The sequence below is a fragment of the Paramormyrops kingsleyae genome, chromosome 1 (genome assembly GCF_048594095.1).
Source record: "Paramormyrops kingsleyae isolate MSU_618 chromosome 1, PKINGS_0.4, whole genome shotgun sequence".
NCBI lineage: Eukaryota > Metazoa > Chordata > Actinopteri > Osteoglossiformes > Mormyridae > Paramormyrops > Paramormyrops kingsleyae.
Window position 1 is genome coordinate 32,881,950 of NC_132797.1, and position 62,131 is coordinate 32,944,080.

At 49.2% G+C, this 62,131-nt stretch overlaps 1 protein-coding gene across 2 annotated transcripts; it reads left to right on the forward strand.

Moving 5' to 3' along the window:
- The first annotated feature begins 511 nt into the window (after positions 1 to 511).
- LOC111840798 (guanine nucleotide exchange factor VAV3) lies at positions 512 to 51,794 on the forward strand. Of its 2 annotated transcripts, XM_072714071.1 has the most exons (28): positions 512 to 1,100; positions 11,514 to 11,630; positions 27,316 to 27,374; positions 27,472 to 27,537; positions 27,682 to 27,790; positions 28,181 to 28,273; positions 28,919 to 28,987; positions 29,328 to 29,431; positions 29,516 to 29,615; positions 29,844 to 29,939; positions 30,950 to 31,018; positions 32,221 to 32,307; positions 32,749 to 32,834; positions 32,913 to 33,042; positions 33,869 to 33,978; positions 35,271 to 35,372; positions 35,651 to 35,748; positions 39,489 to 39,517; positions 40,858 to 40,891; positions 43,205 to 43,335; positions 44,259 to 44,324; positions 44,794 to 44,828; positions 45,152 to 45,268; positions 45,577 to 45,664; positions 45,777 to 45,906; positions 48,294 to 48,374; positions 50,236 to 50,387; positions 50,760 to 51,794. In XM_072714071.1, the coding sequence occupies exons 1-28, from the start codon at positions 882 to 884 to the stop codon at positions 50,799 to 50,801; spliced, it is 2,619 nt and encodes an 872-aa protein (XP_072570172.1). In that variant the 5' UTR covers positions 512 to 881; the 3' UTR covers positions 50,802 to 51,794. The 2 variants fall into 2 exon arrangements, with proteins under 2 accessions (XP_072570172.1, XP_072570180.1); XM_072714079.1 differs by lacking the exon at positions 48,294 to 48,374.
- The last annotated feature ends 10,337 nt before the right edge of the window (positions 51,795 to 62,131 follow it).

Sequence of the window (62,131 nt, forward strand, 5' to 3'; positions counted from 1 at the left end):
GGCGCGGAGCGGGGCTGGGTTGGGGGGCCCACAGACTACTGTAGCCTAGGGGCCTCCGTACACCTTAATCCGCCCCTGACGGCACCCTTAACCCCTACCAATCACTAATCTTATAACCATAAGTAACCAACCCAAATACAAAACTTTTGGCATTTTTACTCTTTTGATTGCATTCACAGATTTTTTTTTTATATATAAAACTGAGGTTATCCAAATGGGGACCTCAAAAGATGTCCCACAATTTGGTCCTCAAATGTTATCTATGCAAACCCACACACAAACACACACACACACACACACACACACACACACACACACACATATATATATATATATATATATATATATATATATATATATATATATATATATATATATATATATATATATATATATTAAATAAAAATTACGAGGAGCAAGAATCCCGGGGGGGCTTTTTCTGTCGCCCTTCTCCGGTCGCGCAAATCGGCCGGTGCTCAGGGGTATAAACAGGGTATTTCGGAAGAAGCTGCGCCTATTTAAACGGAACACATGAGAAGCTTGGCGGAAGACAGAGACCGCAGAGGCCAGGGGGGTGTGGGGAGCGGGGGTGAGCGATTGAAGGGCGAGCTGAGTCGAGCCGCGTCGAACTTAACCGAACTGTGCCGAGCCTATCCGAGCTGAGCCGAGCCACCTACTCAGTGCGCAGAACGGCAGCAGCGCGCTGGATGCAGCGGTTCGTTTGTGCGCGTCTCCGGCGAAGTGGGAAGTGGATGTGCATGCTTTTCAGTTTCATTTTCAGTCGGGGCGCTTCACACTCGGCAGCTCTCATGGTTTTATGAAGTGACCGGCTGCCCACCAGAGGGATTGGCGCTTTTTCTGCAGCACCGCGAGTGACTTTAATGGGCTCCGGAACCATGGAGCACTGGCGACAGTGTGCGCACTGGCTGATCGGCTGCAACGTGCTGCCACCCAACCACCGGGTGACATGGGAGTCGGCGCAGGTCTTTGACCTGGCGCAGACCCTGCGGGACGGAGTGCTGCTGTGCCAGCTGCTCAACAACCTGCGGGCACAGAGCATCAACCTGAAGGAGATCAACCTGCGGCCGCAGATGTCACAGGTACGCGGACGGCGGGGGCGCGCACCGACACTGCGCCCGGATAACGGAACCCGGGGGAAAGGAGTCAAGACAATTATAAATACACACGTTATCTAGGGGTGTTTTTCTTAAAAGTAGAAAAAAATGAAATATATGGTTTGGCGGAGATAGTTATCTTTGGCTTTTTGAAGCCCCTTTCACTCTAGCAGAAGTTAAATCGGCTAACACCTCAAAACAGACGCTCCTGCCCTCTGTAGGTGATGTCTCATTTAACTTTGCGTTTTTTAATAATAGATTTTGGAGGTGACATCATGAAACCTGCTGTAGGTTTTAATCCAGCCTATTGCTAACGTACGCCTCACATTATGAATTTTAACAATAGTTTATATGTGTTTTAATAAGACATAATATTCAAATTATAAAAGAAGAAGAGGTATAAATCTGTAGCTATCATCATCATGCGAAGGCCAGTCAGTCACTCACTTTTACACTGTTTTTACACTGGCCAGCTAAGAAGCATCTCAGTCCTTTGACAGACTCCATTCCTGAATGATTCACAAGGCAGGGTCTCACAGTTAGCTGTGAGGACTCGCAAAGCGATTTCCCCATTGATTTTTTTTTTTCCGGATGAAAATTGAATTTTACCCCTGAAGGCCCAACTCACCCTTTAGGTGTGATTACCTGGATCAGACACGGCCCTCAGACGCGAACTGGGCTACCTCATTCACTGTGTGAGGGGGTGGAGCACTGGTGGTTTGAGTCTGACACTGGGAAATGGATTAATCAGAATCACCATTTGGACTGTCTGGTGGATTATTGAGAAAATCGAACCCGTGTTTGTGAGAGTGGGCTGAATGGGGGAGAGCAGGAGCGTGAAGGAGTTACACAGGGGGGTAGGGGGGGTGTCATTCCCACGCTGGGAATCTGACTTTGGGATTCCTCATTTGCACCGGTCAGATCTCTCAGCAAATTGTCGGCCATACCAGTCAGGCTGGGAAGCCCGAGGAACAGCCGGTGCACTGTAGAGGGCAACAGCGCATCATCTGCAGCAGTGCGTCACATGACATCAGACTGCTAAAACGATTGGCTGGCTGCCTGGACCACGTTTCCTCTGGGTACCGTCAGAGGGGTGAAGGAAAACGATCCAACATATTGAACATTAAGATGAAATTCACATTAATGAGAGCCCTGAATTATTCATGGGAGCAGCCAGCCATTTTATCATCTGCAAATTACTGCATGGGACCCCCTCACAAACGTGCAGTCTGAAGCAGGCCACTTAGCTTCTAGGTGCTTAATGTGCTCCTAAAAGCACCGGACCTCCTGGCCAGCGCTGGCGCTGTAATTAATACGCGATACATTACTGTCGATCATGATTTAATGAGCAACCCTTGGGAACATGTCGGTGGGATCTGTGATTAAGGCACGAGCATGACGGGCAGAGTAGCCACTCAGGTAACATGAAAGTTTCCAGATGATCACGGGGCTTGAGCTCATGGTCACAGAAAAGCTGTCGGGCACCGTGACCCCGGCAGCCTAAGGCGGTTCTCGAACCCTGCAGCCTTTTAGGAGTTTGCTCTTTTATTTGCGGCGCGCATCTGGCGGTTCCCTGGAATGTGTTGGAGCATGTGTGCCTACAGGAAGCTGTAACAGGTGCCGAAAAGGTGAGGTTCAGTTTCCCTTTTAAGACACTTTGTGTGCCAGTGCGTGAAACCGCAGCTCGATGGTGAGAAACAGCTTGGCGATGGTGCCCCCCGCAAAGTTGCCTTTCTGAGACGGAGGCTGGGAAAAATATAACCCCCAGGGCAGGTCCAACTCTGACACCCGACGTTTGAAAACCCTGAGAAACTGAATCAGTTTGTTTCGGCATTTTCCCAGAAGGCTGCAGGTCTGGGTAAGGGCCATAGCGATTAGATAAAACCCAGCAGGCCTGAAATAAAGCCATGTTTTGGTATCATGAAGCATATTATTCTTATGTTGTTTGTGCGTGAAATGCTATTATCGGTAGCGACGCCCATGTTTTGCGGTAATCAGCATTGCTGTAGCTGTTATGTGGCATTAATGCCTACAGATAATGTCCATCCATCCATCCATCCATTTTCTGAAAGCACTTCTCCTCTTCAGGGTCACGGGGGTCCAGAGCCTATTCTGGAGGCTACAGGCATAAGGCAGGGACCAACCCAGGATGAGGCACCAAACCCATCGCACTCACACACCATTCACTCACACACCATTCGCATACACATGCACACCTATAGCCAGTTTGGAAACCTCACCATGTTTTTAGATTTGGGGGGGAAACCAGAGTACCTGCAGGAAACCCCACAACATCACGGGGAGGACATGCAAACCCCACAAACATGGAGCCACGGCAGAGGCTCAGACCCTTGTCCTAGAGGTGTGAGGCGACAGTGCTAACCACTGCCCCACCATGCTGCCCCCTACAGATAATGTATCAAAATAATTTCATCATCCCCCTGTAGACTGTGGATACACTTCACTCACAGGGCCCCCCGTGGAGCTGAAATGCTCGTCAGCACGCAATCGCCCCCGCCCCTGCTCAGGACCACAGCTTCAGGCCTACATTACGCCAGCTGTGCCCTTGGGCTTGGGAAGAAGGTCATGGTGACTGGCATCAGGGGGTGAGATGGGAAGGAAGCAGGAGGCTTCTGGGCTGTGCCCCCCCCCCCCCCACTGCTGTTATTGGGTTATTTAATCAAACTCAAAGTCAGTGTTTTTTCTTGTATGATTATGGCCACATTCATACCACGTAAGGGACTCAAGGGAAAAGCCTACAGGAAGAATATAAAACTTTTACATTTACTTTACATTTTACCATACATGATAATATATGGAAAAACATGTTTTCCACCTTCATTTGGAAATCCATCAGGAAATTCATGTTATGGTCTCAGAACTCAAAGTGAATGCATCAACGGAAAAGGATGGTTTCCTTTTCAAAATACTCCACTAATGTGGAAGTACTGTTCATGATTCAATTCAAGCTCATTCAAAGGATTATGTATAAAAACTAATAATGACAAAACATTCATTTAATATGCATTGTACATCAGTGCATTACTTATGTGTTTTTAGCATGAATAAAGGACATACAGACATGGACAAATTTGTTGGTACCTTTCCACAAAAAAAAAAAAACCACAGCTATCTCTGAAATAACTTGAAATTGACAAAAGTTTAATGACATCCCTTATTGTTTATTCCATATTTAACCCAATGCAGACTTTGCTTTTGATTCAGTTGAATATTTTATATAAACAAATGAAAATAGCATGGACAAAAAAGATGGTACCCTTAATTCAATATTTTGTGGCACCACCTTTTGCAGCAATCAATGCCAAATAACGAACTATGTACTTCACAATGAGACGTCTGCATTTGCCAACAGGTAGTTTGGCCTACTCTTCCTGAGGAAACTGCTCAAGCGGTCTCGGGTTCGAAGGGTGGTGTCTCCACACTGCAATTTTCAGATCTTTCCAAGGATGTTGTGGCTCATGGAGGGCAATTTAAGAATAGTCCAATGTTTTCTCTTCTTGAATGCTTTTAGCTGTATGTTTTGTGTCATTATCCTGTTGGAGGACCCATGACCTGTGACTGAGGCTGAGCTTTCTGACACTGGACAGTATGTTTCATTCCGGGATGCCTTGTTAGTCTTGAGACTTCATTGTGCTCTGCATAGATTCAAGGTTCCCCGTGTCAGATACAGCAAAGCAGCCCCTAAACAAAACTGCCCCCCCTCCATGGTTCTCAGTAGGTATGGTGTTCTCTTCTTTTAAAGCTTCATTTACCTTCAGTACACATAGAGCTCATGTGACTGGCCAAAAGCTCAAACTTTGGGTTGTCAACATGCATTTTGGCAAATTCCACTCTGGCTTTATGTTTTTCTGTTAATAGTGGAGCCTCCTGGGTCGTCATCCATGGAGCCCATTATTGTTCAAAATGCGATGGATGGTGCAATCAGAAAATGACGTACCTTGACCTTGGAGCTTAGCTTGAATGGTTTTGGATGGTTTCCTTGGCTCTTTTTCTACATCCACACTATCCTTCTGATCAACCTGGAGCTGCATTTCCTCTTGCATCCACGTCCTGGGAGGTTGGCCACAGTCCCATGAACCTTATACTTTTTAATAATATTGGCAACTGTGGTCACAGGAACATGAAGCTGCTTGGAGATGGTCTTATAGCCTTTACCTTTGACCTGATTATCTATAATCTCCTTTCTGAGCTCCTCAGACAGCTCTCTCCTTTGCTTTCTCTGGTCCATGTTCAGTGTGGTGCACACAGTGATACCAAACAACACAGTAGCATGTTCTTTCCCTATAAATAGGCTGAATGGCTGATGAAAAGCTTGACGGCACCTGTGATACTAATTAAGGTTAAACACTTTGTTTGAAACATGACTATAATGCAAGGAAAATAGTCTCTTTAGGGCTACCAACAAATCTGTCCATACTATTTTAGCATATCTTTGCAAAATAAACAACAAACCATTTCTATTCACAATTTTATTGGTTTACTCTATCACATACTAATGGCATGCAGGTATACATTAGACAATTGCTTTTAATTGAATCACTTTTCATGAGAAATTAAGCATTTTTCAGTGAGCTGAAAGGGTACCAATAACACGTCTGTATATGACTATTGACACGTTTAATATGGTTTGTCCATGAATGAGGCATATATATGTTTGACGGTACATTCATTTCATATGTATTTTACATCGGTAAATTACATATACCTCTAATGACACATAAAGTTAATATGGATTGTGTATTTATTGTTAGTGTCATATAAAGAGCTTATATGATTTCGATGAGATGCTTAACAGTCATATGTTATTTTTAAAAAACTGTTCTATATGGGCAGATTCCCAGAAACATGGATGTTTTATAAGTCAAGTACTCAAGGATCGTCTTTCTCACTTGCAGGTTTTTGCAATCATGTTATTAATAAGCATCGATAAAATTTTTCCATCTCGATTACTCGGCAATATGGTGGAAGGCAGACGAGATGATGGTCAAAATATAGTATGAGAGCTTTAGTTGTGTGGAAGCACTTGACATTAAAAGTGAAGGAAAATGCCGTTGTCTATCAGTTTTGCAAAGGATAACTTAAAAATCACCACAAAATGAATGCAAAACAAATAGCCTACATCTTAAAAGAAAACATTCAGGTTTGACAGACTCACCCAATAATGCCAGGTTAGCCATACTGTAGATGTGTCCCATTTGGCCTCTCGGAGTAGCCTAGCCTGTCTTTGTCGTCACTTTGACTTTAAATCGTTTTGTTTAATTTACTTTCTACGATTCCGGTATGTTAAAATTATCAATGCTAAAATGGTTAGTCCATCACTTAGCTTCATCATCTTACATTGTTTGGTGCGTAATAACCATATAACATTTCTACTTCGTCTAAGATCTCCTTCATTTTCTTCTTTTTACTATTATTATTTTGTTGACATATTGTGTGCTTTGGGGCTGAAAGATATTTCTGAAAGGTTCACGCTGTGATATTTTAGGAGTTTTTGCGATATTTAGGAGCTGAAAATGAGCCACATCGCCAAATAGAACTTATCTACCAATAGAGTCCGTCAAATAAGTTGGTGGCGAGTTGCGCTATGGACACACCGCCATGTTGTGTGTGTGAGGTTCACGTGTTCGGCAGATCGTCTGCTTTCCTTCTGCTGTCCAAAATCATGCATCTTAAGTGAGTTGGAGCGCCTAAACCGACCGTATGCGTGACTGTGTGCGCACTCTGTAATGGTTGGTTGATTCCTGCCTCACGCTAATTATATATAAACGATCACTCGACGAATTTTCAGATTTACAGATCGCTCGATTATTGATATAATTGATTGTGACAGCCCTAAATAACAGGCCGTGTTTGGTCCTGGAGTTTTTGACATGGTGTGGGATGAGTTCACGCTTGGAACTGCACGTATGCTGTACGGATAACATGCAGCTGGCAGGCGAGCGCTGAACACAGGTCTGTCAGGGCTAATATCCCATCTGTGTTCCATGTAGCGACTGTGTCAGTTTCATTTAATAAACGTTATTTGATAAGGTTGTTTGCCTGGAAGTAACGGTCCAGGGGCTGCATTCTCAACGTCTTTATCTTGCAGCTTATTAAGAGAAACACTTTCCTGTGTGAAATGGCCATGAAGAAACTGGAATGTTTCAGTTTACATCACAAAAGATGTGGATGTCACACCATGGGTTCTTACTGAAGCAACGCAACTGGATGATGAAGTAATCGGGTCCCCACTGTTTATAGAACAATAGAAAGCTTAAAACGTTTTCAGCATTTAACTAGATTACTTTATAATTTCACCGTTTTGTCTGAAGACATTAATTATTGTTACAGTATTGTTATACAAACTGCAGTAGAGCAAAAACAATTATGAAAACAACATCAGGCTTTTAGGAAGCTCAGCTTATTGTATTAAGCCTTGGAGAGAGTTGTGTCACTTTACAACTCCTAAAAATAAGAAGTCCAAGGAGAGATGGAGGAAAGAATCCAGAACGAGCCCGACCAGGAGCCTCTCCCTCGGGCCCTAACAGAACCCGTCCATCCTTGCTCAGCTGGAGAACCCAAACCACAATCCCTATATCTGTGATAAAAACTAACTAGATATTTATTAAGTTTGTCTGGTTACCACAAACTGATTCCTGTCGATTAACCAGGGAAACGGACTTATTCTAATAACCATGGAAATAATTCAGGTGCTAAGATGCTGCATGACACAACAAAATGACAATCAGGTGGGAGTCCAGCTGTCCCATCAGGGACAGAGATGCAACATGACCTTCTGCAGAATAAACCTCACGTGACAGTTTAGTTCTGTCATTCACATCAATAACAGATGAGCAGCCCCAGGCATTAATGCTGGTTCAGCTTGCTGACAGTGTTGATGGACCGGTGCCTGGTTCCTGTTCCTCACTGAAGAATAGAGAGGTTTGAAGACCAAGGAATTATTTATAAATAGTCAGCATGCCCACAACACGACTGCTACGGATTAACGCCGCCAGTTTATGCAGATCTTCATTCAACATTCCAATAACAGATCATGGTTTGTTAGGGTGGCCATGTTTGATTTCTGTTCCATCTCAGACCAGTATCTCACATGTCCTCTGGTGTGTCTTGATGTATACCATCGTTCTCTCCATCTCCTGGTCCAGGGGCTCCGTCTTTGCTCTCATAGCTTGAAACCCCTTCTTCTGGAAATGTGTCAGTGTGTTTTCTCGTGATGGTCCTGGGATTGGGGCACCAGTTCTCTCCTGTTCACATGTTTCCGCCTACAATCCCAGCCTCTGTTTCCTGACAGTGCAGCTGGAAATCTACTCCGGCCAAATTCCATGATCTGTGTACAATAAATATGAGGTCTCAGCATTGCTGGAGTTGAATAATTGAGCTGATTCTTGGTTCCAGTTCAGGGCGCTGGTGTGGTTCAGATTTTGAGTGATTCTGTACTGTCAGTATTCATCAAGACATTATTTGACGGATCACTAATGCTGCAGCACTGACTGTATGATTTGTAAATTGTTGATGTGTTTCAGTACTGCATAAAGGACAGTAAATATATACATCTGGTTCCAGAAAATAAGGTATTCCTGTAAATATGCATTAATAATGGTCCTGGTAACATACTTAATTTTATATTATTATATAAATACATATTATTAAGGCCGTGAATCAATTAATGCATTAATTAATTAAATATCTATAATTTTCTGTGATTAATCACGATTAATTATACCTAATTTGAAAACTCATAGTTATAAGTACTTATACATATGAATCTAAAAATTAACGCAGAATTAACACAAAGGGGAGTATCTGAGTCATTATCATGAATTATCCTTAATTATAACAATATTTTTATCCTATCTATGCTGCCTACTGGCAATTTTTTGAACAAATTATCCCAGGTAACCTCATCTTCCCCGTGAGACACTAACTGAATGTTTTGATGTAGACCTAAACTAGAATTTCAGAAATTCATTTTGGGAAAATGACACAGAACAGCATCACAAATTTTGGATATAATATTAACAGAAACTTGCTTTTCCCACAAAAGTCAATTTGCATTTGGTACACGCTGAAGATGGACGAAGATGTTTTTTTTTCCATTTTCGAGTTTTAATATCTGTATCTGATGTGGAATATTTCAGACCATATGTATGTGTCAGACCGCTCCCTCTAATATTGGTAGGGGATCTGCTGCTGGAGCTCACACAGTCAGTATTTTTTTTTGGAAATTCAAGCGCCCAGCGTTCTATGTTAAACTTGAGCTACATTACCGTGAGTCCATATTCACATCATAGTACCAGATATTGACTGTATAAAATTTGACTTAGGTCAGGTATTTTTTTAGATATTGCAGGTTTAAAATAATACATGACGCTAGAAAAAGGCCCCAAAATACCTCACCCCCATCCCTAAAAAAATAAATAAAAGGAGAAAACTAATGGCAGTAGAGACCTGAATTTTTTCCTATTAAGAAGTACAGATGCTCCTCTACTTACGAACTTTCAACTTACGAACTTTCAGACATACGAACGAAGAGGACTGTAAGAAATTGTGTTCATTGGGCTCCCGTTTCCTGTCCACAACATCAATTTTTTTTTCTGAGCGCCAGTTCCGCCTTGTACGACTTCTGGCTGATGACAGTGGTCTCTTTCAGCAGGATAATGCACCCTGCCACTCTGCAAAAATAGTTCAGGAATGGTTTGAGGAACATGAAAAAGAGCTCTAAAGAGCCAAACAAGTCCGATCCATGGGGGGCCCACCTCACAGCTTACAGGATTTAAAGGATCTGCTGCTAACGTCTTGGTGCCAGATACCACAGGACACCTTCAGAGGTCTTGTGGAGTCCATGCCTTGATGGGTTAGAGCTGTTTTATCAGCACGAGGGGAATCTACACAATATTAGGCAAGTGCTGTATATATAGGGAGATGAGAGAAGTAGAGATGAGATTCATAGAATGAGAATGAGTTTAGCTTCATGCTGTTGTATTCCTTTGTATTGTATTGATAAATTAAACTATTTTAACTATTTTTGTTTTAACAAAAAGCACAGTGAGTAGAAATTCTGGAAATTCCTCCACATATCAGGGGGCGGGATGTTCAGAGCTGTGGGGCATTCCTGTGGAGCTGAGGCCGTCGTCTTGGGGGATGAAAGCGGGCCACCTCGTGCCGCCCGGCCAGCCAACGTGACCTCTGACCCTCAGCCCCGTGGGCGGCCCTTAGGTGTATCGCTGTACGGAGAGCCCCCAGAGTGCCAGCAACATTCACAGGAGTGGAAATGTGCTTCCTGTAGATACGGGGGCCTCTGGGGACCCGGCGAGGCTCCTGGCCGTCTGCGAGATGTGCCGTTTCGATAAACTGGTTACCCGCTCGCTTAAATACCTCCCTCCGCGACGTGTGTGGCTCTCTCTCGTTCTCTGGTTATTTTTAGCATCTGAGGTTTCATGTTAGGTTCTGCAGATAGGGCAAAATCAGGGTTTCCTCTGCATCTAAGTTAATGCAGCCCAAAAGCATGCAGAAATGTTACATGCAAATAGGGGGAAGCACGTCGAACGTTCACAGATACAAGAGGAAATCCTGTGACATCTAATACGCTGCCTCCCTGCGTACAGGGGCATGTTTCTGCAGGCCTGAAACAGCAAAGAGAGCTTTTCATCCCTGTTACTGTTACACAGTATTGTGCATCAAATCAAAAATCAAAGTTTTAACTGTCATATTTTCCGCCTCTTGTTCTGCATTTCGTGCAGAGGTGTGGCACTTTAAATATGCTCTTTTTTATCATATTTACATTATGGTGAATTGTGGTGGAACTGTAAATTTCTCTGCGTCTGACATTAAGCAGTTTCGGGGGGGGGGGGTCTTTATTTATGCCGGAGCCCTGCTTATTGCATGAGAGCGTGACACCAAAGCACCAAACCAGCAGCGTTAAGAGGGAAACCACCCTGGTGTCAACCGCCAGTTCCGCTGAACATGGCCGTTACTGCTGGCCCTGAACGGGTGTCTCGGAGATCGATATCTGACTTACTTAGTTTGGAGCTTCCGCAACACGTCAACCACCAGCTCCTGTAACAGTGTAGGTCCTTAAACTGGAATGTAGCAGTTAACTGGCCAATATTTAAATAGTGTGGCTTATGTATTCTGGTATAAACATGGAAGCAAGAAGTAACTATGATGCCTGATTCTAAATGAATTGCATCGGGATGACATCACGAATTGTGAATTTTTATTTTAGGGCAGAGGTTCTGGTCATCGCTGTAGGATGTGGTTCATGTGCATGTTGCATGGGAGTGAACACACTTCCTGTTTCTGATGTTATTTCCATGCAATGTGCGAAATGCCGCTGTATATTTATGTGGCTTGTTGTCCCTGTTCCCTACGCCACAGTTCCTCTGCTTGAAGAACATCAGGACGTTCCTGGCCGCCTGTACAGATGTCTTCGGCATGAAGAAGAGCGAGCTGTTCGAGGCCTTTGACCTGTTCGACGTGCGCGATTTCGGCAAGGCGAGTGCCGACCGGTCTGCCATCTGTGAGGTGGCAGCCGCAGCCAGGCTGCTGATGAGAAGGGCCTCATGGGCCACACACACACACACGTGCGCACATGTAGGGTAAACATATCCTTATGGGGACCGCTCATTCATTTCAATGGGAAAAATGCTAACGCTAACTATGACAACCTTAACCCCCACCCTGCCCTAACCATAACCATAAGTAACCAAACTAAATACAAGACTTTTGGCATTTTTAGTTTTTTGATGGCATTTATAGATCATTTTGGGGACCTCAAAAATGGTCTCCACAAAGCCAAAATAGGATTTTATCACAATGTAATATAAATCTAATTACACACACTAAGAAACAAAGGCAAATTAGGCTCCTCCTGGTAAAGCAAACCCCCCTAGACACCCAAGCATCCCTTCTCAGCTCATTCCCCCGTGGAGTGTGAAACCCCCCCCCCCCCCCCCAGCCTGAGCTGACCTGCTGGCTGTTTAATGAAGCCTGTAGTGGCTTTTAATTAAACACCGTTATCTCAGTGTGTTCCTGAACATACGCTTTGACGTCACTCTCAGGTTGCCCCCCCATCTGGGCGTGGTGACACGTCATGTGTGTGTCGGCGTGTTCCTGAACATACGCTGTGATGTCATTTGTGAGGCCTGGGACGAACTCCTCACTACCCCGTAAGACAGTCACAGAGGCACAGTCTCTGCCGTTTTTACTAAGTTATTCATCCCAAATCAATTCCTCCTCCCCTCCCCCAGTCCTGTCAGTCCCGCCCTCTCAAGGTCGTCTGTAATCGATATCCGGTCCCTCTGTCCCCCCTCCACCGATTGCAGTGTGGGGAGTGTCCGCTGAGTGCTGGAGTAACTCGATAGCTTTGCTTTCCTGATGTACGCATCCACTGCTCTTCTGATCTTGCCGTGTGACGATGACGATGGCCGCACCGATTGACGGGAGGCTTTGCCCGGACGGGATGGAACATGAACATCCTCGTGGGGCCCAGTACTGTGTCCAGCACCGTCAGTCTGAGCCCAGACTTGTGACCCCCTACCTTTATCATCACAGGTTTCATTTATAAGGTCTGGATCCAACAAACCCTCCTGACGGCCGTTTGGGTTACTCTTCCTAGTGTATAGATCGCTGTGACCCAAGACACATGGCCAGAGATCTTGACAGATGATGGTGGGAGGGGAATGGATCCCATTAAAGGTGTGATGCAGCATCAGGACTCATAGGGGATCTGGTTTGTTGAGCATGGCGGCTGTCAGCCGTTTGCGCTTCCTGTCAGCTCACGATGACGGACGTCTACAGCCGGCTGCTTTCACTCAGTTTAAAGACAAATGAAAAATCATTGCACCACTAGTTTCCTGTGACCTATAGAGGCCTTTAGAGTCCCTTCCGTTATAGCTGTTTGGCCTCGTGTTCTGCTGCAGGAAGGGCTTACAGGTCAGGGGTCGGGCCAGGTCTCGGATTAAGGGGCCCAGAGCAGTGAAGTACAGCTGCAGGGCATCATAATTCTGCCCCCTGTTGGTGTTGAGGGGCATGTAAGCGTGACCACCCTCTGCTCTGGATTGTGTTCCTGAGGTCGCTAACTTTATGTCCAGCCTGGCTCGGGTTGATAGACCTTTTCAGAACACGAGTTACGGTTATTAAGCGTTAACCTGGTTATAGTCAGGTCGGTGGGGGTGGCGTGGTATGCATTGATGCCTGCAGCCACTTAAAAGCAGATGCGTATTTAATCATCAGCTATAACTCCTTAAATATACTTCAGCCAGCATTGGGGGGGGGGGGGGGGGGGCGCTCTGTCTTGATTTGAAATCCCAGTGGCTTTCAGGTCTCACTTGACAGACACTCCTGTTGGGATATCACATAACCAGTAAGGCATGATGGGTAGTCGGCGGGCGTGAGTGTGCCTGGAAACATGGTGGGGTGGCGGGGGGGGGGGGGGAATGAAGGCTGTGCAGTTACAGCAGGGGCTTCCTCTGGAAGGGGGGGGTGGGCCTCCTTATTTACTCTGAGCCGGTGTCTGTCTGACGGCTTTGCTAAGTGGAAAACTGCTGCTTCTTCTTGGCAAGTGTAGCTTGGATTAAAGGGGAAGTTCCCTTTGAGTCTCACCATGTCAAACCCACCAGGGCAGGAACTGTTCTCTCTCTCAGGCTAAAGAGAAACTCAGTGATCTGGAGAAGCTTCAGGGCAGGAGGAAGCAGCAGCCACCGCTTGACGATCGCGCCTGTCGCGCTCGGGACGTGCAGTGTGACCACTGAAGCGTAATGCAGCTTCCAGTGTGAAACGTCTTGCTGAAGAACCGACGGGCAGGAAGTGAGCATGCCCTGGGGGGTGAAACAGGAAGGAGGGGCCCGCAGCAGAGACCAGGAGAGTCACCCCCACCTCCCCTCTGCAGGAGGTCACCGCGACCATGTTTCAGCCACGCCAGCTGTGCCTGGGCCGAAAGCACAGAGTGGTGACCTCATTTCTGCCTCTAGCACGCCCCCTGGTGTTCTCATACCTGCATCCTCGGGAGGTTGCACTCGGGCAGCAGCTGTGAAGCAGCTGTCCTTCCTCTTCCTGACCTTGGCCTCAGGGCATCTGCTGGAAGCCAACAGCCACACCATATGCATGGTTACTCATGTTTCCTGTGATAGGCCATTTCCTGGTCACATGAAAGCCCTGGGGGAGGAGCCAGAGCTTCGTCAGGTGACACGTTAATGCGGTTCCTTCCGGAATGATGGTGAACCTTTATCATCCACGCATCCAACCTCTATCTGCTCCTCCTAGTCAGCCTCGAGTCACCTTCATTTAGCCCAAGTCATAAATATTAGAATTAGCCTCATTAAAAGCTACCATTGTGTAAAATGTAATTAGGGCCTGTGTGGTCTCCATAGCAGCATTCAGTGACAGAAAAATCCCCATCAGAATGTGTAACTAAGCCCATAATGTCTACATCCATGTGTGGACTTTCCTGTGCTCGCTGCATGAGACAAGTAGAACGTGGTTTCACTTTGCTGACATCCTAAATTTCCCCAGTTCCTGCATGACATCCTGCCACACCATCCTGAACAGTGTCACTGCCCTGTCTTTCTCACACCGAGGACGGAGGCAGTTTGACGTCACACTGCAAATGTGTTTATTAAATTCACAAGAAACATGAACGACTGACCAGATCTGACTAGCACATTGCCGCTTAGCAATCTGCTTCAACTGCAAACATTCCAGATGTTTGGAAGCCATTTCAACTGATAATTTCATCACCTAAATAGAATGTTAAGTCTCTGAAGACATGTGTAAATGAACTTTATTGGCTGGTTAAACCCGGTGCATGCGATGCATCCCTGGCACCAGGCATTGAATCCAAGCCTTTGCAGAGCTGAAGGCAAAGAAACGCTTAATGAACATTAATGACCATATAAACACAGACTGAGAGCAATGGGGCTCTCCGCTTACAGCGATAAACATCTGACTAGACAGCATCTCCATTTAGCCCGCCTCAGCATTGTGTATCAGATTTCTGACTGGGAGTAAGGGAATATATCCACTTACTACTAAAAAACCAGGAGAGAGGTTCACTTAATATATAAAACAGTTGTCATGGATACACAAGAAGCAGAAAATAAATGAAGAAACAGATCATAAGAGTGTTTCTATCATAAATATGTAAGAACCGCAGAGCTGGAAGGCTGTCGATGTGAAGGTCGCTCTGCTCTGGAGCTGCGGCACCATATTTAACGCTGATCTTGCTCTGAGGGCAGCGTGCTTCCACCTCTCCCCTCGGGGCTTCTGTTCTTCCCCAGCCTGGGCAGAGTCAGAGTGGCTTCGGTGGTATGAGAGCACTTCTTGTACTGCTTTCCTGTAGGTTTTCTGGCTACCTGCAGTCACACAAGGTTCTTCAATCCAGGTGAACTGGGGCCTAAGATCTGTGTCTACAGCAAGTCGATGTGTGAATGACCCCACGCCCACTTCTCCACTTCATACAAATATTAGGAGTTTTTGTTTGGCTCCTTTTATGTCTCCTAAGTAGGGCTGTCAAGATTAAGATGATAATCGTTGTGAATATTTAATGCAATTTCAAATAAATTAACACAATTAATGCGATAAACACATTTAATGACATCATTCCGCAATGCATTTTGGGGCAACCATGTTAATGATTGTACTATTCTCATTCATTCATTCTGCATTGTTATATCTGAAATATACATCCATTATGATTATTCTACATTAATTTGGTGATTGATTTTACATTTGAAAATGCATTATACCAAGTTTCAGTCTTAAGAAAAACAAGTTTTTAATCATTATTAATTTGCGATTAATTCATTGCAATTAATTCATTTTCTTTAATCGAATGATAGCCCCACTTCTAAGATCTTCAATTTTGCTGCCCATTAAGTTTTGCCCTAAGACATCAACATAGTGACTTAAGAAGGCAGAACAGAAAGTAATCACTGCCTGCCTCGATGTCATAACTTAGGTTTAGGCTTCAGATTACTTTAACACCCAACAAAAGCCACCATAAATGATAGTTTCAGGCAAATAATGAAGACTCTGGAGTCCAGAGCCTGGCAGGACTTTACCATGGTGAGTGAGTCATGCTTAAAGTCGCTGACAGATGGAGAGCAGGCGTGATTGAGGACGGAGCTGCTCACAGCAGTGAAGAGCCAGCAAAGGCTTTGGAGGAACAAAACTCGGCTGGGCTCTATGCTCAAGGTCACTTTCAGCTGTGGCTTCAGCACAGACACACCTCCAGACCAAGACTGGAACCAGCAGACAGTAGCATGATGAAAATAAATGCATCTAAATAGATAGACTAAGAAGCAGTAGATCTGGGTACATGGCAAGTGAACAGAGGCCCAGCAAACCGCCAAGGCATGACTCTACAGAACTCGAACCCTACCAAAGCTCAAAATTAAGGGCAGAGCTGGTGGCAAATCAGGCAGGCTGGACACAACTGGAGCTCAGAAAAGCAAATAGGTTTTGCCTTAAAGAAATCCACACCCAGTAAGCTGTTTAAATAGGATCCCATTAGGGCTTAATTAGTGGGCGTGCCCTGATTTTTCACAGAAAGTATTCTTCTTTATGGTCTTGTCTCCCAGCTACCTGGAGTATGTGCAGATCAGACTGCCCTCTTGTGGACAGGTGGACCCATAATACAAGTCAGCCAGTGTTTATCAAAGAAAATTAATTGCCTGTTAAAACTCCCCAACGAGCTCTATGACAGGTTTTTATAGACCTTGAAACATTAAAAACTTTGTGAATTGTAGAATTTCAGTTTTGTGTGTTTTCAGTTTACTGCTTAAGAGCAAACAGTGAAGTTTAAATATCCACTTTGCTTCCTTTTTCTGCAGAAATACTTCAAATAATATGGTGAGCTTATCAGTTCAAAAGGACAAAGGTGTTTTCATCTGTAGCTTAGAGAGTAACTCGAGATCAACTCGTATGTGTGACTGTTCATGTCAGGAAAGCCCACATGCAGCTAACAGGCGTTTGTATTTCCTTTATAAACGGTTGATATGACACTAGTGTGTGTTACTTTGATGTAATCTTAGGGATGCTACTGACATCAGAATCCACAAACCGGATATTGTCACCAATCAGTTAGATTCAAAGTCTAGATATTGTGATATGGTGCTTTGGTGAATGTTTTTCAAAGACAAAGCCCTACGTCATTGGTGCAGACGCCTGACAGTAATCCCCAGCCTCTATCTGATCCCCGTTTCTCATTAATAAACTAAAAAATAAAAGGTTGATTTCTTTCACCACACTGATGTTACATTGGCTTGCTGGCTTTAATATTACCGTAAATGTCTCTCAGTACGACAGGAGGTTTGCTGACTAAGATCGAAGTGTAAATATAAGCGTCATTGTCTCTGCGTGGTCGTGACCTTTACTGATAACAATTTATATTGTCAGAAAGCCCTCATAACTCTGTCATAAACTAGCCATAAATGCACACATTAGCATGACAAATCAGGACAGTGTATGGATGCTGTTGAGTGGAATATTGTCCCGTAGCATTTTAGAGTCTGGCATTTTTAGCGAGGAAAGCCCTCCTTTCTTTTAGTCTTTGATGTGTCATGCTAACACTTAGATAATATTTAGATAAAAAGATAATATACAATTAAAGCTTATAAAGGTAGCATTCAGCCTGGACATTCAGACATTCGTGGTGTCTGTACTGTGGGTCCCGGTAGCATAGCCTATGTTCTGCTGCACCTGACATAATGGTGCTTGTGTTGCAACCTCTCACTCATTGTTGTCTGTACTGCCTCCTTTCTTATCACAGGGACTGTGCTGCTGCTTTTGGCATCAATATGTCGCCTGGTACAAGGGTGTATTTGCTTTTATTCCTGGCATTACGGTGTCTATACTTTATACTTCCGCTTGGGGTGTCATTGTGAATCACAATGTCTGTACTGTCACTAATGGAATCAGGGTGTCTGTTGCCCCGCTTCTGACATCACAGCATCTGTGTTGTTGTGTCTGGCATCACTGTGTCTGTATTACTTCTCCTGGTATCACGGTGTCTGTACTGCTTTTGCTGGCTTCGGCATATCTGAGCAGAACATTGAATCTGCCGTATCTTCATAACCGTTTTATGGCATATCCCTTTCACTGACATGATCTGCTTTCCCTGCATCAGTCTTTGAAATCGAATAAGCTGGCTGCACTTTGCCGGTGATCTGGTCAACCATCTCTCTCTCTCTCTCTCTCTCTGTCGTGCTCTATTGGATTTAAGTGTGCTCCTTTCTCTGTGCTAAGCTAATTAAGGCTGCCAACCAGCAGAGCAGAACGCCTGCATTGCATATGCATATCGATGTGTATATAGCGTGAGCATCGTGTGCCTATATGCAGATGTTCACTGTTTAAACCTTTGTGGCCACAGCTCTATGCTTCGCAGAATTATGTGTCAGTTTCTAAAAGATGACGTGAGCGACTAGATGAGGGTTCTGATGAAAACCATCCAGCTCACGATGGTAAAAATCTGCCCCTGTCCCTGAATCTGGGTTCTGGGGTCTCTCTGTGGTAGGCTTTCTGCGTCCGAGGAGTCCCCTCAGAAGGTCAGACGGTTCCAGACACCAGGTGTTACCTTCAGCTCCTGCAGATCCCATGCAGGGACAAAAACCTCTAACCTGTAACATCCCTGCATGCTCCAGAGTGAACGTTTATAGTGCCTTTCTTGTTGAAGCTGGGAACATGAGGTCATCGAGGACAGTGGGAGAAAAAGGCCAAAAAATCAACCAGATGTAGATAGAGATATTAGGAAGCTTGACTCATGATGAAAAGGGATTTCCTGTTTCTCCTCTGAAGGGATTTCATTCAGGGGCTGATACTCTGTGATACTGCCCCCTAGTGACAGTGAGTGAGTTCAGTATCTACCAGCACCCAAGGGAGCGATGGAATGAAGGATAAAAATGCATTTTAATATACACACACTATCCCAGTATTAATTAGACTTTTGCTTTCTGCTGCTCCCAGATGAGTGCTGCTCATTATAATGAAAATATTATTTGCATTTTTAAAGTATTTCTTTCTGTGGAGCTGTGCAGGACCAGTGTGCTGGAATTGGTTGTTGGCGTCAGTTCTTGTCAGTGTCTTTGAGGTCATAGTGTTATAGTTCCCCTTTTAGATGTCTGCCTCAGGGGCCTTCATTTCTGGTAGGTGTGGATCGTGGGCCCATAGGCTCACACTATTCTGGTAGGTGTGGATCGTGGGGCCATAGGCTCATGCTATTGTGTTGGGTGTGGATCGTGGGGCCATAGGCTCACGCTATTGTGGTGGGTGTGGATCATGGGCCCATAGGCTCACGCTATTGTGGTGGGTGTGGATCGTGGGCCCATAGGCTCACACTATTCTGGTAGGTGTGGATCGTGGGGCCATAGGCTCACGCTATTGTGGTGGGTGTGGACCGTGGGCCCATAGGCTCACACTATTCTGGTAGGTGTGGATCGTCGGCCCATAGGCTCACGCTATTGTGGTGGGTGTGGACCGTGGGCCCATAGGCTCACACTATTCTGGTAGGTGTGGATCGTGGGGCCATAGGCTCACACTATTCTGGTAGGTGTGGATCGTGGGGCCATAGGCTCACGCTATTGTGGTGGGTGTGGACCATGGGCCCATAGGCTCACACTATTCTGGTAGGTGTGGATCGTGGGGCCATAGGCTCACACTATTCTGGTAGGTGTGGATCGTGGGGCCATAGGCTCACGCTATTGTGGTGGGTGTGGACCATGGGCCCATAGGCTCACGCTATTCTGGTAGGTGTGGATCGTGGGCCCATAGGCTCACACTATTCTGGTAGGTGTGGATCGTGGGGCCATAGGCTCACGCTATTGTGGTGGGTGTGGATCATGGGCCCATAGGCTCACACTATTCTGGTGGGTGTGGATCGTGGGCCCATAGGCTCACACTATTCTGGTAGGTGTGAATCGTGGGCCCATAGGCTCACGCTATTGTGGTGGGTGTGGACCGTGGGCCCATAGGCTCACACTATTCTGGTAGGTGTGGATCGTGGGGCCATAGGCTCACACTATTCTGGTAGGTGTGAATCGTGGGGCCATAGGCTCACGCTATTGTGGTGGGTGTGGACCGTGGGCCCATAGGCTCACACTATTCTGGTAGGTGTGGATCGTGGGGCCATAGGCTCACACTATTCTGGTAGGTGTGGATCGTGGGGCCATAGGCTCACACTATTCTGGTAGGTGTGGATTGTGGGCCCATAGGCTCACGCTATTGTGGTGGGTGTGGATCGTCGGCCCATAGGCTCACGCTATTGTGGTGGGTGTGGACCGTGGGCCCATAGGCTCACACTATTCTGGTAGGTGTGGATCGTGGGGCCATAGGCTCACACTATTCTGGTAGGTGTGAATCGTGGGGCCATAGGCTCACGCTATTGTGGTGGGTGTGGATCGTCGGCCCATAGGCTCACGCTATTGTGTTGGGTGTGGACCATGGGGCCATAGGCTCACGCTATTGTGGTGGGTGTGGATCGTGGGCCCATAGGCTCACACTATTCTGGTAGGTGTGGATCGTGGGGCCATAGGCTCACGCTATTGTGGTGGGTGTGGACCGTGGGGCCTTAGGCTCACACTATTCTGGTAGGTGTGGATCGTGGGCCCATAGGCTCACGCTATTGTGGTGGGTGTGGACCGTGGGCCCATAGGCTCACACTATTCTGGTAGGTGTGGATCGTGGGGCCATAGGCTCACACTATTCTGGTAGGTGTGGATCGTGGGGCCATAGGCTCACGCTATTGTGGTGGGTGTGGACCGTGGGCCCATAGGCTCACACTATTCTGGTAGGTGTGGATCGTGGGGCCATAGGCTCACACTATTCTGGTAGGTGTGGATTGTGGGCCCATAGGCTCACGCTATTGTGTTGAGTGTGGATCGTGGGGCCATAGGCTCACGCTATTGTGGTGGGTGTGGATCATGGGCCCATAGGCTCACGCTATTGTGGTGGGTGTGGATCGTGGGCCCATAGGCTCACACTATTCTGGTAGGTGTGGATCGTGGGGCCATAGGCTCACGCTATTGTGGTGGGTGTGGACCGTGGGCCCATAGGCTCACACTATTCTGGTAGGTGTGGATCGTCGGCCCATAGGCTCACGCTATTGTGGTGGGTGTGGACCGTGGGCCCATAGGCTCACACTATTCTGGTAGGTGTGGATCGTGGGGCCATAGGCTCACACTATTCTGGTAGGTGTGGATCGTGGGGCCATAGGCTCACGCTATTGTGGTGGGTGTGGACCATGGGCCCATAGGCTCACGCTATTCTGGTAGGTGTGGATCGTGGGCCCATAGGCTCACACTATTCTGGTAGGTGTGGATCGTGGGGCCATAGGCTCACGCTATTGTGGTGGGTGTGGATCATGGGCCCATAGGCTCACGCTATTGTGGTGGGTGTGGATCGTGGGCCCATAGGCTCACACTATTCTGGTAGGTGTGAATCGTGGGCCCATTGGCTCACGCTATTGTGGTGGGTGTGGACCGTGGGCCCATAGGCTCACACTATTCTGGTAGGTGTGGATCGTGGGGCCATAGGCTCACACTATTCTGGTAGGTGTGAATCGTGGGGCCATAGGCTCACGCTATTGTGGTGGGTGTGGACCGTGGGCCCATAGGCTCACACTATTCTGGTAGGTGTGGATCGTGGGGCCATAGGCTCACACTATTCTGGTAGGTGTGGATCGTGGGGCCATAGGCTCACACTATTCTGGTAGGTGTGGATCGTGGGGCCATAGGCTCACGCTATTGTGGTGGGTGTGGACCGTGGGCCCATAGGCTCACGCTATTCTGGTAGGTGTGGATCGTGGGGCCATAGGCTCACACTATTCTGGTAGGTGTGGATTGTGGGCCCATAGGCTCACGCTATTGTGGTGGGTGTGGATCGTCGGCCCATAGGCTCACGCTATTGTGTTGGGTGTGGACCATGGGGCCATAGGCTCACGCTATTGTGGTGGGTGTGGACCGTGGGCCCATAGGCTCACACTATTCTGGTAGGTGTGGATCGTGGGGCCATAGGCTCACACTATTCTGGTAGGTGTGGATCGTGGGGCCATAGGCTCACGCTATTGTGGTGGGTGTGGACCGTGGGCCCATAGGCTCACACTATTCTGGTAGGTGTGGATCGTGGGGCCATAGGCTCACACTATTCTGGTAGGTGTGGATTGTGGGCCCATAGGCTCACGCTATTGTGTTGGGTGTGGATCGTGGGGCCATAGGCTCACGCTATTGTGGTGGGTGTGGATCATGGGCCCATAGGCTCACGCTATTGTGGTGGGTGTGGATCGTGGGCCCATAGGCTCACACTATTCTGGTAGGTGTGGATCGTGGGGCCATAGGCTCACGCTATTGTGGTGGGTGTGGACCGTGGGCCCATAGGCTCACACTATTCTGGTAGGTGTGGATCGTCGGCCCATAGGCTCACGCTATTGTGGTGGGTGTGGACCGTGGGCCCATAGGCTCACACTATTCTGGTAGGTGTGGATCGTGGGGCCATAGGCTCACACTATTCTGGTAGGTGTGGATCGTGGGGCCATAGGCTCACGCTATTGTGGTGGGTGTGGACCATGGGCCCATAGGCTCACGCTATTCTGGTAGGTGTGGATCGTGGGCCCATAGGCTCACACTATTCTGGTAGGTGTGGATCGTGGGGCCATAGGCTCACGCTATTGTGGTGGGTGTGGATCATGGGCCCATAGGCTCACGCTATTGTGGTGGGTGTGGATCGTGGGCCCATAGGCTCACACTATTCTGGTAGGTGTGAATCGTGGGCCCATTGGCTCACGCTATTGTGGTGGGTGTGGACCGTGGGCCCATAGGCTCACACTATTCTGGTAGGTGTGGATCGTGGGGCCATAGGCTCACACTATTCTGGTAGGTGTGAATCGTGGGGCCATAGGCTCACGCTATTGTGGTGGGTGTGGACCGTGGGCCCATAGGCTCACACTATTCTGGTAGGTGTGGATCGTGGGGCCATAGGCTCACACTATTCTGGTAGGTGTGGATCGTGGGGCCATAGGCTCACACTATTCTGGTAGGTGTGGATCGTGGGGCCATAGGCTCACGCTATTGTGGTGGGTGTGGACCGTGGGCCCATAGGCTCACGCTATTCTGGTAGGTGTGGATCGTGGGGCCATAGGCTCACACTATTCTGGTAGGTGTGGATTGTGGGCCCATAGGCTCACGCTATTGTGGTGGGTGTGGATCGTCGGCCCATAGGCTCACGCTATTGTGTTGGGTGTGGACCATGGGGCCATAGGCTCACGCTATTGTGGTGGGTGTGGACCGTGGGCCCATAGGCTCACACTATTCTGGTAGGTGTGGATCGTGGGGCCATAGGCTCACACTATTCTGGTAGGTGTGGATCGTGGGGCCATAGGCTCACGCTATTGTGGTGGGTGTGGACCGTGGGCCCATAGGCTCACACTATTCTGGTAGGTGTGGATCGTGGGGCCATAGGCTCACACTATTCTGGTAGGTGTGGATTGTGGGCCCATAGGCTCACGCTATTGTGTTGGGTGTGGATCGTGGGGCCATAGGCTCACGCTATTGTGGTGGGTGTGGATCATGGGCCCATAGGCTCACGCTATTGTGGTGGGTGTGGATCGTGGGCCCATAGGCTCACACTATTCTGGTAGGTGTGGATCGTGGGGCCATAGGCTCACGCTATTGTGGTGGGTGTGGACCGTGGGCCCATAGGCTCACACTATTCTGGTAGGTGTGGATCGTCGGCCCATAGGCTCACGCTATTGTGGTGGGTGTGGACCGTGGGCCCATAGGCTCACACTATTCTGGTAGGTGTGGATCGTGGGGCCATAGGCTCACACTATTCTGGTAGGTGTGGATCGTGGGGCCATAGGCTCACGCTATTGTGGTGGGTGTGGACCATGGGCCCATAGGCTCACGCTATTCTGGTAGGTGTGGATCGTGGGCCCATAGGCTCACACTATTCTGGTAGGTGTGGATCGTGGGGCCATAGGCTCACGCTATTGTGGTGGGTGTGGATCATGGGCCCATAGGCTCACGCTATTGTGGTGGGTGTGGATCGTGGGCCCATAGGCTCACACTATTCTGGTAGGTGTGAATCGTGGGCCCATAGGCTCACGCTATTGTGGTGGGTGTGGACCGTGGGCCCATAGGCTCACACTATTCTGGTAGGTGTGGATCGTGGGGCCATAGGCTCACACTATTCTGGTAGGTGTGAATCGTGGGGCCATAGGCTCACGCTATTGTGGTGGATGTGGACCGTGGGCCCATAGGCTCACACTATTCTGGTAGGTGTGGATCGTGGGGCCATAGGCTCACACTATCCTGGTAGGTGTGGATCGTGGGGCCATAGGCTCACACTATTCTGGTAGGTGTGGATCGTGGGGCCATAGGCTCACGCTATTGTGGTGGGTGTGGACCGTGGGCCCATAGGCTCACACTATTCTGGTAGGTGTGGATCGTGGGGCCATAGGCTCACACTATTCTGGTAGGTGTGGATTGTGGGCCCATAGGCTCACGCTATTGTGGTGGGTGTGGATCGTCGGCCCATAGGCTCACGCTATTGTGTTGGGTGTGGACCATGGGGCCATAGGCTCACGCTATTGTGGTGGGTGTGGATCGTGGGCCCATAGGCTCACACTATTCTGGTAGGTGTGGATCGTGGGGCCATAGGCTCACGCTATTGTGCTGGGTGTGGACCGTGGGCCCATAGGCTCACACTATTCTGGTAGGTGTGGATCGTGGGGCCATAGGCTCACACTATTCTGGTAGGTGTGGATTGTGGGCCCATAGGCTCACGCTATTGTGGTGGGTGTGGATCGTCGGCCCATAGGCTCACGCTATTGTGTTGGGTGTGGACCATGGGGCCATAGGCTCACGCTATTGTGGTGGGTGTGGATCGTGGGCCCATAGGCTCACACTATTCTGGTGGGTGTGGATCGTGGGGCCATAGGCTCACGCTATTGTGGTGGGTGTGGACCGTGGGCCCATAGGCTCACACTATTCTGGTAGGTGTGGATCGTGGGGCCTTAGGCTCACACTATTCTGGTAGGTGTGGATCGTGGGCCCATAGGCTCACGCTATTGTGGTGGGTGTGGACCGTGGGCCCATAGGCTCACACTATTCTGGTAGGTGTGGATCGTGGGGCCATAGGCTCACACTATTCTGGTAGGTGTGGATCGTGGGGCCATAGGCTCACGCTATTGTGGTGGGTGTGGACCGTGGGCCCATAGGCTCACACTATTCTGGTAGGTGTGGATCGTGGGGCCATAGGCTCACACTATTCTGGTAGGTGTGGATTGTGGGCCCATAGGCTCACGCTATTGTGGTGGGTGTGGATCGTCGGCCCATAGGCTCACGCTATTGTGTTGGGTGTGGACCATGGGGCCATAGGCTCACGCTATTGTGGTGGGTGTGGATCGTGGGCCCATAGGCTCACGCTATTGTGGTGGGTGTGGATCGTGGGCCCATAGGCTCACTCTATTGTGGTGGGTGTGGATCGTCGGCCCATAGGCTCACGCTATTGTGTTGGGTGTGGACCATGGGGCCATAGGCTCACGCTATTGTGGTGGGTGTGGATCGTGGGCCCATAGGCTCACGCTATTGTGGTGGGTGTGGATCGTCGGCCCATAGGCTCACGCTATTGTGGTGGGTGTGGATCGTCGGCCCATAGGCTCACGCTATTGTGTTGGGTGTGGACCATGGGGCCATAGGCTCACGCTATTGTGGTGGGTGTGGATCGTGGGCCCATAGGCTCACGCTATTGCTACTCAGCACATGCAGGTCTCCTGGTCTGGTGAAGCTCCCACACCCTGATATCCAGCGACTGTGACTGGATCTCTGCTTTTAATGCATGGCTCAGCAGGTTAGGTTGCCAGGTCTGTGATTGGAAGGTTGCTATCCCAGTAATCCCGGTAAAAACACTGGAGTGGTTTTACTGTAGCGCCCCTGAGCAAGGCCCTTAACCCCCAATTGCAAATTTATGTCATTTTCGATAAAAAGCATCCACTAAATAACTAAAATGGAAAAATAAAATGGCTGGCTGAAATTCTTAAAGGGCCAGTTCACCCCAAAACTGAAAAAGATATTCTTCAGATTAGTGCTATCTATCCATCTAGGTTGTTCTGCTGGGAGTTGCTGCATTTTGGATGGCAGGCAGGCAGGCGAGCGGGGAAGCAGGCGAATAGAGCCGGTAATACACACAAACGGGGTTTATTATGGGATCCGGGCAGACATCGACCATCAAACATGACAACACACAATGACCGATCTGGGACACGGGACAAGTCAAAAGGAACAGGAAACAGGTGATGACAATCAGGGATTAACACGAGGTAACGAGGTGGGCGTGGCACACACGAGGATCGGACGGATCTGGGCATGACATTGGAGATATCTGGCGTAGAAATGTCGGGCTTCTCTGCAATATAATGGGAGTGAATTGCATCCTTTCTGTGGTGATTAAAGCAGCAGAAAAATACATTTGAAAAATGACCCGGTTATTGAAGAAAATCCACAGACCTTTAATGAACGGTTTAATGTATGAAGCATTTTCTTCTACCAAACTCCACACACCAATTGTATCACTGAGCAGGGGTACTTCTGCTCCTGTCTTTTTGCTGTTGAATCTAACTCCAAAACTAGGCAACTCCCAGATGAACAACCTAGATGGATAGATAGCACTATAGTCCCTTTATAACGCATCTTATTTCAGTTTTGGGTGAACTGCCCCTTTAAACTGAACATCGCTCAGTCACGGCTGTTGCGGTGGAGAAGCCACTCCTTCTGGGACTCCTGTCTGTGACCTGAATGAGCAGGCTGTGGTCAGACTGCTGAGGATACTCACCCAGCCATCATCCACATCCCCCCTAAGCAGCTCATCACCTGGCCTTTTCTAGAAGCCTTTTTTGAATCATTGTTCACCACAGTGAACGCACAGTGTTCATTAACTGCTGTCCATACTGTCAGTCAAATTGAATATGGATTTAATCATATTAATCGCTCATCCAGTTTTCTCTTGATCTAAGAGTCAGATAACTAAGTGGACATGAATTCTGATAAGAGCTTTTAATGTTCTCTAAGTGACCATCATGCCAATCAGGCCTGAATAATTGGGGCGTCTTTCAGTTACACACACTGTTTAAAAGCCTTCATCTCTCAGGTGAATTTCCCCTTTTATTTTGAATAGTCATGCTTTTTTTGCACAGGTCATGGACACCCTGTCGAGATTGTCACATACGGCGATTGCACAACAAATGGGAATAAGGTACGTGTCTGTATAATAAATCTCATGTAAACTTGGACTTGATTAAGATCCTGACCCACGATGATGTTCCGTAAAGCTGCACATTTTACATCGACAGACCGTTCCCTACCGAGGACAGCATGGATGACGACGACATCTACAGTCACCTGGAGGATTTGATAGAGTATGACCAGCACTACCTACGTTACAGGGACTTTTTGAACCCTAATTGATGGATATGCTCCCCTTGTGTGATGTCTCAGACCTCATAGGTATAGCCAGCTAGCGCTGTCATGTGATCTTTGGCCCCTCCCCCCACATATCACAGTGAGAATGGAGTCGAGGATGAGGAGGACCTGTATGACTACGTGTATGACGATGACGAAGGTGGGGAAGTCTACGAGGACCTGATGAAGGCTGAGGCAGTCCCCCCACCGGTATGATGACACGCTTTCTTTACACACTTTCTTTACACACTTTCTTTACACATGGTACCCATCCAGGTAGCCGTCTCTAGTCTTCGGATCTGGACAGCTGTTTAGTTGTGATTACTGATATCGGTCAAATGAATTTCACATTCTCACGGATGAGGCAGAAATACCAATCGGGATGCTGGGGGAAAATAAAATTATGCATGAAATATTCATCGGATAGTAATCTGTTCCATTGATGGAGGGTGACAGCTTTGAAGGATTTTGGATGTCCTTTTGCCTCAGGTTTCCTCCACCCACAGGGTGGAGCTATGTCCGGCTGACCTTGATTGGATGATTTCCTCCTCATGCTGTCTGCCTTTGGCCAATCCTATCCCGATTCTCCTGTGATTACAGAAACAGGCTGAGACTGACATCCGAGGCTGCTGCCTTACCGAGATCAAACAGACAGAGGAGAAGTACACAGAGACCCTGGAGTCCATAGAGAAGGTGGGAACAGCCGAAGGACAGTGGAGGGACAGCCAGAGAAGATTCTAGGGACTCTGGGGGCCCTATGCAAAAAACTCACACACCCCCCTGGAATGGTTAAATTGTATTACCTTTATTTTACTGTGAACTGTAAATTAATAATATCAACCAAGGGAATTTAATAAACACAAGACATGTATCTTCACTTCTGTGAAAAACAGAATACTCAAATAAAGCAGATTTGACTTTGCAATGTACAATGTAATCAGCCTCCCTCAGGGCCCCCTGCCCTGTCTGTCCTGTCTCTGCACCTCTGGGGGCGGCATAAGGTCATAAGGTCGTCGCTCAAATGCACACGGCTTCTGAGCACCACAGATGAGCCTCTAAACACCGCAAACATGGCCCGCCACCCCCAGTCACCCTCTCAGCCCTGTGCCCGTTGTTTTTCACAGCTGATTTCTGAGTCACTGATCTCCATGGGTACTGTCCTTCATGCTTCTGCTGTTATTCTCCATTTCTGCAAGTTGGTTTGTTTATTTTTAGCTATTTGGCTTTCAGTGTTAGAGAGATATTTTCCGGAAACTCTGAATCAGCAAGTGGGGCAGGAGCACCTCGCCACCCGATTGGGGAAACAACCAATCCAAACATCTTCATGTGCTTCCACAGTTCTTCATGACACCTCTCAGGAAGTTCCTGTCCACGGGGGAAGTAGAAAAAGTGTTTGTCAACATCCCAGTAAGCATCAGCGTGGGCCATGTGCATTTTCTGACATGCGTGTACATGTGCATGTTTGTATGTAGTTCTCACCAAAAATAGCACCAAACATTCTGAGAAGTTCCATGTTTCAGGTAAAAATGATGAACATAATGAATGGGTGAATGAATTAGCCTGTGACACTGACTAGAATAAACTGTTGGATGGATGGATGGATGGATGGATGGATGGATAAAGAGCCAAGCAGACAGCCATGGCTTCTGACCCTGTAGGGCCCAGTCTAGTCTGACTCCTGCTGTCTTTGCTTCTTCTTCCTCTTTTACGATACTAGTATCTGACCTCGATTTTTCTTCCCTTTTAGGACCTGGTCAAAGTTCACAAATGTCTAATGGTTGAAGTGCAGGACTCCGTTGTCAACAAGAATGCCCAAAACTTGTATCAGATCTTTGTGGCCTACAAAGAGAGGTTAAGAACTCCCGGCTTTAAGGACTGATTATTGTTCATCTTTGATGTAAATGTGAATAATTACTGTCTCGTATTGTATTCCAGGCTTCTTATATACGGAAAGTACTGCAGTCATGTAGAACCGGCCATTGCGACTTTAGATAATATCAGCAAAGACAGGGAGGATGTCAGATTGAAACTTGAGGTAAGGTGGTTAACAATTGTTCGTATTAAAGCCATTAAGTGTTTAAATGATGGTCAAATGCCCCCCTCTAGTGGTCGAAGTTAATTATTGCAGCTTACTAGACATCTGCTTATATTCCCTGAAACGTGTAGGTTTGACCAATGATACCATGTGATCTGCACGGATAACATACATAATGGTTACTGGTGTATGTTTGGAGATATAAGATATTTACCTGGTTTGTTTCAGGAGTGTTCGAAAAGAGCCAACAGTGGGAAGTTTACGTTAAGGGATCTGCTGGTGGTGCCCATGCAGAGAGTATTAAAATATCACCTGCTTCTGCAGGTAAGGTCAACGCTTCCAGCCCTTTCTAACGTACAGCCGTGAGCTGTGAAGTCAGCCCTGGGGTCAGCTGTAGAGCTGTAACACCCCTTGTTAACAGGTCACGGGTTTCCCAGCTGAAAACATGCAGTTTTTGATGTCAGTGTGGAACTGTTCACTGCTTCAGCACACTCATTGATCACATGCATCTGTTAATGATCGTATGCTTGTAAGTTGTGTTTGTTTTCCAATAACCCAAATAAATGACTGAGCTTGTGTATGTATCAGGTGACTTTGCCGCTGAGTGTAGAAAGAGCTCACTCATGCAGTCACCACCAGGGGGAGCCCTTACCCATCTTTTCCAGGCCTCTCGTTTTCCAAAGAACAGCCCAGAACCTTTTGCATTTCAATGTATTTCATGCGGTGACTGTACTCAGTTCAAAACGACTTGCTGTGTGTGTTTGGGGGAGATGCATTTTTATAGCACGTATGGGTGTTATGGCACGTATGGGTGTTATGGCACGTATGGGTGTTATGGCACGTATGGGTGTTATAGCACGTATGGGTGTTATGGGTAGGTCCTGACCCAAACCACGAGTGCCCTCCTGTGAGAGAAGCAGGTTAGACACCCCGACCAAAACCCCTCTGACCCCACAGGCCTCATGGGGACCGAGGTCGAGTCCTAACTGCTTTTTACATTTACTTACTTAGCATAACATACATTAGAGGATCAGAGAGCAGAGTCAGAGTCAGACAGTCCCTGGAGCAGCTGGGGTTAAGGGCCTTGCTGAAGGGCCCAATGATGACATCATTCTGCTGACCTTGGGTTTTGAACTAACAACCTTCTGGTCTGGATTCTAACATGCCACCCAGTGGGGGGTTCGGCTTGTGCCTCAAGATTGGGGGGGGCGGTGTGTGGCTGTATGGGTGGTTAAAATAGCGTCACATGGTGAGCTGTGGGGGAATGAGCGGTAGGGGGGGTGCCCTTGTGCGCTAGTGTGCTAGGACTCACACTCATTATCCTTCTGTTCCAGGAGCTGGTTAAACACACGCATGACCCCACGGAGAAGGGGAATCTCCGCACCGCCCTAGATGCCATGAAGGTGAGTGGGTGGCTGTGGGCTCCGTGAATGGGCTGGCTGAGGCCCCTGCACGCCATCAGTGTGAAGGCACGCTGTCCATCTGGAGACAAATCGCTCCTCATCCTCCTTTACAAGCAGCCTGGATCTTTTATAAATGTCATTCATAGAGCTAAATTCTCTGCTGGACTCATCGCTGTGAGAGATGAGAGTTCCCTCTCCTTTATGACACTATTTGAAGCTACGTTTATTAGTATGGATTTCACTATAGATCCTTCCAGAAGCTGGACCAGCACAGTACTCAGGGTGCATCTAGAACACATTACCTACATGTTAGCAATGCAGGGATGTGGAAAGTGTCCCTGACCTCTGACTGTGTCTCCGCTCTAGAATACATTGGTGTGTTTTTAGCACGTACCAGTATGCTTTCCATGGTGCTGCTATTCTAATAAAGTTTATTAGAATTATTTATATCCATAAAAACAGCCGGCATGGAAATTCAGTAGTGTCTGATGTGGGACTTCAGGCCTTGATTAAGACACTTGTTAATATACTTTGACAGGTGATGTTGCCATAATTGAAGTGAATCACTTGAAGAAGAAAATTGCAAATGGCTCCGAAGGCTGCGATGATTTCATTTGCTTAAATGATCCACTTAACACTGATCAGGGAATTTGCCGCTAATGCAGTTAGTTCTTCTCTGTTGTTTCTCTCCTCGCTCTGCTGTGCAGGATTTCTCTGTTTTCCTGAAACGTCACTCTCTGGGCCTAGATTATTATTGATGGATTTGTTTGATCACCCTGTTACTGGAAATCTGTGTAATATATGCATGCAGGATGCAGAACACGTGACATTTGAGAACAATCCTCCTCAGAAGCTGGTGATCTCTGTAGGGTTAGAGCTTGTGGGAAAACAAAATTGCTGAGGCTCTGCCGGATTACATATGCTGCTGTGTGTACAATGGTGTATGGTATTGGTCAGGGTAGAGCTGTCTGGTTAGGATGGTGTATCGTATTGGTCAGGTTACAGCTGTCTGGTTAGGACAGGGCAGCCTGGTTAGGACAGCACTGTCTGGTTAGGACAGGGCAGCCTGGTTAGGACTGGGCCGCCTGGCTAGGACTGGGTCGCCTGGTTAGGACTGGGCCGCCTGGTTAGGACTGGGCCGCCTGGTTAGGACTGGACCACCTGGTTTTGGAGTAACTGATGTTCTGCTGCTTGTGACGCAGGACCTGGCTCAGTATGTCAACGAAGTGAAGAGAGACAATGAGACCCTGCGGGAGATTGACCAGTATCAGAGATCCATCGAGAACCTGGTGAGTCACCCAGATAGACCATTAACAGTGGCTCTGTGAGCACGGTGGCTATCAGAGATCCATGGAGAACCTGGTGAGTCACCCAGATAGACCATTATCAGTGGCTCTTCGAGCACCATGGATATCAGAGATCCATGGAGAACCTGGTGAGTCTGGGTCTATGTGAGTGTCATCATTGCAACTCTCTCTAGAACAGAGCATCGTCTCATGGGTTTTTGTGCTGCTGGAATCATGTGCAACATTGACATTCATGCAGGACCGCAAATCAGAAAGGTGCTAGTTCAGAAGGAGAGACTGTTGTTCATAGCTAATATCCATGTTAGACTGACAGATGCAGAGTGAAAACTTTAGGATACATAGGAATGTTGATTTAAGGTTAATGTACCACTAGTGGAGTGTTATGCATATACTCTAAATGTTACATGTCTCTCTGTCCTACAGAATCAGTCCCTCCGGAACTACGGGCGACCCAAAGGCGATGGGGAGGTGCGCGTGCTGTCCGTGGACAAGCGGGCCAAGCAGGACAGGTGAACCCGCCTTCCCGCGACCTCAATCCTGACCGTAGAACTGAGCCTGGCTCACCCGGGCCCATCTCCCCGCTACAGACACATCTTCCTCTTTGACATGGCCGTGATTGTCTGCAAACGGCGAGGGGACAACTACGAGATGAAGGAGGTGATCGACCTCCACAGTTTCAAAATTAGCAACCCAGCGATGGATAAAGAGAACAAAAAGGTCTGTGTGACGACGATGGTGGTAATGATGACGATGACGAAGAAGATGATGATGATTCTCTGTCACCATAAACAACCTCCTTTGACGCGTGTAATATGCCTCTAAGATGCTTATAAGAGTATTTAGCAACACAGGACATTTTTCTGCTAACAGAGTGAATAAAAATGCCTGCCGGCTGACAGGCCCCACTGAGGATGTTAGGCAAGTGATGGAAATATCATGGTGCAAAATCAGGCACAGATATCATACCATGAAATATTTCAGCAGCCATCCACAGTGTCCCCAGTGTGTGAGTGAGTTAATCCTGACGCCCCCGCCCAGCGCCCGCCAAATCCCGGGAAGAGCACTAGCATCCGTTCGGTGGCATGTTCCCGAATCCTTCCCATGGATTTCACAGAGATCATCACAGACAAACATCCTCTGCTTCCCTGAATGACCTGCTTGGCAGCAATTTGCCATAAAGTTATTACCTGTCTGTTACATAAGTTATGGAAATGAGGCGGAGATTGAATTTGTGTCTTAATTAAATTAGCGTGATTTCTGCCGATGTCCTCTGAGGGCTGTCTCACATGCTCACACATGCACGTACACACAGACACACATGCACACACATACACACAGATGCAAATGCACACACACAGACACAGACACACACACACAGGGCTCACTGGGTTCCCATTAACTCAGTTACTTGCAGGGAGATCCCCTGTGAAGCTGCACAGCCTGCACCCACGTTTTCATTTGATGTGACTTGTACTTCAGCATAGTTGCAGCCCTTCACTGATACCGTCTCTTCTGGTGTCTCATGCTCCCCCCTCACCCACAGTGGTCGTACGGATTCTACCTCACCCACCTGCATGGGCAGAATGGTTTCGAGTTCTTCTTCAAGACCAAAGAGATGAAGAAGAAGTGGCTGGAGCAGTTCAGCATGGCCATGTGAGTGTCTGTTTCAGGGCAGGGTGGGGACGGTGCCTGTCTGTCTGGCATGGGGGGAACAAGGCATGGTTAGGGCCCCTTAGGGCAGAATACAGACATTGTCTGCAGTCTGCAACAAAGCCAGTAGTGATTCTGCCCAGTTGCTAAGCCATTAACACCTCCAACTTTAGCAAAAATTAGTCCACGAGAAGCTAATCAACATGACTGTGGTGTGGCCCTGCAGATGTCTGTGTCAGCTTCAGAGGGTGTTTCGCTTCAGAGTTGGGTGGCTTCAGAGTCTGTGCTGACTTCAGAGTCTGTGCTCCCGGCATCAAGTCTGCGGTGGCCTCTGAATCTGTGTTGGCTCTTGGCTACAGAGTCTGTGGCAGCTTCAGAGGCTGTTTCTTCAGGGGTGTCAGCTTCAGAATCCTGGCCTGCTTCAGAAGCTGTGTCAGCTTCAGAGTCTCTGTCAGCTTCAGACTCAGGGTCTGCTTCAGAAACTGCGGCGTTTCAACTTCAGAGTCTGCGTGGCTTCAAAGTCTGTGTCAGTTTCAGTGGCTGTGGTGCCTTCAGAGACTGCTGGCTTCAGAGTCTGTTTCAGCTTTAGAGACTGATGGCTTCAGTGTCAGGTTCTCCTTCAGAAGCTGAGTGAGCTTCAGAGTCTCTGTTGGATTCAGATTCAGTGTCTGCTTCAGAAGCAGCTTCATGCAAAGTGGAAGGTTTTCTCGTGAAAAGGACTGAAGGATTGACCAGTGTGGTACAAGCTGTAGATGACAATGGAGGGTGGTGAGTAGACACAGGGGTTCACTGGTGTTGGTGTTAGGGTTAGGGGCTTCAGAGTAGATTCAGCTTCGGGGTCAGTGTTGGCTTCAAATTCTGTATTGACTCATAGATGTGGCATCTTTACACTGACACAGGGTTTATCAATGATCAGATATATATGCTTGTTTTGTCACAGATGGGCTAGGTACACTAGGTACGTACACATTCTCAAACAGGGGGAGATCAGTCATGTGATATTTTACTGCGAGGCAAATGAAAGCAATATTGAAAATAAACAGCTTTAGCTGGATTTATTGACTGGTTGTGAGAAAGCGATGTTAAAACAGTTTTGGTATCTTCAGGCGTAGTGCTATAATTTAACACAAAATCATTTCAAAAATGATTTCAAAATGGATATTGATGCTGAGAAGGGACATTTGTCCAGTGTGAAATGCAATCAGCTTCCTTGTGTAAATCACATGTTATTTTTCTGTGTTCTGTGTCATTCTGTGTTACCTGTTGGTGAGATTGTCTCTGTCCCGCCCGTGCAGATCCAACATCCATCCTGAGAATGGGAACAGCAACCTGCACGAGTTCAGAATGCACACCTTTGACAGGATCACCTACTGTGGCTCCTGCAGGATGCTGCTGAGGTGAGCCGCTGCTGATTGGCTCGTGCTGTGGGGATGTCACTGTTTGATGGTTAGTGTCTGTGTGGGGCGGCGGTGCCACTGTCAGACCTCAGCGGAGCCTGGAGCAAACTGCTCCAAAGTCATTTGGCCGATGGACTCTGTGCAGGGTGTAAATGTTCAGGTGGTCTGGGGGGCATAGCTGGTTATCAGAGCCCCCCCTCTTCCAGCCACACACACCGGCTCTGCGGCTGATTAACATGCAGAGTTAATCTCTTAAATGCCACCATCTCTGTTTCCAGGGGCATCTTCAACCAGGGCTACCGGTGTGCCAAGTGTGGGGTCGGCGCTCACAAAGAGTGCCTGGGGAGGCTGGAGACGTGCGGGAATGCTAACACTGGTGAGCCCCTGTCCCTAGCCCCACCCTACCCCTAACACCAATGCCAGAGAACCCCTGACTCAAACCCCACCCTAACCCTACCACCAATACCGGAGAACCCCTGCCCTTAACCCCACCTTAACCCTAACACCAATACCGGAGAACCCCTGCCCTTAACCCCACCCTACCCCTAACACCAATGCCAGAGAATCCCTGTCCCTCACCCCACCCTAACCCTACCACCAATACCGGAGAACCCCTGCCCTTAACCCCACCTTAACCCTAACACCAATACCGGAGAACCCCTGTCCTTAACCCCACCCTAAACCTAGCCCTAACCCTAACCCCAATATCAGAGCACCCCTGTCCCTAACCCCACCCTAACCCTAACACCAATACCAGAGAACCCCTGCCCTTAACCCCACCTTAACCCTAACACCAATACCGGAGAACCCCTATCCTTAACCACACCCTAACCCTAACACCAATGTTAACCCTTGGGAGTCTGAGGCCTCTCAGCCACTTTCGGGGTAGTCTGACATGCCTTGACATTTTAAAATATTTCACCTATCTAAAAAACATTTATCCCAAAGTGATACATTTGCTTTTATTCAGCACAAACTCAGCACCAATAATCTGAGACCACTTAGAATGTTATTATTCTATTTTTTGTTAAAATCAACTTTAAACATATGCTTTTCAAAAACCTATTTTCAGACATGCTGAGAAATTGTAAAAAATCACATTATAGACATTTCTAGCCAAGACTTTTGAGCTCTGAAGCTTATAGACACAGGGGTTGGCTACACATAGGTGAAAGAGACATTCTGAAATTTTATGTGGTTTGATTACTAAAGTGTTAGAACTTTGGAGTGACACTCTTTTTCTCAAAGTCAGTGGTCTGCACAATGAATATTGATGAGATATGTAGTAGTTTGCATACTGTCAATGGTCCATCAGTCTGGAATGTCACTGCACCCCACACCCATCACTTTGGAAAGGCAGTTTGAAACGCAAGAGAAGTAACAACAATAAAATCCTTTTCACAGTTTATTGGTAGATGGAATGAAAAATGAAAAACTGTGACCATATAAATATGATGCAGTGCCTATGCAGAATTGACGGAAAAAAAATAATTCACTATTATTAACGCTCTGGGGACGAGGGCATCGTGGACCGCGTGTCTTTCTTGTGTATTTCAGTTTATATCTCGCTGAAATCATTATGTAGAACCATGAAAAAAATAACACTGACTAAATCCATAATCTGTCTTATTTTTAAAACTTCCATTGTCGGAAGTATTAAAGTTTTTAAAATTAGGTTAAATAGGCAAAAAAGCAAATCGTGTCACCTTTTTTTGTTTTACTTGCATCGGGAGCATGTAGGACCGCTCTCAGCTGAAGATCGCTATTCACGTTCTAAATACGCTGCGTTTGAACCGGCAATCGTCTGATTACAGGCACACAGGCTTAGCCCACTGAGCTATGAACACAGGTATGAGCTTCGCTGCTGAAAGTGGCAACACTGGCGCAAAGCTTCAGCGGCAGAGACGTATCCGTGTGCTATATTGTAGCCGATCAGTGTAAACACTACCCAGATATGTGCTCTTTTTTATTTCAATCACAATGGGCATATTCACATATTTCTTTACCCAATACTAACTGTCGGATTATCATGTTATTATCATGCGAATAGCGCGATTTGCAAGTGGGAAGGCGATCAGAGCTGCTTCGAGACGCAGACGCTTAAGTCAGTCACTCTTGTTCTTTCTATTCGTATCACGAAGCTGTAAAACAATATTTAGTTTCTACCTATATATGTATGAAAATTAGACCGTCCAAGGTTTCTGAGGGTGTTTTTTAAATGTGTATATGACAAAAACTCACAGAGTTATTTAAATAGTTTGGCGAAATTTCTGTCATATCCTGCCAGCGGGATCGCCAACTCCAGAGGGTTAATGAGCCCCTGTCCCTAACCTCACCCTAACCCTAACACCAATGCCGGTGAGCCCCTGTCCTTAACCTCACTCTAACCTTAACACCAATTCCGGTGAGCCCCTGTCCCTAACCTCACCCTAACCCTAACACCAATGCCGGTGAGCCCCTGTCCCTAACCCAACTCTAACCTTAACACCAATGCCGGTGAGCCCCTGTCCCTAACTCCACTCTAACCTTAACACCAATGCCGGTGAGCCCCTGTCCTTAACCTCACTCTAACCTTAACACCAATGCCGGTGAGCCCCTGTCCCTAACCCAACTCTAACCTTAACACCAATGCCAGTGAGCCCCTGTCCCTAACCCCACTCTAACCTTAACACCAATGCCGGTGAGCCCCTGTCCCTAACCCAACTCTAACCTTAACACCAATGCCAGTGAGCCCCTGTCCCTAACTCCACTCTAACCTTAACACCAATGCCGGTGAGCCCCTGTCCTTAACCTCACCCTAGCCTTAACACCTGAACCCCCTAACACTTGTGGGGGTTGAAACTGTAATGCTAGATTTCCCCTGGGGGCAGGCGGCGCGACATGCTGAAATACAGTCTGTCAGTATAAGGTGCTAGAGCTGCGGCGGGTGGCGGGATTAGCCAAGTTTTAAGTCGTATCAGAGGTGTAACAACAAAGATGGGATGATCCAGCAAAATGTCTGGTGTGTTGGGGGGTGTATAATAGGAGTTCCTGGGGTGAAGCACCACCTTAAAGTTGATTGCGAACATGGCAATTTAGTGGCTCATTTTGCCAGTTGTTTAATTGTAAATCAGTTGATGTAACACTTGGAAACGTTCTGTTCTGTTACATGAATTATGAGATTATTACTCATTAAATCCACCAGCAGCATCAGCCTGCGGGCGTATCTCTATTCATGGAGCATGTCGTCCGATTTCCTTTGACTGAAAATCGTGTGCAGGTTAAAAAAACACAATATCACTCTTTTAGGAAATTCCTGTCAAAAAAATCCCTGCAGCGGGAGTTTTGAAAAACGTCGGATTTTGACATGTCTCATTCCAGAACGGGCAGTGTCATGTCCCGGAGAGACAGCAAACGAGAGACAGATGAGCCACTTGAGGATAAGGACCCCTGCCAAGCGTGTGACTGGGGCATCTTGTGCACTGCCTGATCGTGTTTGGGGGGGGGGCGGGGGCATCATGGGCACCCCAAGCTCCCGTCTGAATCGGAATTGCCCTGTAGGCAGCTGGGTAAATGTCATGGAGCAGGGGCATTCCCCCAGACGCATTTCTGATCGAATCCCGCCTTCCCGAGGTTCAGCTGCCTGCAGCTTCGAGTGTTGTGTGGTTTTGTAGCAGCATTGCTGGCCAGCCATCACCTTTGAAAGGTTCTAACCCACAAAATGACACATATATTACAAAACAGCTGAACACAATAAACTCAATGTATAACGGCGGCAACAGCATGTAGTGCAGACAACAATGAGGCCTTTTAAGTAATTTAAGGAGGGTCCCAGCCTTTGTATTTACTGCTTTATTATAGGTGAGTAACCCCCCCCCCCCTCGCCCCCCATAGCAGGCAATCTCAGGCTGCACACAGCCTGCCAACAGTTATTTTTATCAATAAAGCTTACGGGACAAAGTTCAGTGTGTTGTGGTTAGACAGAAGCAGGCGGTCCTTATTGCAGCCAGCCAATGGGTGAGCAGGGAGCTGTGTATGCAGCCCCGCCATTCACTCATGGCTGCAGACGGAACGTGTCGTAACGAATGCTGTGTGTGCCTCATGGTCTTGGTCTCACCATGCCTATTTTCTCCCCAGCTCAAGACGCCGGGACACAGAGACACCAGGTAAGAAGTTCCCTCAGATATCTGGCATTCTCAGGATGCAGAGAGGAGAGGACAGTTAGGGAAATACTGAATGCTGCAGAGAGGAGGGGACAGTTAGGGAATTACTGCATGTCGAAGACAGGAGAGGACAGTTAGGGAATTACTGCATGTCGAAGACAGGAGAGGACAGTTAGGGAATTACTGCATATCAGAGACAGGAGAGGACAGCTAGGGAATTACTGCACGGCGGAGACAGGAGAGGACAGTTAGGGAATTACTGCATGGCGGAGACAGGAGAGGACAGTTAGGGAATTACTGCATGGCGGAGACAGGAGAGGACAGTTAGGGAATTACTGCATGTTGGAGACAGGAGAGGACAGTTAGGGAATTACTGCACGGCGGAGACAGGAGAGGACAGTTATGGAATTACTGCACGACGGAGACAGGAGAGGACAGTTAGGGAATTACTGCACGGCGGAGAAAACAGAGGACAGTTAGGGAATTACTGCACGGCGGAGACAGGAGAGGACAGTTAGGGAATTACTGCACGGCGGAGACAGGAGAGGACAGTTAGGGAATTACTGCATGGCGGAGACAGGAGAGGACAGTTAGGGAATTACTGCATGGCGGAGACAGGAGAGGACAGTTAGGGAATTACTGCATGTTGGAGACAGGAGAGGACAGTTAGGGAATTACTGCACGACGGAGACAGGAGAGGACAGTTAGGGAATTACTGCACGGCGGAGAAAACAGAGGACAGTTAGGGAATTACTGCACGACGGAGACAGGAGAGGACAGTTAGGGAATTACTGCACGGCGGAGACAACAGAGGACAGTTAGGGAATTACTGCACGGCGGAGACAGGAGAGTACAGTTAGGGAATTACTGCACGGCGGAGACAGGAGAGGACAGCTAGGGAATTACTGCACGGCAGAGACAGGAGAGGACAGTTAGGGAATTACTGCATGGCGGAGACAGGAGAGGACAGTTAGGGAATTACTGCACGGCGGAGACAGGAGAGGACAGTTAGGGAATTACTGCATGTTGGACAGGAGAGGACAGTTAGGGAATTACTGCACGGCGGAGACAGGAGAGGACAGTTAGGGAATTACTGCATGTTGGACAGGAGAGGACAGTTAGGGAATTACTGCATGGCGGAGACAGGAGAGGACAGTTAGGGAATTACTGCACGGCGGAGACAGGAGAGGACAGTTATGGAATTACTGCATGGCGGAGAAAGGAGAGGACAGTTAGGGAATTACTGCATGTTGGAGACAGGAGAGGACAGTTAGATACAGGAGATTACAAAATCACATATCTGCAGGTCTCAGATCAGCTGTCTTCTCTCTTTATCTGCACAGAAAAGAACAGACCATCGAAGACAGCAAGATTCAGGTCAGCATATAATCCTAACCCTAACCCTAAACACTAACCTTAACCCCTAACACTGACCCCAGCCCGAAACTCTAACCCCTAACCTGATAAATACAGGGATTGCTACCAAGTAACCTGGCTTCTTCTCTGTGTTATGGTCATAGTAAGAGGTTACATCCTAGTGCAGGATCAGGGGTTTTGAACCCGACCAGTGCTAGCATCAAAAATGCAGCTCATGGTAGGAAAATGAGGCCTTGAACCTGGTCCTCTTATTTCCAGCTAATGGCCAAAGTGAGCTTCAGCCACAAAGCCCCAGTGTGTTGAGTGGCCGTGACGGTACTAGTGTGTCAGACACTTTGCCCTTCGGCTGATGGCTGGCATGTAGCTGTGAACACAGAGGCTGCATTTAGGCCGGCTGTCCCTGTGACAGGTTTGCCAGACTTGCCAACCTGCCGCTGCTCATCTGAGGCCATGTGACGTTCAACTGCCGAGGTGCGGTTGTTTATTTGTTTACGCCTTTCAGTGGAACCACTCAGGTTAATTGGCCTTGCTGTCACAGAACCTGAATGGGCCGGCTCTATCCGAACAGGCCGGGAAATCCTACAAACAGAGGAGTCTGCAACGCCGAGGAAGGTTTCTGGTTGATTACCTGAAGTGTTTGTCCTCAGGCTTGTACCTATTTCAACAGTTCTATTTCTCCTCTCTATGCAAGCAGATCAAGAGGATCTGTCATGTTCCAAATCAATTGGTTCCCATTCTGTCGAGACTAATGCTGACTTGCTGGCAGGCTCAAGCTGATTACTTAGATTACTATTTCTTTCCATAATAAGGAAACTCTTAACTACAGGACCTGGTCCACTTTGGATGTAATTGCACTAAAATGGACTCGAGATATTGGGAGATTCCCCCGGTTCCCCACTGTTACTTTTTGTAAACCATCTATAGCAGTGTTTCCCAGTCTGTTCCTTGGGGACACACAGTCAGATCATGTTTTTGCTCCCTGTCAGACAGTCCACATTTTTGCTTCCTGGTATGGAGCTGGGAGGGAGAAAAAGTGTGGACTGTCTGTGGGTCCCTAAGGATCAAATTGGGAAACATTGCTTTATAGGAAAGGTGCTTTTCCTCTGAGGGGTTTGAGGCTCTGAGTGAAGTTACACACAAGTGTGGTGTCTCTGCTTCTCCCGTGGCCTGCTGTCATGGCTGTAAGCGAGCTCTCAGATGACGGTACAAGTTCAAGCAGCGGTGAAGGAGCAGCAGGAACGGGCCCGACGCAGGCCCAGGAATGTCAGAGAACCGGTCAGTTCACAGCTCACGGGCAGAGCGGAGCAGCGTATAATGGGATGTTCTGTTTTTCTGTCGGAGAGACTCACTATCCGGAGGGCTGTTCCTGTATGGAGGTGGGGCCGCCTAGTTTGACTCGATAGTTGTGAAGAACAGAAGCAACCCTCTGTAAACAAGGCTCGCCTCTGGAGGGCGGGAGCGTACGACGGCCAGAGGGCCAATGGTGGCTAGATGCCCCGGTTAATGGGATCACGCTCACGCTCACACACACACAGTTACACACCCGTAAATATTGACGTACGTGGGTTATTAGTTCTCAGTGAGCACACATAGACAGACATGCTGTCTACCTGAGCCCCCCCCCCATGCCCCTCTGTGGAGAAAACACAAACTGCTGCTTTTACAAAGGATCTAACGCACATTTTTTCAAAACAAGTAATTCCTCTTAAACGCTGCCACCCCTGCCTGACCGTCGGCATGGTGATAACTGCTTGGGCTGGGGGCCCCGTGGCCTTTTTTTTAATGGTTGGGGGGGGTCATTAAAGACCCCCCATCTTTCTCACTGGCACTGATGCCCTGTGTCACATTCTCTGGACTGGCACGCTGTCTTGCTGAGTTCACAGGAGGTCCCGCTCCCCTTGGGGCACCCCCATGCCTTGAACATTCTGCCGGCTTCTCTCCCGGCACCTTTGGGCCGCCGGGCTTAGTTACGCTGATTATAAAAATCACCTTGCAGTGTGTAATTAATAATTACTGTGTAATTAAGATAATCTGCACAGTACAGGGCTGACCATACCCACTGGGACTGTGCTGGCTGCCGGGTCGGTCAGCTTCCCTTCCTCCCCTGATACTGGGGGCCATTACAGCCATAATCCATTTCACAGGACTGGGCTCCTTTTCATCAGGATTAAAGTCCTCCTCGTGGGGGGAGGAGGGATGGTTGGCCCACCCCCCCACAGCTGTTTCGGGCTCCTGCCTTCAAGACTGTGTCATGGTTGCATGTTAAACTGCGGTAAAAATACCCCCACGAAAGTGACTCCCATCATCCTACAGGTCTGCCTAAGATGCTGGTGATCCGGGCGTACCACGGGGTCCCGAGCCCATCCTGCGGGCCCCCGCTGAGCATCGAGCCTGGGGAGGTCGTGGAACTGATGGGCGCGGATCCCCACAGCGCATGGTGGCAGGTGAGGGCCCCCAAGAACTGTGTCGCTCTGGAGGACCACCAGGGCTGGACCGGGCATTTTCTCAGTGGTGGGCTGATAGGTATATGGAAAGGCAAATTTCATTGTGGGGGCAAAATTTACCCTAGAGGACCCTAAAGTCCGGGGCCAATTTTTAATCCCAGTCTAGCCCTGATGACCACACGCTGCCAGGTACCGTCTGGCTGGCTCTAACCTCCCCAGGGGCCAATGAAGATGGGGGAGGGGGGTTTAACACAGACGGTGCCTAACGGCGCGTGATAATATCCCTCATTTCCCCCATGGCCCTCACCGAGTTGCTTTGGTGGAAGGACCCGTTTCCCTGTTATCCATCTTACTTACAGAATATCCCAGCATGCACCAGGAATCGCTGATCCACGGTTCCTTATGTGCGCTCGTCTGTGAAGTCTCGATTGACATTAATTGTTCGATTTGTTTAATCCCAAAATGAGAGCGCTTCCCACTGGATGAGGTCACCAAGTGACGCTGCTGTCACATGACTTGGTGCCAGACAAACACACTCGGGCTCTCCTGGTCCTTGGCCGCTCTCTGTTTGCAGGGTGATGAGTTAAATCTTTACCCGGCGGTCACCTGCCCGGCATTGGGGTCACATCACATCTGAAATGTGACAGGCGTGTCACACTTGAGGCCTCATCCATGCTCAGCCATGACAAACAAAGACCCACACAGACTGATTTCATTACAGATCACAGATGGATTTTCTTTCTGTTGCTTAGCAGGTGTGTGGACGTTCTTGATAGCATTATGCTGTGGTACAGTTACACAAGCTGACACGACCGCTAAACACAGACCGCGGCGTGTCTGTGCTGATCCTCTCTGAAGCACTGGGCAGGGGGGGGACTTAATTACTGCAAGAATCCAAACAGGCTGTTTTGTCAACTGCTCAGGGCAAAATCCTGTCGACACGAGAAGTTGGGTTCTTTCCAAGCGACGCTGTCAAGCCGTGTCCGTGTGTGAGTATGACTTCTCCACTTCCTCATTATAATACTTAACGCCGCAACAATGAGGTACATTTTACAGAGAGGATTTTCTGATCACCCTACTTACATGCATGATGTCATTAATTAATTTGTACAAATAAGCTGTGACTTTGAGGTTAATGCACCAGCAAACATTGTTTGGTTAAGAGCTGCGTTAGTGATCTGGCATAACTGCCGCTAACCGTCATTAGCAACTGGCCAGCTGCTCAACGTTGGTTTTTGTCACGGTTTCCACACTTGGAGTATAGCCACGCCATCGTTAGTGGACGACCTCACAGCATAAAGTTAATGATTTCCTCTTGTTATAACCCATCGCCAGATGCCAGGGCTTAGTGAGGTGGGCTGCCCCGCTTGCTCCCTTCAGCTCCCGTTAGATCAGCCCTAGTTGGATTGTGGGTTTTTCTTCCTGAACCCCAATGACCCTTTTCATTCTGCCCGATAGGTCCCGAAGCCGGTGGATTACTCCTCCCAGCCCTGGTATGTCCACACGCAGCCTTAATCCTTATGAAATCTAAGGCAACCCTTTAGAAAGGTTATTAAGGGACCATCAAGGCGTTAATGCATTAAATATTCAAATTCTGGCCAATTTTGCATTAAAATATGGCGCACCGCAAATTTTTTGGAAGTTTCATGACCTAATATTTACCGTGTGACGTTAATAGCTGTTCCCAGATAAGTGGTAATGCTCTTGCCATGCTGAGCCCCTGCTGTGGTGCTGTGATAAGGGCGGGGGGGGGGGGGTCAGAGGGGGCCGGGGGGTGGACATTGGGGGTGTCACTGATGCTGTTGTCCGTCGGCAGGTTCGCCGGGCCCATGGAGAGGCCGCAGGCGGAGGCAGAGCTCGGGAACCGTGGCAACAGCACCTACCTCGTGAGGCACCGGACGAAGGAGAGCACGGAATACGCCATCAGCATCAAGTGAGTGTGTCTGACGCGGCCCCCCCACGAGGCACCCCCACCCTCACAGAAATAACCGGCCATACGGATCAGCCGGGGACACCCCAAAGCACAGCCAGAGCAGTGTACTACGGTGCACACTGGACGTGTTGTCAGGTTTTTCTACGTGCTATGGATCAAGCACATCGGGAAATGGTCTGGGTCGCATGACCTGAGTCCGGACAGGCGGAGGGGAAGGGCAGTCTGGTGCCATGTGTGGGTTTCTGACCAGCACAGGGATTATGGGAATCCCGTTGGATATGTAGTCAGTATTTAGTCATTTGCTACAGGTACAACCACGACGTGAAGCACATCAAGATCCTGGCCAGGGACGGCTTCTTCCACATCGCCGAGAACAAGAAATTCAGGAGCATACTGGTGAGCCCCAAAAACATCTAGCTAATGTAAGAGACCGTGAGGGTCTCAGATGTCCGGGAACTGCTACAAACCCGACAAAGGTGTGAATGTTTGTGTCCCCTGTGGTGGACAGGAACTCATCGAGTACTACAAACACCACTCCCTGAAGGAGGGTTTCAGGAGTCTGGACACGGTGTTGCTGTATCCCTACAAGAATCTGGAGAGTGGTGCCACCCACAGATCCGGCCGCGCCGGAATGAATGGTGAGTACAGGAGGAATGCCGGTCATGATCAACCCTGCGAACAGCAGCAATAACCCTTAGAAAAGAACCAAGCCTCATGTTGACGCTATTTTCTTTTACAACCTGAATATTTTATGAGGACTGTAATTCCATAGATATCTGTCTATAAAAGGCTTATGTACGATAACGGATATTAACGTGAACTCTATTTATGTATAAATCACAACTGATGTTAGGGTGGAATTCAGGCTTCTGATAACATGCTTGGGTTCACAGTGGTCAGTGGGCGGTGCTTAACTCCTAAGACCCACAAAGGGGGCGGGGCATAACATCTCAGAGGCACAGGGGGCGTAGCTTAACATTCAGAGCCACAGGGGGCGGTTCATAACATATCAGAGCCACAGGGGGCGGAGCTTAACATATCAGAGCCACAGGGGACAGGCCGTAACATATCAGAGCCACAGGGGGCGGAGCTTAACATCTCAGAGCCACAGGGGGCGGAGCTTAACATCTCAGAGCCACAGGGGGCAGGGCGTAACATCTCAGAGCCACAGGGGGCGGAGCTTAACATCTCAGAGCCACAGGGGGCTGGGCTGATTGAGAGCCAGTGTGGTGCAATCAGGGCTGAGATGAGATTTCATCTTAGGGCTGTATGTCAGTGCTGAAGGGGGGTGAGGCGGATTGTGGGGCCATTCCCACTGCCTCCCAGACAGCCATCCTCTGCATCCTGTGCGCTGGCCCGTCTGCATTCCCATTAACGGCCAATGCTTCAGGGGACGTCTCCACACCACACAGCGAGCGATGACGTCCCACTGCGTCTTTACAGAGACGGCCTTTATATTGCAGCAGGAGAACAGCCCCCCCAGTGCACACATGCATGACATGACAGGTCTGCTTGAGGTGCAAGGCTGATATCTACTCAGGGTGAAAAGTGGCATTTCTTTGGAGCGGTGGGGGGGCTGATAAAACGTCACTGATGTTTAGGTATTAACATCCAGGCTAAGTTGGCGTATTCTCCTGCGCGCTGTATTTGCTCACCTGCCGACCCTTGCTGTCCGCGTGTCTCTACTGTGATGCTGAGCCCCCTCACAACCCCCAAAGAGCAGAAACATGACCCCATGTGCTCACATATCCATCAGCGATGTCCTGCTCTGTTTCTGCGGTGATTCTGTGCTGCTCGGATAATTCCCTGGTTTACGGAGCGGAACGGGACAGACCCCCCCCCCCCAGACGACGTGGCCACGGCTCACAGAGGTGAAAACGGTCCACAAACAGGCGCTCCTCCCTTCATTATCTCGACATCTTACAGACTTGCTTGTCAAACATGCTAATGATATACCCCCCCCCCCCAAAAAAAAAACCTCACCTCAAATTGTGCTGATGCTTTATCGCAGCTTCTCATAAGATTTTCTGTGTGACTGATATTAATATTGGAGACCTACGCAGGAAACGCTGGTCAGAAAGATGCTTAAAGGTGCCGGTTAAGAGGGAGCCGCACACCGGCCTGGGGAGGCAGATAAAGCGGCTGGTTCACAAACAGACAGACAGAGCCAGCACCCCCCCACAAAGACGCACGGAAAATGTAATCAGGGATTCAGGCATCTGATGGGTCTCAGAGCCTCCTCTACTGCCCCCCACACAGGGGCCATCCTGCAGAGAGAACCAGCTGGCATTGGCATGGGGCGGTCACAGGTGGGGGGACCCGCAGGCTCTGTGACCCTGCCTCCGCCCCCCACCTCTGGGCCCTGCCCCTCCACCTCCACTCCTCACCCATTCCCCCTCCGTGCCTCCACTCCTCACCCATTCCCCCTCCGTGCCTCCACTCCCCACCCCCTGCCCCCCTCCCTGCCTCCACTCTCCACCTCCACCCCCTGCCCCTCCACCCCCACTCCCCACCCCCTGCCCCCCTCCGTGCCTCCACTCCCCACCCCCTGCCCCCCTCCCTGCCTCCACTCCCCACCCCCTGCCTCCACTCTCCACCTCCACCCCCTGCGCCTCCACCCCCACTCCCCACCCCCTGCCCCCCTCCCTGCCTCCACTCTCCACCTCCACCCCCTGCGCCTCCACCCCCACTCCCCACCCCCTGCCCCCCTCCCTGCCTCCACTCTCCACCTCCACCCCCTGCCCCTCCACCCCCACTTCCCACCCCTTGCTCCCCTCCCTGCCTCTGCTTCCCACCCCTGCATCTCCTGGCCCTCACTATCCTCCCCCATCCTAGCAGCAGCAGCTCCGTCTACCACATGGCGTAAGAGGGGGCCACCCGGGACCTGGGTAAACATGTGGGGGTAGCGGGCAATGTGCCCCCCCCCCATGGGATGTTTATGGTGACCGGCCCCCTGCTTTGACATGCAGTCAGGCGTAAACACTGCTATTCCCTCCTCTATCTCTCTCTCTTTCTCCCTTTTCAGTGCCGTCGCTCCTTGGTCTTTCTTTTCTAAGTCCTGATGGCTACAGTCCCGCTCCCCCCGCCTCTGATCCTTTCTGGTCAGGTACAGCACTCCTCTGTCCACTCTCTCTTCTCCTTTCTCCCCTCTCTCCTTTTTCTCCTTTTTCCTGCTTTCCAGCCACTTTTGTCTGTATTCTCCTCACTGCAAGCTTGTCGTCTCTCCAGGCCTCATATTGCTTTGTCTGTGGCCTGTGTGCATCATGTGTCTGTGCCGTGTGTCTGTGCCATGTGTCTGTGCGTGCCGTGTGTGTGTGCACCACATGTCTGTGTTGCGTGCGTGTGTCATGTGTCTGTGCTGTATGTGTGCCATGTGTCTGTGCTGTGTGTGTGTGCACCATGTGTCGGTGTTGCGTGTGTGTGGCGTGTGTCTGTGCTGTGTGTGTGTGCCGTATGTCTGCTGTGTGTCTGTCATGTGTCTGTGCTGTGTGTGTGCCATGTGTCTGTGTTGCATGTGTGTGCCATGTGTCTATGTTGCATGTGTGTGCTGTGTGTCTGCTGTGTGTGTGCCATGTGTCTGTGTTGCGTGTGTGTGCCATGTGTCTGTGCTGTGTGTACCGTGTGTCTGTACCACGTGTGTGTGCCATGTGTCTGTGTTGCGTGTGTGCCAAGTGTCTGTACTGTGTGTGTGTGCCGTGTGACTGTGCGGTGTGTGTGTGTCTGTGCTATGTGTGTGCCATGTGTCTGCTGTGTGTGTGTGCCATGTGTCTGCTGTGTGTGTGTGCCGTGTGTCTGTGCTGTGTGTGTGTGCCATGTGTCTGTGTTGCGTGTGTGTGCCATGTGTCTGTGCTGTGTATACCGTGTGTCTGTACCACGTGTCTGTGTTGCGTGTGTGCCAAGTGTCTGTACTGTGTGTGTGTGCCGTGTGACTGTGCGGTGTGTGTGTGTCTGTGCTATGTGTGTGCCATGTGTCTGCTGTGTGTGTGTGCCATGTGTCTGCTGTGTGTGTGTGCCATGTGTCTGCTGTGTGTGTGTGCCGTGTGTCTGTGCTGTGTGTGTGTGTCTTGTGTTGTGTGTGTGGTTTATATGCCCTGTCTGTGTGGTGTGTATGCGCCGTGTGTGTGGTGTGTGTGCCGCGTGTGTGGGGTGTGTGTCACGCGAGTGTGTGGTGTGTGTGCCGTGTGTGTGCCGCGAGTGTGTGGTGTGTGTGCCGCGAGTGTGTGGTGTGTGTGCCGCGAGTGTGTGGTGTGTGTGCCGTGTGTGTGTGCCGTGTGTGTGCCGCGAGTGTGTGGTGTGTGTGCCGTGTGTGTGTGCCGTGTGTGCGTCGCGTGTGTGTGGTGTGTGTGCCGCGTGTGTGTGGTGTGTGTGCCGCGAGTGTGTGGTGTGTGTGCCGCGAGTGTGTGGTGTGTGTGCCGCGAGTGTGTGGTGTGTGCCCCGTGTGTGTGGTGTGTGTGCCGTGTGTGTGGCTCTCACCCCAGTCCACCCCTTCAGAAGATCAGTTAGGAGGATGCATGAGTCCTGAATATATGTGTTGTGTAAATGCAGCTCAACAGCAAACCCCCCCCCCATAACACTGAGAAAAAGAGCATGCTACTGCTATACTAACCACACCCCACTCCAGACGGGGGTCCGAGTTCATTGGGGAAAAGAATTATCGATTCTGTTACACTATAGACAATCAAACCAGCATTCAGTGGTTCAATGTACACAAAGTACCTCTGGTAGCAAAGAGGATTATTTTAATAGCATTAAACAATTAAAAGCCTGAAGTGAAAAGTGTTTTTTTAAACTCATTAATGCATATTCAATGTGTATATTCCATGTCCTCCTCCCGCTACGTTCATCTGATCTTTTGCAGTCATCCAATTAATAGTCAGACAGTTGCAAGTGTAATCCTGGGGGGCGCTGGTAGCGAGGCTCATGGTGTCACCTTTTCCTCCTGCCCCCCCCCTCCCCCCCTCCTGCAGCGTTCAGCCCCAAGGTGGTGGGCATGGCCATCGCCCGCTACGACTTCAGCTCTCGGGACATGCGGGAGCTGTCCTTGCAGGAGGGCGACATGGTCACCATCTACACCAAGTCAGGCGCTAATGGCTGGTGGCGAGGAGAGGTCAACGGAAGGGTGAGCCCCTCGGGGGGGGGGGGGGGGGGGGGGGGGGCTGGGCTGTGCCCGCTTTTTCCCTATAAAATGTCACAGAGCTTGTCTACCCCCTAAGTGTGTCATGGGCAGTTATTTGAGTCGTTGGGCAGCGGTGCTTGAAATGCATCCTTGGATGGGTGGGAGGGCTCCTGGTGCCTGGGGGATTTACACCCCCAAGAGGGGCACTAAATGTTCTGGTTCTCCACACCTACATGTCCTAGACTTCCTGACACGGGCTGGACGCACATGGGATGCTGCTTCGCCTCGGTCATCATGGGGCATCTGACTGGGGCAGGCATGTACCCCCACCCCCCCCCCCCGCAGTGATTTACCCTCCTGCTTTCTCGTCGTCAGGTGGGCTGGTTCCCCTCAACGTACGTGGAGGAAGAGGAGTGACGGCCCTTTCCCCTGTGCTGTGCGTCGCAGACACCTGCCTGCTGCACCTCCCTGCCCTGCCTTCAGGGGGCGCTGCCTGGTGGGAAAACAGAGACGCCTGGGAGGGACGCAGAAGTCTCTAATTATAGGCCTTGTCGTATTGGTGGCCCTGGAAATATTTAAGCACCCCCCCCCCCCTCCCGACAAAGTTGGAGGGGAAATATGAGGACCAGATTCTACACCCCCCATACTGACCTTGCCCAGCCATGAACACCGCCCCCCCCCCCCATCACGCAGCTAGGAGGAAACAACACAGTGGGTCAGAGGAGGTCAGGCCTTCTATACCCACTTCCCCTTTCAGCCACAAGAAACACACATCTCAGACAACCCCCCCTCCCCCCCCGTCATAGACAGCGAGCATCTCCTGAATCGGATAATGAGCAGGATTTACGCACGTGACAGAATAATGACTCTACACCCCAGAGTTTGGAAACACTGTGAGCTGCATGACAGAGGAAGTCTTCACTCCCGGGGAGCGAGGCCACCCACCTGCTGTTAATTGTGTGTTCAGTCACTGCACACCTGCGACCCCTGGACCGTAATGAGCGGAGTTGGAATGAAAGTTGTCTCTTTTTTTTATCGTCATATTTATAATGTGTATGTATATGATGTAATGTTATATAAAGGCTTTGTATCGTTGTTAGACTTAATGATCACGTGTACTATAAGCAATTTGATGTATGATGAATGTTTCTGTTTCGGGTGAAGAGTCCTTTGTCCTTTGCTGCTAACCTGTACTGACGGGGGTGTGGTCACGTTAAAGGGGTGTAGCCAAGAAACAATTGGTGTGGTGAAGGAGCTGGTCTGCTGGTGTGCAGAGGGGGCACTGGAAGGTCTGGTCAGCAGGGGGAGCTCAGAGCCTGCCTTTCCATTTCTGACATGGGAGCAGTGGTCTGACTGGTGAGAAATCAGTGTTTGCTTGTTGATTAAATAAAACCAGCTCTTCAAACCTCACACCCGTTCCTAAGGTCTCTAAAAACAACATGGCCACCCAGCCGTGACAGACTGCGATCAGCAGGCTGTCTCCACGGGTTCGGCTTCGAAGCTGCAGGCTCTCCCCGCTCTGCGGCGTGGGGGGAGGCCCTGCCAAAGTAACACCCCCAACGCCCCCAGTGCACTGCGAGCACTGCGAGCACTGGGTCATCTGCCATCATGCCTCTGCTGGGTTCTGGTTCTTGGCCCTTGGCCTGGCAGCTGTGGGGTCATGGGATGGACTGGACCCGATGCCCAGGCTACTTACACAGCGTGGGTTCGAGAATCCGTACATTTGCAAAGAAGTGTGACCCCACAAAGTGAGGTATGTACACTCCTGTCTCGCTAAGCTAATCACTGCACTTTTAAAATTGTCCTTCTGTGTCAAAACTGAAGTCCAGGGAAATTAATCTGATCATGAGGTCATTGTTACCTGCAGTGTGTTTCAGTGTCCACTAGATGGCAGACTTTTAAAAAAACCAGGGTCTGTTCCTCCCTGTAATTTGGATAGGGGTGTGAACTTGTTCCATTATGGCACCTACTTGAGATACCTACATATCTGTGGTCAGAGTACCGACTGCCTCTGAACCTGTGGACCATTTTGTTTCCTGCCTAGAACAGCACCGTTTAGGATGTTGGGGGGGGGTTGGTGTCGTTTGATCCTGTAACTGTCTTCTGGTTATTGGCTTATTGCTCCTGTTTTAGGCCAACAGTGAGAGCCTTGCAGTCGCCCCGCCGTGTACCACATGCTAAGTGGCTCTCGACCTTTGACACTGGCACCCACATGGTGGAGATTAGCGCTGCTTTCTGCCATGGCAGGTGCAGTAATTGGATTTCTAAGCTTCCACTGCAGTAATCCGGTAATATAGAGGGGTATTAAAGATGGAGGGGTTTACGGACGACACAGAGCTATCAGTGATAACTGCTTTGGGGGTGGGGGGTGCATGGAGTGGGCGTGGCATCAGATCAGCTCCTTCTCTCACCTCCAGAGCGGCGATGGGGTGTAAAGCATGAATGCATGTATCAGCATCTGTGGCTCGATCGCGGTTATCCTGTTCCACTCGCTCCCCCCTGCATGCGAGTACAGAGCGTGTGTCCCCCCCCCCAGCCACAGAGCTGACAATGCCCACCTGTCCATCCTGTGAAAGTGTCTCGCAGACTGGGGGAGGGGCGCTGTCATGTAAGCCTCACCCCGCAAAACGGAGCTCCAGCCCTAGCTTGGGGTCAACGCTCAGCCGAGGCGGGGATTGGCGGGCTGGACTCAGGTGGACTGGCATCACGGAGATGGAGTCTGCGTCATGGAGATGTGGACTCTGCATCACGGAGATGGAGTCTGCGTCATGGAGATGTGGACTCTGCATCACGGAGATGTGGACTCTGCATCACAGAGATGGAGCCTGCATCATAGAGATGTGGACTCTGCGTCATGGAGATGTGGACTCTGCATCACGGAGATGTGGACTCCGCATCACGGAGATGGAGCCTGCATCATAGAGATGTGGACTCTGCATCACGGAGATGTGGACTCTGCATCACGGAGATGTGGACTCCGCATCACGGAGATGGAGTCTGCATCATGGAGATGTGGACTCTGCATCACGGAGATAGAGTCTACATCATGGAGATGTGGACTCTGCATCACGGAGATGTGGAAAGTCTTGTTTCAGTGTCGTGGAGGAAAAGTGGAATAAATAAGTAAGTAAGGGGAGGAAGTCCCCCCCCTCCAATCCCACGAGCCCTGCTGCCTCGGGATATTTCTGACTTTCATTTGTCATTCTGGAATGCGATGCTGTCAGCCGCTCCAGTCCGATCCGCTTGTCTCTCCCTGACCCCTTGCAGGTCAGCGTGGGTTCCGCTGCACATCCACGGCTCGTCTAACAAGGACTGTGACCATGATACTGCTGACGGTCAGCTGCTCTGGGGTGCTATGCAGGTAGACTGGTGGGGGAGGTGACCAGGTCACAGCTAACAAGCTTATGGTTAACATGGGGAGACGGGTGGGTGACCAGGTCACAAGTTGCCAGCCAGACTGGGCTGTCTGGGACCCATATCCCTCCATATGGGGGTGCAGACCATAAGAGCGCTTAAACATAAGCTCAGCCTGCACCACCCAGCATTTAAATCCCAGCATCTGAATTTTACCTTGGCGATGACCAGCACCCCCTGCTGGGAGTGTGCAGGGGGAGGAAGAACATTAACCTGCTCAGGGCCATCTGGCCTTCGTTCATTACAATCCCCCACCCCCCCTTCCCCGGCTGTCTGAAATGCCATTACTCACGTCGGCCAAACACACTTCACGCCACGATGGTCTTTAGCCGGCGGGCGGGGATAAAGAGAGAGCGAGATAGGGGGGAGGAGTGATCTGGTCTCACTGCCCCTCTCTGACAGGTAAACACAGGTTGGGGGCATGACCCAGGAAGCTCAGACCTGCTGGCTCCATCCTCCCCAGCACTGGTCAGCCAGGCGTACCACATCAGGACGGCTGCGTCTGCCACCGGCGCTGCAGCACGCTTCAGATCCACATCACCGGCAAAGCCCCCATAAAGGTCACTTGCTGATGCTCCCAGTACATCCACCTTGGGCCTTTGTCTCGAGCCCCTTCCCCATTGATGCTGACCTGGGGGTCTCCTGCCCCCAGGTTCGAACCGGTTACACATCACCTTCTGCTGTCTTGCACTCCTCCAGCTTCCCTGCCGCATGTTCACCATCTGACTGCAGGGCACCATGCGGTGACGCTGCAGACGTCCTCTGGGTGGCGCTGCTGCTGGTCAGCGTACAGCAGTGCGCCGTGTGCCTCTTCTTTCTGAACACACTCTGTATGCCTGTCCTTCATCCCTTCTGAGGTCCCTCCACAATGAGGGCACAGCTTGCGTGGAGATGGGGGGGGGGGGTGTTCCTGGGTATGCTTTACCGCTTGTAGCTCAGTGTCTAATGCTCTGCGATGACAGGACAGGTTCCCAGTCGCAGTGTCCTGCTCCAAGGTGACAGAGCACACGACAAACTCTCGCCGTTACAGATTCAGCAGCGCATCACCCAGACCTCAGGCCGGGGAGCCAGATCTCAGTCTAAACATCCTATCAGCCCTGGCGGACACTGCAGGCCATCGGCACCATGATGCAAGCTCACCATGTCGCTGACGCTCTGTGCTACTGCACCGACAGCCATTCCTCCTCCAGTTAATTGTGCCGTTCAGCCCCAAGTCTGGGCTGTTTAAACTGCGTTTGTAAGGGCCGCACCCAACGTCAGATGGGATATGGACACCTATCACACAAGCAGGGGTCCAACAGCTAACACCTCCATCATTCGCCAGGTCAATTAATGAGGCCCCCGACCCGTGAGATGTTAGGTCATGGGAACTGAAGATGTCGCATGCAAATGAAGACTAACAAAAATAACATTTAGAATAGTTAAAGCAGGGATGCCTCTAGAGGTTTTGGACCCCAACCAATCCAATTTTGTTTCCCTCACTGAAGTGCATTAGTTATTAAAACACTTATATATATATATATACACTAGAATGAATGCACTGCTAAAAAATAAACATTCATTGTGACAGCCTTCCTGTGGCAGATAAACGAGCTCGTGTAACAGAATGTGACAGACAAACGTGTGGCAGATTAAATTAAAGATCGGCCTGGGAGCTTCGCCCAAAGCCGAAGGGAAGTAGCAGGGACACAGACGGCCCTCATGACCGTGTAAACCTAGTCTCAGAGGACAGGGGGGTCACCCCCATAACAAGCAACTGAACAGCATCTTGTGCTCTTTAAAGAGGATAACAGACTGGCCAGCCCCGTGGCAGGGTTGGACCGTGAGACACGCCCCCCTTCTGCCCACCAGCTGGCAGCCAGCTCCTCTTCCGTGTCCAGACATCGTACGGCATCGCCGAGGGTCACAGGGGCCCCTTCTGCTCTAAAGCGGGTCCCTGCTGCCAGATGAGTCCCTCAGTAACAAATGGGCAAATCAATGTCCTTTTATAAACTGTCCAGAGTGAAGAAAAACAAATATAGAGCCTGATTATTGGCCTAAACCAGCAAACTGTCCCCTCCTAGTCTGTTTAAGGGGTGCCAGGGAGGGACAGATGTGTATTTAATATGGGGCTAAAGTTTGTTGGTTTCAGAATGACGTTAATCGCTATTCTCAGTGTTCCATTCATTTGCTCACATTCAGTTTGCTTCTCCATCCTTTCACTTCTCCTGACTGTAATTAGCATTTAGTTCCCGTTAATCTTTTAAATTATTTCCCACAGGGGGGCCTTAGTCTTGTGATGGCTACTTCGGCATGCCTGGGGAGCTCTCTCTGAGTCGGCCATGTTGGGTACAGATAAACGTATGGCCCCTGCACTGCATCGCCACCCCCAAGCTGCTTTTACTTCCATAGGCGTTTGCTCAGCTTTGCCTGTGAGTGCTGAGGGCGTAATGCCAAATGCTTGGGGTCGTGCCCCCACAACGGGAACAGGCCACATTTCACAGAGGGACCGTGTTTGTCCATTGTTTACCCTGCCAGCAATGTGCCAGCCTGGTAATCTGGGCCCAACACGGACGGCACACGGCCCTTATGTGCTCAGCTGTGTTGAACTGACATTTTAGGACATGCAGATGGGATGGAGTGAGAGTGACTCAGTCCACAGCAAATAGATGAAGTCACAGCCAGGGAGGTACAGGGTGGTCTGACCATGGGAGGGGTCACAGGGGAGGTACCGGCCTCTGCCGGGTAACAGGCCTGTCTAATCGCGAGACAGGTCACAGGGGAGGTACGGGGAGCTGCTGGGTACCGGGCCGGTGTCACCGCGAGAGAGGTCACAGGGGGAGGTAAGGGGTGGTGCTGGGTACCGGGCCGGTGTCACTGCGAGAGAGGTCACAGAGGAGGTACGGGGTGCTGCTGGGTAACGGCTTGGTGTCACCGTGAGAGAGGTCACAGGGGGAGGTAAGGGGTGGTGCTGGGTACCGGGCCGGTGTCACCACGAGAGAGGTCACAGGGGGAGGTACAGGGTGCTGCTGGGTACTGGGCCGGTGTCGCCGCGAGAGAGGTCACAGTGGGAGATATGGGGTGGTACTGGGTAACGGGCCGGTGTCACCGCGAGAGAGGTCACAGTGGGAGATAAGGGGTGGTGCTGGGTACCGGGCTGGTGTCACCGCGAGAGAGGTTACAGGGGGAGGTAAGGGGTGCTGCTGGGTACTGGGCCGGTGTCACCGCGAGAGAGGTCACAGGGGGAGGTACGGGGTGCTGCTGGGTAACGGGCCGGTGTCACCGCGAGAGAGGTCACAGGGGGAGGTACCGGCCTCTGCCGGGTAACAGGCCAGTCTAATCGCGAGAGAGGTCACAGGGGGAGGTACGGGGAGCTGCTGGGTACCGGGCCGGTGTCACCGCGAGAGAGGTCACAGGGGGAGGTACCGGCCTCTGCCGGGTAACAGGCCAGTCTAATCGCGAGAGAGGTCACAGGGGGAGGTACGGGGAGCTGCTGGGTACCGGGCCGGTGTCACCGCGAGAGAGGTCACAGGGGGAGGTACGGGGTGGTGCTGGGTACCGGGCCGGTGTCACCGCGAGAGAGATCACAGGGGGAGGTACGGGGTGCTGCTTGGAAACGGGCCGGTGTCACCGCGAGAGAGGTCACAGGGGGAGGTACGGGGTGCTGCTGGGTACCGGGCCGGTGTCACCGCGAGAGAGGTCACAGCGGAGGTACGGGGTGCTGCTGGGTACCGGGCCGGACAGATTATTTATACCAGATGCTCTGTGCCCTGCAGTCACCCTGTTACTCTGCAGTTCCTATGAAACAGATGAGTGCTATCAGGACACGGAGCACCATATTAGCAGCTAAGGCAAAGCAGAAAGGCCTCATATGTATGATGTGGAGAGCAGGGGTGCCCAGCAACCTGAAATGGGAACTGGAGGGGGATTCACCTCTGATTTGGAGGAAAAATCATACAGAGATGGTCAGAGTGAGCGAATGCTATTTTTCAGATGTGTATTTAACGAATGTGTTGCAGGTTAGACTAGTGTGTTAATCAGAGGGTGTTTATGTATGAGCATGTGTGCTGTGTGTGTATGAGCATGTGTGCTGTGTGTGTATGAGCATCCAGTCAGCTCCTCTACAGGGAAAACCAAAGCTGGTTTTGTTCCTGATTGATTTTTTGTTTCTGCCAAAAATATAAAATCTGGTTGTAAATCTGATATTGCACCACTGAGAAATGGGAGCGGAACAAAAGAACATGAGAAATTCACAGCAGTGCAGAGTGTTCGTTTTGGCCAGTGCGGTTCCCCCTAAAGTTTTATGGACTATGTCCCAGGGCCGTAAGGTCCATAAAGCACAGCGGCAATGGGATGGGTTGCCAGGTTGGGACCGAATCTGCAGCCAGACAACACAGCAAAATGATCCCAATATGTTCCCACAACAGGGCAGCCAAGAGCTGCCCAGCGCACCAGAGAAAGTCCCCCACTTTTACATCAGGCAGGATGTCTGTATTTTAATTAAAAGCTCCTTTGGCACTGGTTCTTTTCTGCTGGCCCTTAAATTTTGGGATGTAGCGATGAATGTGAACAGATCATTAAATGACAGAACAGGCTGACCAATCTGGCTAATATGTTTGTGCAGTTTTGCTTGAACGTTTACTACACTGTGGTGTCATTCAGTCGTAGTTACAGTAAACTCTTTTTGTTCAAACCGTAAAAGCAGACCCAGTGTAGTGAGACAATCATCTCATATTTTGGGTAATAAAGCAGGAGCGTGAAAACTGAGAGGCTATTGGTGAAGACAGTGGTGTTTACCTTCATGATTTGCTGCATTGCAGATTTGTAGATGATGATCCTGTGAGATTTCCAGAGATTGTGTGCATTAAATTTGAAAATGTTTCATGGTCTGGTCTGGAACGGCTGTGTTCCCACGTGGATGGGGCAAACATGTTAGATTCCTGCATACTCTGCGGTACGTAATTTAAATTAGAGAATAACGCTTTTCCCTTCTGAAGAGAGGTATCAGCACACAGCGATAATGAGGCTGAAGGGGGCCACTAGGCTCTCCCGGACAGCGATGCCATGGAGATAGGCATGGAGGTAATTATCAAGACCCCAGGCAGTGCGGGCTCACGCCTCCGTATGAGGCGTGTCGATTTGATGACATGATAAAGAATGCAACAGGGACACGTGTGTGTGCCTTATTGGCGAGGGACACCATTGTGACAGCGGGCCTTGTTAAAAGAGAACTATACCCCAATTATCATGAGGCTGCTTCAAACATATTGCAGCAAATTCAATTATATATATAAGAATGTAGCATGCGAGAGCCGGTCGTAAGCTTTCGCATGCAGTGCTTTTCTTGTTTAACCAAGTAAACATTGAGGTTATAAACAACATCAAGTCTTAAAATGCACCTACAGATGCCCCCCTACTTATGTCATTTATCTTCTGTAATTCCCATACCTCTGTAGTCATATTCTTTGACCATCAGGGAGATGTTTCCCTGTTCAAACTGGACTCTGTCATGTTATTGCAAGTAGCATGCCAAGGGAACTTATACGGGCAATAAGTCTCAGTGATTTGTTCATTCAAACCCAATGTGAAAATACTGAAACAGCCAGATTGCCAGTATGCTTGCCCAGTATATATGCCCTTCACTCCCATCTTCGTCAAGACTGGAGAATCTAAGCCAGTGGTCCCCAACCTTTTTTGCAGTGAGAGCTACGGGTGGCTTGACCACAGTGTATATTTTTGCTGACCACGGGGTGGGAATGTGGGGTCAGGGGTATATTGGAAGTTGCACTGTGATCGACTGGTTGGTGACCACTGATCTAAACTCTCACTGATTTTTAACAACTTCTTGTTACATTTCTGACTGAAATTTTGACTGTGGTGGGGGTTTGATCCTCTTATTTGTTTGGTGTATCAGGCAACTGATACGATCTTCAGCTATGGAAAAGTTACTGCCCCAGCAAGGCAACTCAGACCATAGAAAAGGGGGGAGAAGCAATTTAGCTCAGCTGTTTGGTAATTTAGGTGATGAGGTCTGACAGACTCAGATTAAAAAGGCATGAATTTATGCCAAGAGTTCAGAGATCTTTTCCAACAGATCTGCAACTAAGCCTCTGAGATGCTCATTATTTATGTGCTCTGTTGATCAATGGTACACCACAACTACTGTAGCTTTGCAGTTTTCAGAGTGACACACATTTGGGGATATCCTCTAGGTCAAGGTTGATTTTCCAGCCTTCCTTTACCTGTGACCCAGGTGTAAAGCCTCTGGCCAATCAGAATCAGTAATTATTGAACTTCCTACCTGGGAGACCTGAAAACAAGGCTTGGATTTGGAATCGAGGGTCAGAGTTGAAGAGCCCTGCCCTGGGCGTTTCTTCTACTTGATAAGAAGACCTTGGAGATGTTCCATAAAATGTTTATTTGTTTCTCCTGTGTGATATATTAACCCACTTGTTAAGATTAACCAGTGTTTTATCTTAACAAATGACTCTTGGCGCCTGATATTGGGAGCATTAATAAATGTGTGTTTTCTCCTGCGATGGATAACCCACCCTTAAGTTGTTCCCTGCTCTTTTTCCTCATTTCCATGACAGTAAATAATCGTGCGAAGGTGTGTGTTTGCTGATTTATATGTGCAAACTCCACACGGTGGAGATAAACAGTGAGGCTGTTCACATTTCAGGCAGAGGCCCAGACCACACGGCACCTCCTCAGAGAGTGTTTATGGCACCTGAAACATTACAGATGCTTAAAATGCTCAGCATGTGGAGCCCCCCCCGCTGGAATAAGATCAGGATATCCTCAGGTGCACTTCTCTCCAAAGCTGTCTGTGACATTGAATTATGAAACCTCGATAAAGTCATTAGTCACTGAGTCTGTGGAAAAGCAGCAGGAATATTTAAAAAAAAAAAAATTCTGGCAGGCAGAGCTTACAGTCCAGACACTATGACTGGAAATTGTTTGTAATAAATATGGTTTATGCTGAAATGTTATATTGCAGCGCCTGTTTTACCCAAAGAAATGAATATATCCCCGTGGTTAACTGAATGTCAATATGAATAAATGATAAATTATTCAGAATTCTCCATGGAACTACACGTCCATACCAACACACACATGGTATCTTTAATGTTTGAAATATAAAGATTTCTGTTTAAAAGGAAAAAAATCAGTGTGTGTACTATTCTTTCCAGTCTTGCCATTGAATCAAAGACAGTAGCTGTGGGTTTAAGCAGTGAATCAGGACTTTGACCAAGGTTCTACTCAGGCATCCATCTCCGCTCTCGCTCCATTTTCTGCCTCTGCACCCTGCTTCCCAAAAGCTCAGGACTCCTGGCTCTTTGACTTTGCAAAAGCCTGCAGCCCTGCGCTCTAATCTCCCCATCAGTGTGTTCTCTTTTTGACCACCTGGGGGCGGACATCCCCTGTAGACATCATGCCTTCTTACATAATCTCTGTATCACAAAAAAATACCATCACATCAATCACCATCATCCATCCATCCATCCATCCAAGCTATTCATTGAGTCTAGAATTTTGAACTACCAATGGCTGAATGTCATTTTTTACACCATGAAAAAGAAGATCAAATGAAATTTTCAGAAATGTATAAGGGTTCAAGGCAGGTGTGACAGCATCTCACAGCAGCTTTGAGAAATATCAGCACTGAAGTTGGAGACGCTGCTGGGATCCCACATTAGGCAGACTCAGAGTCTCCCAGGAAGGTCATGTTTCTGGTTGACCTCCCGGCTGGCCTTCTCTGTTCATGTGCCTCCTTAAGAAGGATTATCTTCCTTCTGCCCCCCCCCGGTCCAACCCAGCTTCCTTAAGGTCTTCTTTGCAAAATGAGTCTCAGGCAAATTACAGAGCAAATGTGCTGAATTGCTGGCATTTACCACTACCCATCTGAATAAGGCCGAGGAGCTGTACTTGGGGCTATCCTGGTCCCTCTGGGATGGAGGAACGGAAGGAAGACCTAGGGCCAGAGTACAGCCCCCCCCCAGCTATGGATATATGAGGCAATGGAGGGCAGGTCATGTCGGAGTAGGTGGAGGTCAGAGGTCAGCTGGAATGGAAGATACCTGACCAGCAGGAGCATAAGCAGAACATCATGCTCATGGTATACAGCGACGTTAGCTTCTTAGTTAATGCACGTAATGCATGTGGAAGGGAGATGATAGCATAACGGCTATCTGACGTCATATAGTGCCGATAGCCTCTTAGCTAATGTAAGTAATGTAGGGTGACCAGATAATCCATGTCAGGGAGGACACTCTGAGCTAGGACAGGAATTGTAAATTACCATTTCAATTAAACGGACCTGGATTTCACTTGAGCACTGAGTTCTTGCTGTG

Bases quoted from the DNA above. Each gene is read 5' to 3' on its own strand.
- LOC111840798 (XM_072714071.1), top strand. From the start codon at position 882: ATGGGCTCCGGAACCATGGAGCACTGGCGACAGTGTGCGCACTGGCTG. The intron at 27,791-28,180 runs GTATGATGACAC...CTGTGATTACAG, and splicing joins CTGAGGCAGTCCCCCCACCG to AAACAGGCTGAGACTGACAT. The intron at 35,749-39,488 runs GTGAGCCCCTGT...TTTTCTCCCCAG, and splicing joins GTGCGGGAATGCTAACACTG to CTCAAGACGCCGGGACACAG.